This window comes from Festucalex cinctus, chromosome 1 (genome assembly GCF_051991245.1).
Source record: "Festucalex cinctus isolate MCC-2025b chromosome 1, RoL_Fcin_1.0, whole genome shotgun sequence".
Taxonomy (NCBI): Eukaryota; Metazoa; Chordata; class Actinopteri; order Syngnathiformes; family Syngnathidae; genus Festucalex; species Festucalex cinctus.
Window position 1 is genome coordinate 67611456 of NC_135411.1, and position 72089 is coordinate 67683544.

The window sequence follows — 72089 nt, forward strand, 5'->3', positions numbered from 1 at the left end:
AAATGATTCTGATTCGGATTGTTGTGGTGACTCAACAAGCGCGAGTTAATTATTTATGCATCGACCCGGCACTGTTTTAAAACGGAATCTTACCCACCAGCACAGAGAATAGCCTCTCCATTTACACGCACACACTTGCTCACACAAACACTTAACCTGGGGATTTTAGTTTTTTTTTTTTCCTCCTCTGAGCCAGCTCCAGCTGACATCATGATGAATGACTGTGTTCTTACTGTGCTTGTCGATGTGGATGTGCGTGCGGGTGTGCGTGTGTGTGCGCCTTCAAGGTTCAAGGCACAGAGGTTGTCACCCCTCAGAAAAAACATCCCTCTCTCCCATTAAGCTTCCTTGAGGATAATTAAACCTATTTTGAAGAGTAGCCGAGCTATCATTTATTTTCTTGTTTGTCTCTCATGCTACATGAGACCGGAGAAAATAAAAGGCTGGGAAATAAAAGGTTTGCTATGGATTCTGCCTGGTGCCTCATATTCAGGGCCATGTTCCGCATTAATGCAATTTCAGAATGACAAGTTATGCGCTCTTGTATTTGTGTGCGATCCGATCTGCTTTACATGCCCTGGTTTATATGTGACATCATTTCTAAGCGTTAATTACAGACTTATTTTGCTTTGCAGCCAGAAACAATGGTTTAGATCATCTTTTACGGTATATATGGTGCACTATTCATATACATGGCAATTATCGATTGTGTGAGAAAATTATGTTTTGTCGCTCTGCAACAATTGCCGCTCTACAACAATGTTTACATACTGCATATGACTGCTGCTTGTGTAAACTGTGAAACCTTTACTTTTATACTTTTACTAAAAAGCTTAAGTTGATACTTCAATTTCTACTAAAGTCTTTTTAAATCTTAATATTGATACTTCTTGTTGAGTCATGAACAAGTATATATTTTGACACCCCTGCAATTCAGTGTCTTGTGTGCTACTGTTGTATTATCTTGATTGAACTGATGATGGACATACAACTTTGTGTGTTCCACTTAGTCATTCCAAAGATGTACTTTATTTGAAAAGATTCATAAGAGATGTTTGGGACAGCCATAATGTACCACAATATTTTTCAAGAAGTGATCCAACAATTCAGATTTAAAAGTGAAACAAAGCATAGCCTACCTCAGTAAACAAACGTGTTCGCTGCTGGCTGAGTGATAATCTTGTCAAAACAAAATCAGTTTAGTATTTTAGTGCTACCTATCATTTTACTTTTTTATGGGTTTGTTGTTAACAATTAATAGTCAAACTTCTCAATGAAGTGAAGCTAGAAAAATAGCTTTTGCGTGCTTACAAGAGAATCAGGAACCACACGAATGCTATTTTTAGACCGCAAGGCCACGTGACTTCAGCAACTTGAACATGGAAGTGGGTCAAAAAGATGCTCGCTCATTGACAAGCCATGCAAATAGTGCTTGTTTTGTTCTCGTTTATCTCCGGAAAAACAACATGCCAAGTAAACGCAGCTGTTAAGAAAACTACAACCGACCATATATGAAGGATGTGTTCTTTATTAGTTTCCCGAAGCCAAAAATTCAGTCATAAATGTGAACGGGATCAACTTGCGCGGTCGTCCAAAAGAGCAGTTTAATGTCAGCGAAGTGAAGCCTTTCACCTTCATGTGGAGTAAACATTTTGTTGGGTGGCATGCATGCATTCTTCTAGATGAAAATCTTGCCCTTGCTGGCCACCGCCGTGCCAAAGAGGTAAGGGATTGTCTTTATTTTTATGTATTTTTTTGTTTCGCGTTTGGCGCTACCCCAACTGCCAGACGACAATAATGAATGACGAGGGGAAAGACTAAAATGGCATTGCCACTGTTGTACGGACCTGTCTTGCTTAAGCCTGGTTCACACATAAAGAGAATCGGGCTGTTTTTGTCCCGATATTGCCCCTTCCCGACCAAGGATATCAAACGCCCGACAATCTTTTGTCTTACAAGATTATCTTATAAGATTATCTTTATATGTGAGATGTGTTAAGAGTGGATTTGTCCCGATAATTGGGTCCAAAACCTCTTCTCTTGAACATATCTCTATGCAATTCATACCAGCAACCATTCATTACAATTAATGACATATCAGACTGAGGGTGTTACATAATACCTTGGTGATGCCTAAAGTGTGCATCATCAATAAGGGACTCTTATTTATGAGGTGTTGTAGGGTGACCATTTTGTGTTTAATGCACAGCTCCCAAGGCAAACCATTACTGTGTCTGCTGCTCCCACACAGCACCCACCCTGGGGAAAGCTGCGACCAATTAAAAGAAATGTGAAATGTGTAGCTCCCAGGGAGGAGCATGTTCGCCAGCCCCTGACAAGTACAGTAGTTCCTGTATGTTTGTTCTATTTTTATGCATGAAAGCTATTAGGGTGGAGGTAATATTTTTGTTTGGCCACACTCGGGATCTTTTTGCTGCATCTGTGCCAGCTGTTTAGGGAAAGACACACAATTGTAGTGGGAGGGTGAGTTGGGAAATACATGAAATGGGATGTCAAGCTCGAGCTCCTTATGCTGTTATTTATAAATAGTCCTCTGTGTCTGTTTTAACAGCTCATGTTCCCGTCATTCAGCCTGTGACAGTGAGTAATGAGCGCCACTCACCTCTGCATATCTTTTGCTGGTCAGAGCTTAGATCATTTTGCCGTTGAAGTTACATACTGGTTAAAACTGAAGATTTGGTGAAATAGGGATACCTGAAAGGGTTGCACAAACTGTCGTTTACAATTCAGGAAACAGATAAATTATGATTTCATGTTGCATGTTATTTGTTGTTTAGTTTGATGCAATTTAAGGTAACAAGCCCCCGGTAGCCCCTTGTTGAGTACAAGACTCACAACCTTCTATATTACTTCTATTCTGACAGCAAATATTTTACTCAAGAACACTATGAATGTGTTTTCAATTGAAATATTGTAACAATCGGCAGTGTGGCACCGCACCACAAGGTGGCGCTTCTTTATGGAATCAGATTTGTGCCAAAAAGAATCAAGCAAAACTTCTTGAAGCATAAACAAAACTAAAAGGAGTCAAGCAAAATTGCTTGAAGTGTAAACAAAACTTTTTGAAGTGCAAACAAAAATTAAGACTTTAGAAAAATGTTTGTCCTCGATGACATCATTTTTCATTTACGCTTCCTGGTTTTCCATTTACGCTCCCTCGTTTTTCGTTTACGTCCCCTTGTTGTCAGGGATTGCGGTTACGGGAAGAGGACCCAAGTGCAGAAACTGAGGAAGGCAGATAGTGTGTAAATAATTTATTGGAGGGTTCTCCTATGGCCGGAGTAAAAGTGGAATCCCGGGGGGAACAGCCTGGCGGGCGGTCCACAGGTGGAGGTTAGGCAGGCAGGCAGGCAGGCAGGTAGGTAGGTAGGCAGGCAGACAGGCAAACAAGCTGGCAGGCGATTGAGTCCACAAAAAGCAGGAGCACGGGGTGACATATAGGTAGAATACAGGCAGACTAAGTACACGTATTCAAATTTTGCTGAAAGCAAGAGAAACGGGTAGATAACTATTACTCTACTTGGAGCGTTGACAACCTGGCAGGTGGTTGGTGTCTCAGAGCGTCTTAAGTAGCAGCAGCCACAATTAGGGAGATGGAACTCAGCTGCTGACACTCCAACACGCCCAACCTGCAAGGCTTCTGCGGACCCTCACACGCACATGCACCTCCCGGTGCAGAGGCAGCAGCCCTGACACTTGTTTGCGCTTCCTTCTTTTGCGTTGATGTTCAGAGTTTTGCTTCTGACTTTTGGCGCAAACCTCACACAGATTTGTGCCAAAAAGAATCAAACAAAACTTTTTGAAGCGTAAACAAAACTAAAAGGAGTCAAGCAAAATTGCTTGAAGTGTAAACAAAACTTTTAGTTTCAAACAAATTTTTTTGAAGTGCAAACAAAAACTATGAGTTAGAAAAACGTTTGCTCTCGATTACATAATTTCTCACTTACGCTCCCAGTTTTTTGTTTACGCTCCCTCGATTCTCATTTACGCTCCCTCGTTTGCGCTTCCTCATTTTGCGTTGAAGCTCAGACTTTTGCTTTTGACTTTTGGCACAAACATCACGGGTGGGCGGGCTTAATAGAGAATCCATTTTCATTGGCTGGTTGTTTTTTAGTGACAGCTCAGTGGCCCGGATGTAGCAGATGCGCCGATCTATGTGTGACTGCGTGTCTTGTTCATTGTTCAACTTCCGTGTCATTTTGGAAGAGGACGACGTCCCAGGTGAGAAATTTTTCCATGGTACAATCGATAAACACAGTGTGAAACAGATTAAACGTTGGTTAACATGCAGAGACCTCAAATTGGCCGGAAAGAAAGCGGTTTTAGTAGAAAGTCAAGATTTATTGTACGATCATATACGGTGCGGTCCAGTAAGCTAATGTCGTGTTGCTAATCTTCACGAGACTAAACATATTGAAGCCACAATTTTGAAGCCTTCTTTTTGGCTGTTAGTTTCTGTCCAGAATGGATTTCCTTTTACCTGGGCCATTCATTGTCTTATGGGTAGTGTAAAATACAAACAACTTGTTCCTGCACTTTTTCTTATACTGTCTTTAAGAAGAAAAAAAAAAGCCACCGGTCTACTTGATCTTACTAGGTAAACTCGACACCCTTTCATTAGATGTTAGTTGATTATATAGTTGCTGTTTTTATTTATGGTAATTTGTTCATCTCACCTAGGCCAATTTAAATTCCCATACACCCATATGTTGTTAAAACGAGTTTTGCAGTGAAATTCAAACAATTTTTTACCAATTGTAACATGCACATTAGCCTTCAACATAATGCCAAAGCCAGATAAAAATACAAATTGACACATTGATGCAATGTCTGTATGATGTCTATCAGTGTTACTAATATTCTGATGTGATCAATATTTTCTCTTCTGGTTCACAAGACAAAGCTAAAAGTTAACCTATGGAGGATGATGACTGTGTTTTGAAAATGACCCATCTAATATAAAGGGGGAAATATACTGGACCTTTACCTGACAGTTTTAGAAATCGTGATTATTTATTTATTGCATAAATATTTTGTTTGTACAGGTGCCAGCATGCAGTCATACGCTGAGTCACTTGGAGGACACTCTAGCGACATGTCTCTTTGGTATGCATTATTGTCTGTGTGTGCGCGGAGGAGACACTGCATGCTGTTCAGCACCACCTCTGACGGTCGACGAGGAACGAAATAGAACTACGCATTGATCCATCAGTGAGACGGTGGCAAATGGTATGACATCAAGGTGCAGTCAAGTCCAGCATTTGAAGATCCTGTTTGGAGAGAATGTCACTGTCCCAGAAAATGAAGAAATGATGCTTCCAAGACATCTTCCAATTTTGAGTTTGAAATATTGAGTACAAGTTAAACCATATCAAGAGTTACAGAAAAAATAAAATAAAATGCTGTATTCAAAGTGAAGAATGTGTCATTCAATAAACAAGATGAATTTGAAATGTTTTATTTGATGAAAGGTCCAGAAGGGCTGTTGCCATGTCTATTGCTGTGATTGTGTCAGCGTTGATTTGAAGATCAGCTGACTTGCTTGACTGCTGGCTGATGAAGTGGGTTATCCTTTGACGGGCTATTTCCTCCACCTAGTAGCAAGATATTCATACTTTTGAGATAATGTTAACTTAATACAACAAAAACAACAAGCCATAATAACATTTGTCCTCGTTATGTTAACAAAATGGCTTGCTGACAATGACACTGCTCACATCTCTGCAACACTGACAGACATGTCAAAGGCAGAGGTGCAGAGTAGCCAATATATGTACTCGAGTAATTATTAGTATTGTTCCGATACTGATATCGGCAGAGGCGCCGACACTGCATTAAAATAGTGGTATCATGAGTAGTTGAGTACTCACAAGTAACATTCCTAATATAGGATTTAGGATGCAGCATCTTGCGTCTTGCTTGTGCACGACATTCACTGATATGTGACATGTTCACTGCATGCCGATCTAAGATGTCCTATTTGCCCTTGAATGCTCTGAACTAATGGCAGGACAGCTTTTTCATGTTGAGGAAAAAAAACCTTAAGTATCGGCATGGTATCGGCTGATACTGCAAAGCTGGGTATCGGGGGCCAAAAAAACGGTATCGGAACAACACTAGTAAATATACTAGAAGTTAAAATAAGTTAGTAAGAGTTTTTTTTTTTTGTGTGCAAAACTTCAGTACTATGAGTATTGACAGCATTGGTGCCTGATTTGCTATTTGCAAATCATACATGACTGCGATTGGCTGGCAACCAGTACAGGGTGTCCCCCGCCTACTGCCCAGAGCCAGCTGAGATAGGTGCCAGCACCCCCCAGCGACCCTTGTGAGGAATAAGCGATCAAGAAAATGGATGGATGAAAGCATACATGATTGTAAAATTACAAATATTTTGCAAGAAACTAATATAGAGTATGATGGTTCAGGTTAAAATAGCCGCTTAAAGACTTGCTCACATTAAAACGTTTTTATTTTTATAATAGGAGAACAGATACTTCAATATGTTACTGAAGTACAAGGAAAAATCATTAAGCTACTCTAAGCGGCACAATTTATTCAAAACGTTGCCCAAGTTAGAAGTAGTATTTATACACTTGAGTGCTGTCTGAGAATGTTTTTTGTTTTGTATGCCGTGAACGGTAATTGTAACGCGCGGTGGTGTCGAGCCCACACTTTTCTTTTCTTTTTGTTTCTTTGTAATAAACGTTGACTTCAATTGCTCTCCTTTTTTTTTTTTTTTTTTTTTTTTTTTTTTTTTTTTTTTTTTTGCTGTCACGCTGCGCCATCCATGGCAACTCAGCTGCCACGTGTTAGAATATCAGGGACAAGACAAACTACAAAACAGCCTTTTAGTTATTAATGTATGATTAGGAAATACATTACGTTGAATTTCTGTGACCCTTGTGAGGAGCAAGCGGTTCAGAAAATGGATGGATGGATTATGTTGAATTTACAGTGTATTAAACCCATTACAGTTTCTTAACATAGCTGCATTCTGTGATTGTTGTAGTTGGTGGAAAAGTGATTCACAATCTCATATGTCCAAATGACTTTCTTGTCCTGACTACACAGATAAAGCCCTGGCGTTCGGGGATGATGAGAGAGGTCGCGAGATCTGGCTGAGCTACGAACCGGAGTGTGGTGCAAGCCAGAGACGATCGAGTGAGCCGGAATCGGCAAGTGAGCAGGAGTGCGGCCCAGCAAACGACGGTGTGCGGGGGCTGGCGGGAGCGGTTGGTTGGAGCGGAGGGTGGTTGGCGCGAGCAGACCAGAGGGAGACAGGGCCAGAGGCTGTGCCTTTTTGGTATTAACATTGGTTTCCAACTCCCAAATCAGCTGTTAACCGCACTCTATCATCCATTTCCTAACTGCTTAATCCTCACAAGGGTCGTGGGGGTGCTGCAGCCTATCCCAGCTGGCTTCGGCAGTAGGCGGGGTATGCCCTGAACTGGTTGCCAGCCAATCGCAGCAATCACAGTCTAACATGGCTATGAAAAAGGAAATTGAGAACATTAAGAAATCGCTGGAAATGCTACATGCCAGTCTTGGGAAAATTACAGAGCAGCAAAAGACAATCATGGAGCTCATTAAGAATATAAAGACCCTAAAACTTCTCAACGCTGAAAAAGACAAAAGGATAAATGACCTTGAATTAAAACAAATTGGAACAATACTCTCAAATAAATAATGTGATATCAGGCTTAAACTAAACTAAACTTAACTAAACTAAACCTTGATCATTTGCCAGAGCAGTGGGAAATGTGAGTGAGGAAAACATGATAGCGGAGGATCGGGGAAACTGTTGAAGAACAAGTAGTTTCCTTTTTTGTAGACCAGGAAAATTGCTATAGAACACAATTTTATTGAAGCATGCCATCTTCTTCCAAGGAAGAATAACACCCAACCAGCAACTGTCATCCTTAGATTCACTTGTAAAAATCACAAATTAGTTTATTAAAGCAGAACAAAGGAATAAATGTATTCCTAAATGAACTTTTTTTTTTTTTTTTTAAAGAAAAAAAGCTTGTTTTCTTCGTAAACAGTTGAAAATACAGTCAACGTGGACTTACAGCTGTAAAATTTTCATTAAACTCAACAGTTCACCTGAGGAGGTAAAGGTCAAAATAATCAAGGAGCTAAAAGAGCTAGACGTGTATTAATGTGTCCCAAGTTTTATCATGATGTTTTCAAATAACCGTCATCTTTCACAATCATGTTATCTGAAAACCATCTGTTGTGTTCTGTGTCTGCGGCACCACCACCCGCCTGACTCTTGAATTGCTTCCTCAGTTGCCTTGATGCTGGTGGTGGGCAGAGCCGACGCACCTGCGGTGTGTTAAAATCAGTTGGCCTTATCAGCCGAGCCACTGCGGACAGGTGGTGTCGAAGTATTCTCTGAGCTGCCTCGCTTGCTGCTTACGACGACTCCTAAACCTGGTTTTGCTAAGTACTTACGTCATGTTGTTCACCCGTTTAGTTTTGTATTGTCCACAGTGACTTTGACCTCTTGCGCGCCCTTTGTTGATATTCTGATGTTGATATTCTAGCTTACCTTGTTGTTTATTGCAGTCTAATGTATTCGGGTCCACGACTCGTTACATGCGCTTGCCGAGTTTCCGTATCCTGTGTGTATTGTGTATTATTCCGTATCCTTTTTCTTATATTTTTGCCTTGATACATTTTCTCGTGCGCTTTGCCACGCTCCCTCATTTGCTAAATAAATCTTGTCAAACGACTTGTTGAAAATACAGTGTGGTCTGCTCTCTGCGATCCAGCGCTCTCACTTTCACACACACACATACTCGACACCATCCCTCCATAATTCAGGGGGCATCCATACCTCATTAATTAGATTCATTAGTTTTCAAACTGTTTGAATTAAGTACGGACTATGATAGTATTTATGATAATTCTTTAATCCTGATATAAGTAATGTAAATGGCAAAATTACTCTGTGACTACTTCACTGATGACAAGTTTAATGTCTTACTTAATGAGTTTTCTATGCTAAATACCTTCTCTACTTTTCATCTACCGTATTTTTCGGATTATAAATCGCAGTTTTTTTCATAGTTTGGCCAGGGGTGTGACTTATACTCTGGTGCAATTTATGTGTGAAATTAACACATTATATAATTTCACGTTATTTTCACACTAAACCGCAAGAGGGCGCTCTAGGCCTGTGTTGATAAGTTCAACATTGCCGGTAGAAGAGCATCGTCTCCCTCCCGAGTTGGGGGAGTTGTTTAAAAGTGACACAGAGGATGAAGATTTCATTGGATTTAGTGATTTGGAGTGAAATTGATAGTTTGGTAAACTTGTTAACATGTTCTTTATGCTAGAGTTATATGAATAACTTGTAGTGATGGGAACATAATTCACCCACGGAACGTTGGGACAAAGGGAGAGTTCCGGGTGGGAAGGTTTTGTTATGTGGAAAAGGGGAGTTAGCCTGTTAGCTTCTAGCTGAGTGGGGAGTTGCTGTTAAGACCTCAGAAGCTGATGTCAATAAAACGCCACCCTTTGGCTCCGTGCTTCAACACTCCGCCTCCGACTCCCGTCACTGCTCGCTACAAACTCTTAACATGTTACGTCGTCACTGACATTACCAGGCATGTCAGTCATGTAACGTTAGTATACCGTACACTTATTCAGCCTGTTGTTCTCTCTTTTATTTTAATTTTAAATTGCCTTTCAAGATGACATGCATGTTTTTGGTGTTGGATTTTACCAAATATATTTCCCCCAAAAATGCGACTTATACTCCAATGCGACTTATATATGTTTTTTCCTTCTTAATTATGCATTTTTTGGCTGGTTCGATTTATAATCCAGAGCAACGTATAATCCGAAAAATACGGTAAATATTCATAGTTTACCAAAAAACTACGATAATCTAAAAATGTATTGATCAACTCTTCAACATTCTTTCTCCTCTCTCCTGTAGAGGGTGAAAGAGGGGAGGGGGGTGTTCCTTATGTGTCGGACAAATTTACCTTCACCTCAAAAGGGAGCTCAGACTCCATCTTGGAGACACTAATATACTCTGTATTCATTGAAATATGTAATCCTTTTAAGGGGAAACGTATCATAGTTGGTTGTATCGATCAACCACCACACTGACCTTGGCATCTTTAATGAGGCTCTTTTTTTTACATCTTGGACACTATGGCGGCGTGGCTCAGTGGTATGGTGGTTGTCTCCCAACCCAGATGTTGTGGGTTCGATACCATGCCATTGTGACCACGTCGAAGTATCCTTGAGCAAGATACTGAACCCCCAAGACCCCAGTCTCAGAATGTTAATGAAACCTATCATTTATTTTTCTAATCTTTACTTTGCTCATAGAGAACTGCTTCCCTTTGATCTCTCTTCTGAAAAACAAAACCAACCCATTTGAAGGAAAACCCTGGATAAAAGATGATCTCATAAAAAGATCTCGTAGGAAAAACACTATAGGAAAGTTATTAGAAACACGACTTCTTAAAATTATGAAATATACAAGAAAGACAAAAATAATTTTACATTGTCCGCCAGGAAGACTGTAGAAGCTTTTTATGCCAGTAAATGTATTCAAGCCTCAAACAATAAAAAGTCTACCTGGAATCTTACCAACCAGTTACTCAGTCATAAGCAAATCTCAGCTTGTGTCCCTGTTGAAATGTTCGGAAAGGATTGGGGTTCTCTGCAACACGAGTTCCATAGAAGAAGGTTTTAACGAGCATTTTGTTAATATCACTCATTCTCCGGCATCTAGTACCCAGAAGTCTGGTGTGAATCCTTGAAAGCTTTATAAAAGGTTCTTTATCCCACCCCCTTCAGGTTTTGACCCATCCAGTGCAAAGGAAATATATGAAATAACTAGAGCTGCGAGCAGCTATAAAGGGCCCTCCCAACCCGGGCCACGTTGGGGTACTTGCACGTCGGGGTTCTGGCATGTTGGGGTACTGTGAAATAGGAAGCTGTCTAAATTGTAAATGTTTTTGCCATGCTTTGTTTGCAACGTTTCAGGGAAAGGCCAAAAATGATGCACAATTAACAAAATAAAATCAAAATGGCTTGGCACATGGCTATAGATTACTTTTTTTGTTAGTCTTAGGCTGATAGGTATCCCAATTTTTACAAATCTAGCTGAATCATACATTTCCAAAAGCTTAATAAAAATGTCTAAAGGGCGCAATTGAGCCATTTATTGCAAATTGCACAAGAAATCTCTAAAATATTCATGTGCATGACAAGTCTGAGGTGTGTGCAAAGTTTCACGAGTTTTCGCACATGTATAGACCAAAAAATAGCAGCACTTTACTTGGCAAACAATGCATTGCTATGGCAACGGCGTGCGACAAAATAAAAAAACTTTCGATAACTTTGCAACATAAACATCTTAAAGACCAAATGTGAAGTAAGGTTGGCCAACCATGTTTTTGAGTAATACCAATGGCTAAACCATTGTAAGCATATATTCGTTATTTTTTTTAACGCAACCCTTTCAGGTTCTTAGTTTAACCCATAGCAACGCCCTTGACAACGAAAATGCTTTTCTTCGACAATCTTCGGAAATTTTCGGAAATGACGTCACACCGGGAAGTTGCGAGAGAAGTCGGCCATTGAACTGGATTGTTGCATTGCTACTCGGTAAGATGACCCGGCGATGTGTGGCGATGTATTGTTCTCAAGCTAAAGAAAAGTTGTATGAGTGGCCAAAAGATAACAGGGCACGTAAATGGACAACTTTCGTTCGCACGAAGCGAATGAATTTCACGCCATCGTCGAGGAGTGTTCTCTGTTACAAACACTTCGAAATGCCTGCTTCCTCAACCGGTCTGCTTATGAAAAAGGATTTGCAAAAAAATGTAAGTGTGATTACAATTATTTAGAAAAAACGTGGAATTTATGGATAGATAGACAAAGCAGAGCTTCCAGCAGTTGTGGAATGAACACTAGAAGCTAGCGACGTTAACCGAAAGCCAACGTCTCGGTGCTATTCATATCAACGATGAGTAATAATGGCAGTGAGACAAATTGTTCTGGAAGTAAATTTCAATAGGTTGGCAGCATTGCTTTGTTGATGAAAGAACATGACACGTCCTTTTGAAAAACTGCCAATCATATGTCAATCTTACTGCATTTTATGAGTCATTAAATAATTCAATATTTGGTAAGGCAGGGTTAGATGAAATGTGATAGTTGTGTTTTTGTTTTGTTTTGTTTTTTTGCCGGTAGGTTTTATAGGTTTTATGAGCGACGCATATTTTTAGTGTCTCCTTATGTTTCTGCAGGTTATTGCTCAATACAACTGCTGTCCCAACAATTCACCTGCCTCCACAAGACCAGCAGCAGATTCAAAATCCACCTGCCCAGCATGCAGCAGCAGCTAACTGAGAAAGGAAGCGAGCCGTAGCTGAAGCTATCACCTCTGCAGCTGCCTCCGAACAAGAGATGGCTGATTACGAGGGTCAGTTATTGCAGGATCAATCCTGTTCAAACAGCCAAGATGATGAAGTTATGCCACCACATAGTGTGGATAAAAGTAAGTTAGGTGGAGTTGTTTTTGTCACTATGTACTTACCAAGTATTATTTATATTTTTATTCTTAGAGTTGTTGCTAGTTTAACCTGAAAATAGAAATATTGTCATACCTTGTATCTGTAGAACAACCAAACATCTGTCACACGCCAACTAACATTTATAACAAATTAAGAAAATGAAATTCATTTGAAGGTACTGAAGTCAATGTCGCAGTGGTGGAACTCCTGACAAAGACCATGTTTGTCAACGATGTCATGAAGATGCCTCACCTCGGACAGACCAGTGGTGTGGAAGCTTTTCACAGTGTGGTGAATCACTTTGCCCCAAAGATGTACACTTCTCGTCCAAAGGAATGAAAAGCAGGTGCGTTTAAGAAAACTTTGATATGTATGAAATGGAGACTATAGTAATGAGGGGGGAAAGTAACGTAATGAACCACTTGCTTTGTGGCTTCTCTAGATGGTGCTCTTGGCTTAAACATAACAGCTAGCGCAATGGAAATTTATTAAATTTCCACTGCATTTGTTCAACCAAAAATGCCATCTCAAAGAATTGAAAATATATATATATATATATATAATGTGCTTCTTCAAGTGTGATTTGTCCATGACTAGTAGAACATATGGATGAAATGTAGAACTTTGAGATATAAAGCTATTTCATCACAATGTGACAATTTGTGAATAAGGCAATTTTTGTTCAATTCCAGAATCATTCTCGCTGCTATGCATTATAATGAAAATGCTGGGAGACCACAGAAAGTGACAAAGGAAGGAATACACTCCTACTGCATCGTTTATCCCAAATATAAGAGTGGTGGCTATTCTCTGAGAAAGATATTGGTGGATGAAACTTATGGTAAGTTATGAAACAAAAACAATTCCAGGCAGATGCATTATTGAGTGTAACCCATATGTCACCCAAATATTTATCATCCCAATTTTTTTTTTTTTTTGTAGATTATGTGAATGACTGCCTTTCAGAGGCAATGAAAGTGATTGACGTTCCAAATAAATGCAAAACCGGTGATGTGGTAGTTGAGCCACAATTTCTTACAGCAGCAGTGAACAGACCGGACAAGTCAAATGTTATTGCTGAGCACCATACGAGATTCCTCAGGAAATAAAGAATCACATTCCTTGTATTAAGTTGTCCTCATTTGTTTATTTTTATTATGATGCAACCAGTACAAATCACAGTTCTGAAACATTTCTCTGTGAAACACAAAACCCTTTGAATACAGCTGACTCCTCTTCTCCTGGTGGTGGAAAATGTGCCCTGATACAAGACACTGCAACATGCTGGGAGCAGAACACGGTTGTCCAGACCAAGAAACTTCCAGCACCAGTGCACCAATTGTCTGTAGGCAATATGTCTATACTTGGCATCCTGTGGCCCATCAAATGCCTTGCCTTTGTACTGCTGCTTGTAGGTCATTCATGCCACCTGTAATCCATATGGGTTCAGGCACACAGCATCGAATCCAGGATGATCAGTGATGCAGTCCAGTACCTGATTGAAGTGTTCCTCTCCTTGTAGACGTAGTCACTATTTCTTGAATTTCATGGCAGCAAACACATTCTACAGCTGTAGGCATTTGCTGGCAATTACCACAAGTACACCTGAAATTTATATATATAAAAAAAAAAAAAAAAGTAAAATACTGAGCGATGACACCATGAGCAGAAATGTTATTGAACAAGTGTATTGCTATACCAATCAGTCAATAATTCTGTTTATGAAAACATTTGTTTCAAAATATACAGTACGTGGACGGAATTATGTACAAAAGTAAGAAATAGTCATTGATAAATCTCTCAAGTACAAGTAAAAAAAAAAATTTGCTGAAAAGAATACACAAGTACTGAGTAACTGCTTGAACATAAAAGTCTGATTCATTTTAAAAAAATGTCATCAGACAAAAATATAAAATTATGTGCAAATGCTGGCATCTTTAAATCATAAAAAAATACCACTGCCTATATATACATATATACATATATATACATATATATATATATATATATATATATATATATATATATATATATATATATATATATATATATATATATATATATATATATATATATATATATATATATATATATCTTACCCATCTTGTAATTTCGACAGGTCTTGTCTCCATTCCATGTCAGGTGTCTGGGCGAATTATCAGCATCCTGATAAGCATCTGGCTCGTACAAGTAAAGTCCAACGTATAAAATGCCAACCTCCTCCTCTTCCTCCAACTCTTTAAAAACTTGGTTCTCCTCATTTTCGCTCAACCTATCGCTGACATCGCTGTCTGAATCGACGTTTGAGTGGCTTTGTATAGCGTCTGCATGGAGCGCTGCCATTGCTGTTCCCGGTGTGACGTGTCACTTCCGGGTTTGTCGCCCGCCTGGCTCGAACTTCGGAAAAGCGATTATTTCGTCAAATATAAAACATATAAATTATTTTTTCATACTTTATTTGTTGGACAGTGTTTCAATGCTTCAATTGTGACCCTATATGGTATTTTATGAAATTACTTCACATTTGGTCTTTAAGATGAAACACACCAAGTTTAAAGACAGTCGGATAAATTTTGTAGGAGGAGTTCGTTAAAATATGACCCCTAAAAAAGGCCACAAAAAATGGCTACAAATCCCAACGTAAATCAAAATGGTGGACTTCCTGATTGGTTTAGCATATGGCTCCAAGAGACTTTTTTGTACATCCTGAGCTCTTATGTTTGCCTGCAAATTATCATAGCTTTAGGTGAAACGTACAACCGGGAATGCTTTGTCTGTTTAATCAAAACGCAAAATATGGTTTGCAATTCCCATGCATTGCTATGGCAACAGCGTGTGACAAAATAAAAAACTTTCGATTACTTTGCATCTTAAACATCTTAAGATGAAACATACCAAGTTTGAAGACAGTCGGATAAATTTTGTAGGAGGGGTTCGTTAAAATATGACCCCTGAAAAAGGCCACAAAAAATGGCAACAAATCCCATCATAAATCAAAATGGCGGACTTCCTGTTTGGTTTAGCACATGGTTCCAAGAGACTTTTTTGTACATCGTAGGCTCTTATGTATGCCTGCAAATTATCATAGCGCTAGGTGAAACGTACAACCGGGAATGCTTCGTTAAAGAGGATTTTTTTAGCTCAAAATGTGATGCCCGGCCCCTGGGGGACTTCCTGTTGCGTTTAGCACATGGCACCAAGAGACATTTTTGTACATCCTGGGCTGTTACATATGTCTACAATTTTTCGTCGCTCTAGCTGCTTCGTAAAACTGGGAATGCTTCATTAAGAAGGATTTTTTTCCTTTGCAAAAAGTGCATGCCACGACAACAGTGTGTGACGAAATAAAAAACTCTCAATAACTTTTCATTTTCAACATCTTAAGATGAATCACACCAAGTTTGAAGATGATCGGATAAACTCTGTAGGAGGAGTTTGTTAAAATATGACCCCTATGAAATGGCCAAAAAAAATGGCAACACATTCCAAAGTAAATCAAAATGGCGGACGTCCTGTTAGGTTTAGCATATGGTTCAAAAAGAGTTTTTTGTACCTCGAGGGCTGTTATATACCTCTACAAATTTTGGTAACTCTAGGTGAAACGTACAGCCGGGTATGCTTTGTTAAAGAGGAGTTTTTTTTAGCTCAAAATGTGATGCCCGGCCCCTGGGGGACTTCCTGTTGGGTTTAGCACAGGGCACCAAGAGACTTTTTTGTACATCTTGGGCTGTTACATATGTCTACAAATTTTCGTAGCTCTAGCTGCTTCGTACAACTGGCAATGCTTCTTTAAGGATATTTTTTTTCCTTTGCAAACAGTGCATGCCATGACAACAGCGTGCGACGAAATACAAAGCTTTCAATAACTTTTCATCTTCAACATCTTAAGATGAATCACACCAAGTTTGAAGATGATCGGATAAACACTGTAGGAGGAGTTCGTTAAAATAAGGCCCCAATGAAATGGCCAAAAAAATGGCAACACGTTCCAAAATAAATCAAAATGGTGGACTTCCTGTTAGGTTTAGCATATGGTTCAAAAAGAGTTTTTTGTAGGTCATAGTCTGTTACATATGTGTACCAATTTTCGTAGCTCTAGATTAAACGTACAACCGGCAATGCCTCGTGAAGTAAGAATTTTTAAACTCTAAATTTGATGCGCCGCCGCCGTCATATAGTATATCAAAAACTTTGCATTTTTCACAATGATGTTGTCCCAGGTGTTGAGATGGTACATCCCAAGTTTGAAGTCAATCGGGTTAACCGTGTAGGAGAAGCGGGCAAAAGTATGACCCCTGTAAATGTGCAAAAATTGGACATTTAAATACTCATACCACACTTTCTGTCTATTTTAGGGTACACACTTCAAAGAGGTTTTTGTTCATTGGGATGTGGTACAGGTGCCACACAATTTTCATAGCCGTCGGACAATCGTAGCGGGACAGGGATCCGTTTAACCTATGTAGGGGGCGCTAAGGAGCCATTTTTCTGTTATCATGTATGGCGACTTTAAAATATCAAATTTTTCGCCAGGCCTGATGTGCGTGTAAAGTTTGGTGAGTTTTCGGTCACGTTTAGTGTCTCAAAAATGTGATCGTTTGCGGAGAATAATAATAATAACTAGAGCTGCGAGCAGCTATAAAGGGCCCTCGCAACCCGGGCCACGTTGGGTTACTTGCACGTCGGGGTACTGGCACGTTGGGGTACTGTCAAATAGGACAAGGACCATCTAAAATGTTTTTGACAAGCCTTGTGTGTGCAAAGTTTAATCAAAACGCAAAATATGGTGCGCAATTCCCAAAATAAATTCAAAATGGCGGACTTCCTTTTAGGTTTAGCATACGGCTACAGAATACTTTTTGTAGGTCTTAAGCTAATAGGTATGCCTCCCAGTTTTCACAAATCTAGGTCAAGTCATCTTTAGTTGTGTATCGCTTGAATCATACAATTGGAAATGCTCCATAAAAATGCATAGAGGGCGCTATTGAGCACAACGTTGGGTTACTTGCACGTCAGGGTACTGGCACGTTGGTGTACTGTTACATGGAACAAGGACCATTTAAAATGTTAGTTTTTTCCATGCCTTGTCTGTGCAAAGTTTAATGAAAAAGGCCAAAAATGATGTATAATTCCCAAAATAAAATCAAAATAGCGGACTTCCTCTTTGGTTTGGCAAATGGCTACATAATACTTTTTTGTAGGTCTAGCATAATCATACAATCGGAAATGCTTCATAAAAATGTCTAGAGGGCGCTATTTATTGCACATTGCACAATAAATCTCTGAAAATTCATGTTCATGACAAGTCTGATGTGTTTGCAAAGTTTCATGAGTTTTCATGTGTATAAAAAAAAAAAAAGCAGCACTTGACAAACAATGCATTGCTATGGCAACAGCGTGTTACAAAATAAAAAACTTTCGATTACTTTGCATCTTAAACATCTTAAGATGAAACACACCAAGTTTGAAGACAGTCGGATAAATTTTGTAGGAGGGGTTCGTTAAAATATGACCCCTGAAAAAGGCCACAAAAAATGGCAACAAATCCCATCATAAATCAAAATGGCAGACTTCCTCTTTGGTTTAGCACATGGTTCCAAGAGACTTTTTTGTACATCATGGGCTCTTATGTATGCCTGCAAATTATCATAGCGCTAGGTGAAACGTACAACCGGGAATGCTTCTTTAAAGAGGAGTTTTTTTAGCTCAAAATGTGATGCCCGGCCCCTGGGGGACTTCCTGTTGGGTTTAGCACATAGCACCAAGAGACTTTTTTGTACATGCTGGGCTGTTACATATGTCTACAATTTTTCGTCGCTCTAGCTGCTTCGTACAACTGGGAATGCTTCATTAAGAAGGATTTTTTTCCTTTGCAAAAAGTGCATGCCACGACAACAGCGTGTGACGAAATAAAAAACTTTCAATAACTTTTCATTTTCAACATCTTAAGATGAATCACACCAAGTTTGAAGATGATCGGATAAACTCTGTAGGAGGAGTTTGTTAAAATATGACCCCTATGAAATGGCCAAAAAAAATGGCAACACATTCCAAAGTAAATCAAAATGGCGGACGTCCTGTTAGGTTTAGCATATGGTTCAAAAAGAGTTTTTTGTACCTCGAGGGGTGTTATATACCTCTACAAATGTTGGTAACTCTATGTGAAACGTACAGCTGGGTATGCTTTGTTAAAGAGGAGTTTTTTTTAGCTCAAAATGTGATGCCCGGCCCCTGGGGGACTTCCTGTTGGGTTTAGCACAGGGCACCAAGAGACTTTTTTGTACATCTTGGGCTGTTATATATGTCTACAAATTTTCGTAGCTCTAGCTGCTTCGTACAAATGGGAATGCTTCTTTAAGGATATTTTTTTTCCTTTGCAAACAGTGCATGCCATGACAACAGCGTGCGACGAAATACAAAGCTTTCAATAACTTTTCATCTTCAACATCTTAAGATGAATCACACCAAGTTTGAAGATGATCGGATAAACACTGTAGGAGGAGTTCGTTAAAATACGACCCCAATGAAATGGCCAAAAAAATGGCAACACGTTCCTAAATAAATCAAAATGGTGGACTTCCTGTTAGGTTTAGCATATGGTTCAAAAAGAGTTTTTTGTAGGTCATAGCCTGTTACATATGTGTACCAATTTTCGTAGCTCTAGATTAAACGTACAACCGGCAATGCTTCGTGAAGTAAGAAATTTTAAACTCTAAATTTGATGCGCCGCCGCCGTCATATAGTATATCAAAAACTTTTCATTTTTCACAATGATGTTGTCCCAGGTGTTGAGATGGTACATCCCAAGTTTGAAGTCAATCGGGTTAACCGTGTAGGAGAAGCGGGCAAAAGTATGACCCCTGTAAATGTGCAAAAATTGGCAAAAATTGGACATTTAAATACTCATACCTCACTTTCTGTCTATTTTAGGGTACACACTTCAAAGAGGTTTTTGTTCATTGGGATGTGCTACAGGTACCACACAATTTTCATAGCCGTCGGACAATCGTAGCGGGACAGGGATCCGTTAAACCTATGTAGGTGGCGCTACAGAGCCATTTTTCTGTTATCATGTATGGCGACTTTAAAATATCCAATTTTTCGCCAAGCCCGATCTGCGTCTAAAGTTTGGTGAGTTTTCGTTCATGTTTAGTGCCTCAAAAATGTGGTTGTTTGCGGAAAAGAATAATAACAAAGAAAAAGAAGAAGAAGAAGAAGAACTAGAGCTGCGAGCAGCTATAAAGGGCCCTCGCAACCCGGGCCACGTTGGGGTACTTGCACGTCGGGGTACTGGCACGTTGGGGTACTGTCAAATAGGACAAGACCATCTAAAATGTTTTTGACAAGCCTTGTGTGTGCAAAGTTTAATCAAAACGCAAAATATGGTGTGCAATTCCCAAAATAAATTCAAAATGGTGGACTTCCTTTTAGGTTTAGCATACGGCTACAGAATACCTTTTGTAGGTCTTAAGCTAATAGGTATGCCTCCCAGTTTTCATAAATCTTGGTCAAGTCATCTTTAGTTGTGTATTGCTTGAATCATACAATTGGAAATGCTCCATAAAAATGCATAGAGGGCGCTATTGAGCACAACGTTGGGTTACTTGCACGTCAGGGTACTGGCACGTTGGGGTACTGTTACATGGAACAAGGACCATTTAAAATGTTAGTTTTTTCCATGGCTTGTCTGTGCAAAGTTTAATGAGAAAGGCCAAAAATGATGTATAATTCCCAAAATAAAATCAAAATAGCGGTTTTCCGCTTTGGTTTGTCAAATGGCTACCTAATACTTTTTTGTAGGTCTAGCATAATCATACAATCGGAAATGCTTCATAAAAATGTCTAGAGGGCGCTATTTATTGCAAATTGCACAATAAATCTCTAAAAATTCATGTTCATGACAAGTCTGATGTGTTTGCAAAGTTTCATGAGTTTTCATGTGTATAAAAAAAAAAAAAAAAGCAGCACTTGACAACTGTTACATGGAACAAGGACCATTTAAAATGTTAGTTTTTTCCATGCCTTGTCTGTGCAAAGTTTCATGAAAAAGGCCAAAAATGATGTATAATTCCCAAAATAAAATCAAAATAGCGGTCTTCCTCTTTGGTTTGGCAAATGGCTACATAATACTTTTTTGTAGGTCTAGCATAATCATACAATCGGAAATGCTTCGTAAAAATGTCTAGAGGGCGCTATTTATTGCAAATTGCACAATAAATCTCTGAAAATTCATGTTCATGACAAGTCTGATGTGTTTGCAAAGTTTCATGAGTTTTCATGTGTATAAAAAAAAAAAAGCAGCACTTGACAAACAATGCATTGCTATGGCAACAGCGTGTTACAAAATAAAAAACTTTCGATTACTTTGCATCTTAAACATCTTAAGATGAAACACACCAAGTTTGAAGACAGTCGGATAAATTTTGTAGGAGGGGTTCGTTAAAATATGACCCCTGAAAAAGGCCACAAAAAATGGCAACAAATCCCATCATAACTCAAAATGGCAGACTTCCTGTTTGGTTTAGCACATGGTTCCAAGAGACTTTTTTTTTGTACATCATGGGCTCTTATGTATGCCTGCAAATTATCATAGCGCTAGGTGAAACGTACAACCGGGAATGCTTCGTTAAAGAGGAGTTGTTTAGCTCAAAATGTGATGCCCGGCCCCTGGGGGACTTCCTGTTGGGTTTAGCACATGGCACCAAGAGACTTTTTTTGTACATCCATATGTCTACAATTTTTCGTCGCTCTAGCTGCTTCGTACAACTGGGAATGCTTCATTAAGAAGGATTTTTTTCCTTTGCAAAAAGTGCATGCCACGACAACAGCGTGTGATGAAATAAAAAACTTTCAATAACTTTTCATTTTCAACATCTTAAGATGAATCACACCAAGTTTGAAGATGATCGGATAAACTCTGTAGGAGGAGTTTGTTAAAATATGACCCCTATGAAATGGCCAAAAAAAATGGCAACACATTCCAAAGTAAATCAAAATGGCGGACGCCCTGTTAGGTTTAGCATATGGTTCAAAAAGAGTTTTTTGTACCTCGAGGGCTGTTATATACCTCTACAAATGTTGGTAACTCTAGGTGAAACGTACAGCCGGGTATGCTTTGTTAAAGAGGAGTTTTTTATCTCAAAATGTGATGCCCGGCCCCTGGGGGACTTCCTGTTGGGTTTAGCACAGGGCACCAAGAGACTTTTTTGTACATCTTGGGCTGTTACATATGTCTACAAATTTTCGTAGCTCTAGCTGCTTCGTACAAATGGGAATGCTTCTTTAAGGATATTTTTTTTCCTTTAAAAACAGTGCATGCCATGCCAACAGCGTGCGACGAAATACAAAGCTTTCAATAACTTTTCATCTTCAACATCTTAAGATGAATCACACCAAGTTTGAAGATGATCGGATAAACACTGTAGGAGGAGTTCGTTAAAATAAGACCCCAATGAAATGGCCAAAAAAATGGCAACACGTTCCAAAATAAATCAAAATGGTGGACTTCCTGTTAGGTTTAGCATATGGTTCAAAAAGAGTTTTTTGTAGGTCATAGCCTGTTACATATGTGTACCAATTTTCGTAGCTCTAGATTAAACGTACAACCGGCAATGCTTCGTGAAGTAAGAATTTTTAAACTCTAAATTTGATGTGCCGCCGCCGTCATATAGTATATCAAAAACTTTTCATTTTTCACAATGATGTTGTCCCAGGTGTTGAGATGGTACATCCCAAGTTTGAAGTCAATCGGGTTAACCGTGTAGGAGAAGCGGGCAAAAGTATGACCCCTGTAAATGTGCAAAAATTGGCAAAAATTGGACATTTAAATACTCATACCTCACTTTCTGTCTATTTTAGGGTACACACTTCAAAGAGGTTTTTGTTCATTGGGATGTGCTACAGGTGCCACACAATTTTCATAGCCGTCGAACAATCGTAGCGGGACAGGGATCCGTTTAACCTATGTAGGGGGCACTAAGGAGCCATTTTTCTGTTATCATGTATGGCGACTTTAAAATATCAAATTTTTCGCCAGGCCTGATGTGCGTGTAAAGTTTGGTGAGTTTTCGGTCACGTTTAGTGTCTCAAAAATGCGATTGTTTGCGGAGAAGAATAATAAGAATAAGAATAAGAATAATAAGAAGAATTCCTACAAAAACAATAGGGCGTCGCAGCGGCACCGCCGCCGCCGCTGCTCGGGCCCTAATAACTAGAGCTGCGAGCAGCTATAAAGGGCCCTCGCAACCTGGGCCACGTTGGGGTACTTGCACGTCGGGGTACTGGCACGTTGGGGTACTGTCAAATCGGACAAGGACCATCTAAAATGTTTTTGACAAGCTTTGTGAGTGCAAAAGGCCAAAGATGGTGTGCAATTCCCAAAATAAATTCAAAATGGCGGACTTCCTTTTAGGTTTAGCATACGGCTACAGAATACTTTTTGTAGGTCTTAAGCTAATAGGTATGCCTCCCAGTTTTCACAAATCTAGGTCAAGTCATCTTTAGTTGTGTATCGCTTGAATCATACAATTGGAAATGCTCCATAAAAATGCATGGAGGGCGCTATTGAGCACAACGTTGGGTTACTTGCACGTCAAGGTACTGGCACGTTGGGGTACTGTTACATGGAACAAGGACCATTTAAAATGTTAGTTTTTTCCATGCCTTGTCTGTGCAAAGTTTAATGAAAGAGGCCAAAAATGATGTATAATTCCCAAAATAAAATCAAAATAGCGGACTTCCTCTTTGGTTTGGCAAATGGCTACATCATACTTTTTTGTAGGTATTAGGCTGATAGGGGTCTGTCCTAATTTTCACAAATCTAGCAGAATCATACAATCGGAAATACTTCATAAAAATGTCTAGAGGGCGCTATTTATTGCAAATTGCACAATAAATCTCTAAAAATTCATGTTCATGACAAGTCTGATGTGTTTGCAAAGTTTCATGAGTTTTCATGTGTATAAAAAAAAAAAAGCAGCACTTGACAAACAATGCATCGCTATAGCAGCAGCGTGCGACAAAATAAAAAACTTTCGATAACTTTGCATCTTAAACATCTTAAGATGAAACACACCAAGTTTGAAGACGGTCGGATGAACTTTGTACGAGGAGTTCGTTAAAATATGACCCCTGAAAAAGGCCACAAAAAATGGCAACAAATCCCATCGTAAATCAAAATGGCAGACTTCCTGTTTGGTTTAGCACATGGTTCCAAGAGACTTTTTTGTACATCGTGGGCTCTTATGTATGCCTGCAAATTATCATCGCGCTAGGTGAAACGTACAACCGGGAATGCTTCGTTAAAGAGGAGTTTTCTAGCTCAAAATGTGATGCCCGGCCCCTGGGGGACTTCCTGTTGGGTTTAGCACATGGCACCAAGAGACTTTTTTGTACATTGTGGGCTGTTACAAATGTCTACAAATTTTTGTAGCTCTAGCTACTTCGTACAACTGGGAATGCTTCATTAAGAAGGATTTTTTTCCTTTGCAAAAAGTGCATGCCACGACAACAGCGTGCGAAGAAATAAAGAGCTTTCAATAAGTTTTCATCCTCAACATCTTAAGATGAGTCACACCAAGTTTGAAGATGATCGGATAAACTCTGTAGGAGGAGTTCGTTAAAATATGACCCCTATGAAATGGCCCAAAAAATGGCAACACATTCCAAAGTAAATCAAAATGGCGGACGTCCTGTTAGGTTTAGCATATGGTTCAAAAAGAGTTTTTTGTACCTCGAGGGCTGTTATATACCTCTACAAATTTTGGTAACTCTAGGTGAAACGTACAGCCGGGTATGCTTTGTTAAAGAGGAGTTTTTTAGCTCAAAATGTGATGCCCGGCCCCTGGGGGACTTCCTGTTGGGTTTAGCACAGGGCACCAAGAGACTTTTTTGTACATCTTGGGCTGTTACATATGTCTACAAATTTTCGTAGCTCTCGCTGCTTCGTACAAGTTGGAATGCTTCTTTAAGGATATTTTTTTTCCTTTGCAAACAGTGCATGCCATGACAACAGCGTGCGACGAAATACAAAGCTTTCAATAACTTTTCATCTTCAACATCTTAAGATGAATCACACCAAGTTTGAAGATGATCGGATAAACACTGTAGGAGGAGTTCGTTAAAATAAGACCCCAATGAAATGGCCAAAAAAATGGCAACACGTTCCAAAATAAATCAAAATGGCGGACTTCCTGTGAGGTTTAGCATATGGTTCAAAAAGAGTTTTTTGTAGGTCATAGTCTGTTACATATGTGTACCAATTTTCGTAGCTCTAGATTAAACGTACAACCGGCAATGCTTCGTGAAGTAAGAATTTTTAAACTCTAAATTTGATGCGTCGCCGCCGTCATATAGTATATCAAAAACTTTTGATTTTTTACAATGATGTTGTCCCAGGTGTTGAGATGGTCCATCCCAAGTTTGAAGTCAATCAGGTTAACCGTGTAGGAGAAGCGGGCAAAAGTATGACCCCTGTAAATGTGCAAAACTGGGCCAAAATTGGACATTCAGATGATCATACCTCACTTTCTGTCTATTTTAGGGTACACACATCAAAGAGGTTTTTGTTCATCTGGATGTGCTACGGGTGCCACACAATTTTCGTCGCCATAGGACAATCGTAGCGGGACAGGGATCCGTTTAACCCATGTAGGTGGCGCTATGGAGCCATTTTTCTGTTATCATGTATGGCGACTTTAAAATATCAAATTTTTCGCCAGGCCTGATGTGCGTGTAAAGTTTGGTGAGTTTTCGTTCACGTTTAGCGTCTCAAAAATGCGATTGTTTGCGGAGAATAATAATAATAATAATAATAATAATAAGAAGAAGAAGAAGAATTCCTACAAAAACAATAGGGCCTCGCAGCGGCACCGCCGCCGCCGCTGCTCGGGCCCTAATAAGAATTCCTTCAGGAACAATAGGGACCTCGCAGCGGTCGCTGCTCGGGCCCTAATAATAATAAAAATAATAACTAGAGCTGCGAGCAGCTATAAAGGGCCCTCGCAACCCGGGCCACGTTGGGGTACTTGCACGTCGGGGTACTGGCACGTTGGGGTACTGTCAAATAGGACAAGGACCATCTAAAATGTTTTTGACAAGCCTTGTGTGTGCAAAGTTTAATCAAAACGCAAAATATGGTGTGCAATTCCCAAAATAAATTCAAAATGGTGGACTTCCTTTTAGGTTTAGCATACGGCTACAGAATACCTTTTGTAGGTCTTAAGCTAATAGGTATGCCTCCCAGTTTTCATAAATCTTGGTCAAGTCATCTTTAGTTGTGTATCGCTTGAATCATACAATTGGAAATGCTCCATAAAAATGCATAGAGGGCGCTATTCAGCACAACGTTGGGTTACTTGCACGTCAGGGCACTGGCACGTTGGGGTACTGTTACATGGAACAAGGACCATTTAAAATGTAAGTTTTTTCCATGCCTTGTCTCTGCAAAGTTTAATGAAAAAGGCCAAAAATGATGTATAATTCCCAAAATAAAATCAAAATAGCGGACTTCCTCTTTGGTTTGGCAAATGGCTACATAATACTATTTTGTAGGTCTAGCATAATCATACAATCGGAAATGCTTCATAAAAATGTCTAGAGGGCGCTATTTATTGCAAATTTCACAATAAATCTCTGAAAAATTCATGTTCATGACAAGTCTGATGTGTTTGCAAAGTTTCATGAGTTTTCATGTGTATAAAAAAAAAAAAAAAGCAGCACTTGACAACTGTTACATGGAACAAGGACCATTTAAAATGTTATTTTTTTCCATGCCTTGTCTGTGCAAAGTTTAATGAAAAAGGCCAAAAATGATGTATAATTCCCAAAATAAAATCAAAATAGCGGACTTCCTCTTTGGTTTGGCAAATGGCTACATAATACTTTTTTGTAGGTCTAGCATAATCATACAATCGTAAATGCTTCATAAAAATGTCTAGAGGGCGCTATTTATTGCAAATTGCACAATAAATCTCTGAAAATTCATGTTCATGACAAGTCTGATGTGTTTGCAAAGTTTCATGAGTTTTCATGTGTATAAAAAAAAAAAAGCAGCACTTGACAAACAATGCATTGCTATGGCAACAGCGTGTTACAAAATAAAAAACTTTCGATTACTTTGCATCTTAAACATCTTAAGATGAAACACACCAAGTTTGAAGACAGTCGGATAAATTTTGTAGGAGGGGTTCGTTAAAATATGACCCCTGAAAAAGGCCACAAAAAATGGCAACAAATCCCATCATAAATCAAAATGGCAGACTTCCTGTTTGGTTTAGCACATGGTTCCAAGAGACTTTTTTGTACATCATGGGCTCTTATGTATGCCTGCAAATTATCATAGCGCTAGGTGAAACGTACAACCGGGAATGCTTCGTTAAAGAGGAGTTTTTTAGCTCAAAATGTGATGCCCGGCCCCTGGGGGACTTCCTGTTAGGTTAAGCACATGGCACCAAGAGACTTTTTTTGTACATCCTGGACTGTTACATATGTCTACAATTTTTCGTCGCTCTAGCTGCTTCGTACAACTGGGAATGCTTCATTAATAAGATTTTTTTTCCTTTGCAAAAAGTGCATGCCACGACAACAGCGTGTGACGAAATAAAAAACTTTCAATAACTTTTCATTTTCAACATCTTAAGATGAATCACACCAAGTTTGAAGATGATCGGATAAACTCTGTAGGAGGAGTTCGTTAAAATATGACCCCTATGAAATGGCCAAAAAAAATGGCAACACATTCCAAAGTAAATCAAAATGGCGGACGTCCTGTTAGGTTTAGCATATGGTTCAAAAAGAGTTTTTTGTACCTCGAGGGCTGTTCTATACCTCTACAAATTTTGGTAACTCTATGTGAAACGTACAGCCGGGTATGCTTTGTTAAAGAGGAGTTTTTTAGCTCAAAATGTGATGCCCGGCCCCTGGGGGACTTCCTGTTGGGTTTAGCACAGGGCACCAAGAGACTTTTTTTATACATCTTGGGCTGTTACATATGTCTACAAATTTTCGTAGCTCTAGCTGCTTCGTACAAATGGGAATGCTTCTTTAAAGACCAAATGTGAAGTAAGGTTGGCCAACCATGTTTTTGAGTAATACCAATGGCTAAACCATTGTAAGCATATTTTCGTTATTTTTTTTGACGCAACCCTTTCAGGTTCTTAGTTTAACCCATAGCAACGCCCTTGACAACGAAAATGCTTTTCTTCGACAATCTTCGGAAATTTTCGGAAATGACGTCACACCGGGAAGTCGCGAGAGAAGTCGGCCATTGAACTGCATTGTTTGCATTGCTACTCGGTAAGATGACCCGGCGATGTGTGGTGATGTATTGTTCTCAAGCTAAAGAAAAGTTGTATGAGTGGCCAAAAGATAACAGGGCACGTAAATGGTCAACTTTCATTCGCACGAAGCGAATGAATTTCACGCCATCGTCGAGGAGTGTTCTCTGTTACAAACACTTCGAAGATGCCTGCTTCCTCAACCGGTCTGCTTATGATAATGGCTTTGCAAAAAAAGTAAGTATGATTACAATTATTTAGAAAAAAACGTGGAATTTATGGATAGATCACTGATGACTTTGACAAAGCAGAGCTTCCAACAGTTGTGGAATGAACAGTAGAAACTAGCGACGTGAACCGAAAGCTAACGTCTCGGTGCTATTCATATCAACGATGAGTAATAATGGCAGTGAGACAAATTGTTCTGAAAGTAAATTTCAATAGGTTGGCAGCATTGCTTTGTTGATCAAAGAACATGACACGTCCTTTTGAAAAACTTCCAATCATATGTCAATCTTACTGCATTTTATGAGTCATTAAATAATTAAATATTTGGTAAGGCAGGGTTAGATGAAATGTGATAGTTGTTTTTTATTATTTTTATTTATTTTTTTTTGCCGGTAGGTTTTATAGGTTTTATGAGCGACGCATATTTTTAGTGTCACCTTATGTTTCTGCAGGTTATTGCTCAATACAACTGCTGTCCCAACAATTCACCTGCCTCCACAAGACCAGCAGCAGATTCAAAATCCACCTGCCCAGCGTGCAGCAGCAGCTAACCGAGAAAGGAAGCGAGCCGTAGCTGAGGCTATCACCTCTGCAGCTGCCTCTGAACAAGAAATGGCTGATTACGAGGGTCAGTTATTGCAGGATCAATCCTGTTCAAACAGCCAAGATGATGAAGTTATGCCACCACATAGTGTGGATAAAAGTAAGTTAGGCGGAGTTGTTTTTGTCACTATGTACTTACCAGGTATTATTTATATTTTTATTCTTAGAGTTGTTGCTAGTTTAACCTGAAAATATAAATATTGTCATACCTTGTATCTGTAGAACAACCAAACATCTGTCACACGCCAACTAACATTTATAACAAACTAAGGAAATGAAATTCATTTGAAGGTACTGAAGTCAATGTCGCAGTGGTGGAACTCCTGACAAATACCATGTTTGTCAACGATGTCATGAAGATGTCTCACCTCGGACAGACCAGTGGTGTGTAAGCTTTTCACAGTGTGGTGAATCACTTTGCCCCAAAGATGTACAACTTCTCGTACAAAGGAATGAAAAGCAGGTGCGTTTAAGAAAACTTTGATATGTATGAAATGGAGACTATAGTGGTGATGAGGGGGGAAAGTAACGTAATGAAGCACTTGCTTTGAGGCTCCTCTAGATGGTGCTCATGGCTTAAACATAACAGCTAGTGCAATGGAAATTTATTAAATTTCCACTGCATCTGTTCAACCAAAAATGCCATCTCAAAGAATCGAAAAAAAACATATATATATATATATATATATATATATATATATACATATATATATATATATATATATATATAATGTGCTTCTTCAAGTGTGATTTGTCCATGACTAGTAGAACATAAGGATGAAATGTAGAACTTAGATATAGATATAAGAGATATAAAGCTATTTCATCACAATGTGACAATTTCTTTATAAGGCAATTTTTGTTCAATTCCAGAATCATTCTCGCTGCTATGCATTATAATGAAAATGCTGGGAGACCACAGAAAGTGCCGAAGGAAGGAATACACTCCTACTGCATCGTTTATCCCAAATATAAGAGTGGTGGCTATTCTCTGAGAAAGATATTGGTGGATGAAACTTATGGTAAGTTATGAAACAAAAACAATTCCAGGCAGATGCATTACTGAGTGTAACCCATATGTCACCCAAATATTTATCATCCCAATTTTTTTTTTTTTTTGTAGACTATGTGAATGACTGCCTTTCAGAGGCGATGAAAGTGATTGACGTTCCAAATAAGTACAAAACCGAATGATGTGGTAGTCGAGCCACAATTTCTTACAGCAGCAGTGAACAGACCGGACAAGTCAAATGTTATTGCTGAGCACCATACGAGATTCCTCAGGAAATAAAGAATCATATTCCTTGTATTAAGTTGTCCTCATTTGTTTATTCTTATTATGATGCAACCAGTACAAATCACAGTTCTGGAACATTTCTCTGTGAAACACGAAACCCTTTGAATACAGCTGACTCCTCTTCTCCTGGTGGTGGAAAATGTGCCCTGATACAAGACATTGCAACATGCTGGGAGCAGAACACGGTTGTCCAGACCAAGAAACTTCCAGCACCAGCGCACCAATTGTCTGTCGGCAATATGTCTATACTTGGCATCCTGTGGCCCATCAAATGCCTTGCCTTTGTACTGCTGCTTGAAGGTCATCCATGCCACCTATAATCCATATGGGTTCAGGCACACAGCATTGAATCCAGGATGATCAGTGATGCAGTCCAGTACCTGATTGAAGTGTTCCTCTCCTTGTAGACGTAGTCACTACTTCTTGAATTTCATGGCAGCAAACACATTCTACAGCTGTAGGCATTTGCTGGCAATTACCACAAGTACGCCTGAAATTTATATTAAAAAACAAAAAAGTAAAATACTGAGCGATGACACCATGAGCAGAAATGTTATTGAACAAGTGTATTGCTATACCAATCAGTCAATAATTCTGTTTATGAAAACATTTGTTTCAAAATATACAAGTACGTGGACGGAATCATGTACAAAAGTAAGAAATAGTCATTGATAAATCTCTCAAGTACAAGTAAAAAAAATAAAAATTGCTGAAAAGAATACTCAAGTACTGACAAACTGCTTTAAAAACATAGTCTGATTTATTTATTTATTTTTTTTAAATGTCATCAGACAAAAATATAAAATTATGTGCAAATGCTGGCATCTTCAAATCATAAAAAAATACCACTGCCTATATATATATCTTACCCATCTTGTAATTTCGACGGGTCTTGTCTCCATTCCATGTCAGGTGTCTGGGCGCATTATCAGCATCCTGATTAGCATTTGGCTCGTACATGTAAAGTCCAACGTATAAAATGCCAACCTCCTCCTCTTCCTCCAACTCTTTAAAAACTTGGTTCTCCTCATTTTCGCTCAACCTATCGCTGACATCGCTGTCTGAATCGACGTTTGAGTGGCTTTGTATAGCGTCTGTATGGAGCGCTGCCATCGCTGTTCCCGGTGTGACGTATCACTTCCGGGTTTGTCGCCCGCCAGGCTCGAACTTCGGAAAAGCGATTATTTCGTCAAATATATAACATATAAATTATTTTTTCATACTTTATTTGTTGGACAGTGTTTCAATGCTTCAATTGTGACCCTATATGGTATTTTATGAAATTACTTCACATTTGGCCTTTAAGGATTTTTTTTCCTTTAAAAACAGTCCATGCCATGACAACAGTGTGCAACGAAATACAAAGCTTTCAATAACTTTTCATCTTCAACATCTTAAGATGAATCACACCAAGTTTGAAGATGATCGGATAAACACTGTAGGAGGAGTTCGTTAAAATAAGACCCCAATGAAATGGCCAAAAAAATGGCAACACGTTCCAAAATAAATCAAAATGGTGGACTTCCTGTTAGGTTTAGCATATGGTTCAAAAAGAGTTTTTTGTAGGTCATAGCCTGTTACATATGTGTACCAATTTTCGTAGCTCTAGATTAAACGTACAACCGGCAATGCTTCGTGAAGTAACAATTTTTAAACTCTAAATTTGATGCGCCGCCGCCGTCATATAGTATATCAAAAACTTTTCATTTTTCACAATGATGTTGTCCCAGGTGTTGAGATGGTACATCCCAAGTTTGAAGTCAATCGGGTTAACCGTGTAGGAGAAGCGGGCAAAAGTATGACCCCTGTAAATGTGCAAAAATTGGCAAAAATTGGACATTTAAATACTCATACCTCACTTTCTGTCTATTTTAGGGTACACACTTCAAAGAGGTTTTTGTTCATTGGGATGTGCTACAGGTGCCACACAATTTTCATAGCCGTCGGACAATCGTAGCGGGACAGGGATCCGTTTAACCTATGTAGGGGGCGCTAAGGAGCCATTTTTCTGTTATCATGTATGGCGACTTTAAAATATCAAATTTTTCGCCAGGCCTGATGTGCGTGTAAAGTTTGGTGAGTTTTCGTTCACGTTTAGTGTCTCAAAAATGCGATTGTTTGCGGAGAAGAAAAAGAAGAATAATAAGAAGAACTAGAGCTGCGAGCAGCTATAAAGGGCCCTCGCAGCCCGGGCCACGTTGGGGTCCTTGCACGTTGGGGTACTTGCACGTTGGGGTACTGGCACGTTGGGGTACTGGCATATTGGAAGCAAAATTTCTTTGAAAATGGCATAATAAACGTTTACATGTAGAATATTTTTTTGCCAGTGTGTGTGTCAAGCTCAACGGGTTTTGGTGATTGTTAAGACCTGCAAAAATCAGCGTCCTTTTTTATTTTTAGGCAATGAGTTGCCCTGATTGGTATTTTTTTGTAAAAGTGTATATACACATCATCGCTCGTTGTACTCATTGCACAATGTTACTTTTATTGTCCAAAGGGGCAATCAAAAATGAATAAAACAAAATGGAAACGTACATACGTTTGGATCGGTGTGAAGCCAGTGAACAATTTGAGTGGTGGAAACTAAAAGAATATTCATAAATGACTTAGTTATCACACTTAGAATGAGTGTACATTTTTTGTACAAAATACCGTATGTGGGGTATTTTTATTTTTTTTTATATAAGCCTCAAGGGCTAGGTGGCGCTGTATTTATAACTGAATGTTGTCATAGAGATACCTTCAGGCCTTGATTATAAGCATACATGTCAAGTGTGGGATTTTTTTTTGGAGCATGTACCGTGGAGTTATTAAGCATATCCTTCATTCACGATATTGCTTTTAATGTCCATAGAGGCTATCAAAAATAAATAAAAATATATATATGTTTGGATAAGTCTGATGCCAGTGAACATTTTGAGTGGTGGAAACTAAAAAAATATTCATAAATGACTTAGTTATCACACTTAGAATGAGTGTACATTTTTTGTACAAAATACCGTATGTGGGGTATTTTTTTTTCATGCCTCAAGGGCTAGGTGGCGCTGCATATATAACTGAATGTTGTCATAGAGATAACTTCAGGCCTTGACGATAAACATACATGTCAAGTTTGGGATTTTTTGGAGCATGTACCGGGGAGTTATCAAGCATATCCTTTTTCATTGTTAAACACAAATTTTGCTGCCCCGCCCTCATCATATAGTATTTCGAAAAGTCAAAATTTTTCCCCCTGTCGTTGGCTCAGGTCTTGACATGGTCCAGGCCAAGAATTAACTCAGTCGGATGAAACGTGTAGGAGAAGTGGGCAAAAGTCTGCCCCCTGTGAATGTGCAAAAATCGTCAAAAATGGGACATTCAAAAATTCGTAGCTCACTTCCTGTTCATTTTAGCATATGGGTACAAGAGACTTTTTTGTAGGTCTTGGGCTCCCTCATACACCTAAAAATATTCGGCGTTCTTGCTTAAACGTACAACCGGGGCTGCTTCGTTAAAAATTTCGAGGGGGCGCTATTGAGTCATTTTTGTAAAAATAGCACAATCAACAATAAAATATTGCTCATTTTACCAGGCCAGATGTGTGTGCCAAGTTTCAGGAGTTTCTGTGCATGTTTAGACCCTCAAAACTGGTGTTGTTTTCTTGGCGAACAGCGCTTAGCCACGCCTACAGCAATTCGCGAAAACTCACAAACTTCGTGTTGTGACATCATGAAGGCCGAAACCCTCCTCTGAGCAAATATGAGGTAGGTCCAGTTAACGTGTTTGGAGAAAAACGTAGAAGAAAATTCGTAAGAAAAAAAATTGCCACTAGGTGGCGCTATCAGTGAGATGAAATGTAAGTTAGTAGATGTCTTTAGAGCTGGACTCTCATCAAATGTGTGAAATTTTGAGAAGATAGGATCATCTCGGTCAAGTTAATGCAGCTTTTATTTTCACGAAAAATCTTCAGATTTTGCGTCACCGTAGCGGCCACGCCCTTTGACGAAAAGTTACAATATTCGGTGTGGGGCATGATCAACATCTTAAGGCTTTTCTGACCAATTTTCAAATGGATCCCTTCAACAAGCTCAGCACAGTAGCTAAAAACGTAAAGTATGACATTTATTGTAACCACTAGGTGGTGCTATATGTATAACTGAATTTTGTCATATAGATGTTTTCAGGCTGTGACTATTACGTTGCCTGAGAAGTTTGAGATTTTTTGGAGCTTGAACATGGGAGTTATTAAGCATTTGCTCTTTCTGGACAAATGAAATTTTAAAGGCAATATTTGATGCTCCGCCCCCGTCGTATAGTATTTCGAAAAGGCAAGATGTTTTGCCCAGCTGTTCTCTTAGGTCTTGAGATGATAAATGCCAAGTTTGAAGTCAATTGGATGAAAAATGTTTGCAAAGGGGGAAAAAGCATGACCACAGTGAATGTGCCAAAATAGGCCAAAATTGGACATTAAAAAATTCATAGCTCACTTCCTGTACATTTTAGCTACATGGTCCCAATAGACTTTTTTGTGCGTCTCGGAGTGCTACACGTGCCTGCCAATTTTCGTTGCTCTAGCTCAAACGTGTCGGGCTTGGTTTTTATTTTTCTACGCTAGGGGGCGCTATAGAGTCGCGTTGTTATAACGACTTCATAATATCAAATTTTTCGCCGGACCTGAGGAGTGTGCAAAGTTTGGTGAGTTTTCGTGAATATTTAGGTACCCAAAATCGCGATTGTTTGCGGAGAATAAAGAAGAAGAAGAAGAAGAAGAAGAAGAATTTTTACAAAAACAATAGGGACCTCGCAGCGGTCGCTGCTCGGGCCCTAATTCCTACAAAAACAATAGGGTCTCGCAGCGGCACCGCCGCCGCCGCTGTTCGGGCCCTAACTAGAGCTGCGAGCAGCTATAAAGGGCCCTCGCAACCCGGGCCACGTTGGGGTATTTGCACGTCGGGGTACTGGCATGTTGGGGTACTGTCAAATAGGAAACCATCTAAATTGTAAACGTTTTTGCCATGCTTTGTGTTTTTAAAGTTTCATGGAAAGGCCAAAAACGATGCACAATTAACAAAATAAAATCAAAATGGATTGGCACATGGCTATATAGAATACTTTTTGAATATATTCGGCATGCCTGCCAATATTCACACATCTAGCTGAATCATATAATCGGAAAGACTTCATAAAAATGTCTAGAGGGCGCTATTGAGCCATTTATTACAAATTGCACTACAAATCTCTAAATAAAATATTCATGTTCCAGACAGGTCTGGTGTGTGTGCAAAGTTTTGTGAGTTTTCACCCATATTTAGACTCTCAAAAAAGCATTTTTCTTCACAAACAATGCATGGCTACAGCAAAGGCGTGTGACAAAATAAAAAAATTCAATAACCTTTCATCTTAAATATCTTAAGATGAAACACGCCAAAGAATGAAGACGATCTGATAAGTTCTTTTAAAATATGACCCCTATAAAAGGCCCCAAAAAATGGCTACAAATACCAAAGTAAATCAAAATGGCAGACATCCTTTTTGATTCAGCATATGGCTTTAGAAACCTTTTTGTAAGTCTTAGGCTGATAGGTATCCCAATTTTTACAAATCTAGCTGAATCATAAAACACAAAACATTTGCAAAAGCTTCATAAAAATGTCTAGAGGGCGCTATTGAATCATTTATTGCAAATTGAATAAGAAATCTCTAAAATATTCATGCTGATGACAAAAGTGTAAAGTTTCATGAGTTTTTGCACATGTTTAGACCAAAAAAAAAAGCAGCATTTTACTTGGCAAACAATGCATCGCCATGACAACGGCGTGCGACAAAATAAATAACTTTCGATAACTTTGCATCTTAAACATCTTAAGATGAAGCACACCAAGTTTAAAGACAGTCGGATAAATTTTGTAGGAGGAGTTCGTTAAAATATGACCCCTAAAAAAGGCCACAAAAAATGGCTACAAATCCCAACGTAAATCAAAATGGTGGACTTCCTGATTGGTTTAGCATATGGCTCCAAGAGACTTTTTTGTACATCCTGAGCTCTTATGTTTGCCTGCAAATTATCATAGCTTTAGGTGAAACGTACAACCGGGAATGCTTTGTCTGTTTAATCAAAACGCAAAATATGGTGTGTAATTCCAATGCATTGCTATGGCAACAGCGTGTGACAAAATAAAAAACTTTCGATTACTTTGCATCTTAAACATCTTAAGATGAAACATACCAAGTTTGAAGACAGTCGGATAAATTTTGTAGGAGGGGTTCGTTAAAATATGACCCCTGAAAAAGGCCACAAAAAATGGCAACAAATCCCATCATAAATCAAAATGGCGGACTTCCTGTTTGGTTTAGCACATGGTTCCAAGAGACTTTTTTGTACATCGTGGGCTCTTATGTATGCCTGCAAATTATCATAGCGCTAGGTGAAACGTACAACCGGGAATGCTTCGTTAAAGAGGAGTTTTTTAGCTCAAAATGTGATGCCCGGCCCCTGGGGGACTTCCTGTTGCGTTTAGCACATGGCACCAAGAGACTTTTTTGTACATCGTGGGCTGTTACATATGTCTCCAAATTTCCGTAGCTCTAGCTGCTTCGTACAACTGGGAATGCTTCATTAAGAAGAATTTTTTTCCTGTGCAAAAAGTGCATGCCACGATAACAGCGTGTGACGAAATAAAAAACTTTCAATAACTTTTCATTTTCAACATCTTAAGATGAATCACACCAAGTTTGAAGATGATCGGATAAACTCTGTAGGAGGAGTTTGTTAAAATATGACCCCTATGAAATGGCCAAAAAAAATGGCAACACATTCCAAAGTAAATCAAAATGGCGGACGTCCTGTTAGGTTTAGCATATGGTTCAAAAAGAGTTTTTTGTACCTCGAGGGCTGTTATATACCTCTACAAATTTTGGTAACTCTAGGTGAAACGTACAGTATGCTTTGTTAAAGAGGATTTTTTTTTTAGCTCAAAATGTGATGCCCGGCCCCTGGGGGACTTCCTGTTGGGTTTAGCACAGGGCACCAAGAGACTTTTTTGTACATCTTGGGCTGTTACATATGTCTACAAATTTTCGTAGCTCTAGCTGCTTCGTACAACTGGCAATGCTTCTTTAAGGATATTTTTTTTCCTTTGCAAACAGTGCATGCCATGACAACAGCGTGCGACGAAATACAAAGCTTTCAATAACTTTTCATCTTCAACATCTTAAGATGAATCACACCAAGTTTGAAGATGATCAGATAAACACTGTAGGAGGAGTTCGTTAAAATAAGGCCCCAATGAAATGGCCAAAAAAATGGCAACACGTTCCAAAATAAATCAAAATGGTGGACTTCCTGTTAGGTTTAGCATATGGTTCAAAAAGAGTTTTTTGTAGGTCATAGTCTGTTACATATGTGTACCAATTTTCGTAGCTCTAGATTAAACGTACAACCGGCAATGCCTCGTGAAGTAAGAATTTTTAAACTCAAAATTTGATGCGCCGCCGCCGTCATATAGTATATCAAAAACTTTTCATTTTTCACAATGATGTTGTCCCAGGTGTTGAGATGGTACATCCCAAGTTTGAAGTCAATCGGGTTAACCGTATAGGAGAAGCGGGCAAAAGTATGACCCCTGTAAATGTGCAAAAATTGGCAAAAATTGGACATTTAAATACTCGTACCTCACTTTCTGTCTATTTTAGGGTACACACTTCAAAGAGGTTTTTGTTCATTGGGATGTGCTACAGGTGCCACACAATTTTCATAGCCGTCGGACAATCGTAGCGGGACAGGGATCCGTTTAACCTATGTAGGGGGCGCTAAGGAGGCATTTTTCTGTTATCATGTATGGCGACTTTAAAATATCAAATTTTTCGCCAGGCCTGATGTGCGTGTAAAGTTTGGTGAGTTTTTGGTCACGTTTAGTGTCTCAAAAATGTGATTGTTTGCGGAGAAGAATAATAATAAGAATAACTAGAGCTGCGAGCAGCTATAAAGGGCCCTCGCAACCCGGGCCACGTTGGGGTATTTGCACGTCGGGGTACTGGCATGTTGGGGTACTGTCAAATAGGAAACCATCTAAATTGTAAACGTTTTTGCCATGCTTTGTGTTTTTAAAGTTTCATGGAAAGGCCAAAAACGATGCACAATTAACAAAATAAAATCAAAATGGATTGGCACATGGCTATATAGAATACTTTTTGAATATATTCGGCATGCCTGCCAATATTCACACATCTAGCTGAATCATATAATCGGAAAGACTTCATAAAAATGTCTAGAGGGTGCTATTGAGCCATTTATTACAAATAGCACAACAAATCTCTAAATAAAATATTCATGTTCTAGACAGGTCTGGTGCGTGTGCAAAGTTTTGTGAGTTTTCACCCATATTTAGACTCTCAAAAAAGCATTTTTCTTCACAAACAATGCATGGCTACAGCAAAGGCGTGTGACAAAATAAAAAAATTCAATAACTTTTCATCTTAAATATCTTAAGATGAAACACGCCAAAGAATGAAGACGATCTGATAAGTTCTGTTGAAAATATGACCCCTATAAAAGGCCCCAAAAAATGGCTACAAATACCAAAGTAAATCAAAATGGCAGACTTCCTTTTTGATTCAGCATATGGCTTTAGAAACCTTTTTGTAAGTCTTAGGCTGATAGGTATCCCAATTTTTACAAATCTAGCTGAATCATAAAACACAAAACATTTGCAAAAGCTTCATAAAAATGTCTAGAGGGCGCTATTGAACCATTTATTGCAAATTGAATAAGAAATCTCTAAAATATTCATGCTGATGACAAGCCTGATGTGTGTGTAAAGTTTCATGAGTTTTTGCACATGTTTAGACCAAAAAAAAAAAGTAACATTTTACTTGGCAAACAATGCATCGCCATGACAACGGCGTGCGACAAAATAAATAACTTTCGATAACTTTGCATCTTAAACATCTTAAGATGAAGCACACCAAGTTTAAAGACAGTCGGATAAATTTTGTAGGAGGAGTTCGTTAAAATATGACCCCTAAAAAAGGCCACAAAAAATGGCTACAAATCCCAACGTAAATCAAAATGGTGGACTTCCTGATTGGTTTAGCATATTGCTCCAAGAGACTTTTTTTGTACATCCTGAGCTCTTATGTTTGCCTGCAAATTATCATAGCTTTAGGTGTTTAATCAAAACGCAAAATATGGTGTGCAATTCCCATGCATTGCTATGGCAACAGCGTGTGACAAAATAAAAAACTTTCGATTACTTTGCATCTTAAACATCTTAAGATGAAACATACCAAGTTTGAAGACAGTCGGATAAATTTTGTAGGAGGGGTTCGTTAAAATATCACCCCTGAAAAAGGCCACAAAAAATGGCAACAAATCCCATCATAAATCAAAATGGCGGACTTCCTGTTTGGTTTAGCCCATGGTTCCAAGAGACTTTTTTGTACATCGTGGGCTCTTATGTATGCCTGCAAATTATCATAGCGCTAGGTGAAACGTACAACCGGGAATGCTTAGTTAAAGAGGAGTTTTTTAGCTCAAAATGTGATGCCCGGCCCCTGGGGGACTTCCTGTTGCGTTTAGCACATGGCACCAAGAGACATTTTTGTAGATCCTGGGCTGTTACATATGTCTACAATTTTTCGTCACTCTAGCTGCTTCGTACAACTGGGAATGCTTCATTAAGAAGGATTTTTTTCCTTTGCAAACTGTGCATGCCACGATAACAGCATGTGACGAAATAAAAAACTTTCAATAACTTTTCATTTTCAACATCTTAAGATGAATCACACCAAGTTTGAAGATGATCGGATAAACTCTGTAGGAGGAGTTTGTTAAAATATGACCCCTATGAAATGGCCAAAAAAAATGGCAACACATTCCAAAGTAAATCAAAATGGCGGACGTCCTGTTAGGTTTAGCATATGGTTCAAAAAGAGTTTTTTGTAAATCGAGGGCTGTTATATACCTCTACAAATTTTGGTAACTCTAGGTGAAACGTACAGCCGGGTATGCTTTGTTAAAGAGGAGTTTTTTTTAGCTCAAAATGTGATGCCCGGCCCCTGGGGGACTTCCTGTTGGGTTTAGCACAGGGCACCAGGAGACTTTTTTTGTACATCTTGGGCTGTTACATATGTCTACAAATTTTCGTAGCTCTAGCTGCTTCGTACAACTGGCAATGCTTCTTTAAGGATATTTTTTTTCCTTTGCAAACAGTGCATGCCATGACAACAGCGTGCGACGAAATACAAAGCTTTCAATAACTTTTCATCTTCAACATCTTAAGATGAATCACACCAAGTTTGAAGATGATCGGATAAACACTGTAGGAGGAGTTCGTTAAAATAAGACTCCAATGAAATGGCCAAAAAAATGGCAACACGTTCCAAAATAAATCAAAATGGTGGACTTCCTGTTAGGTTTAGCATATGGTTCAAAAAGAGTTTTTTGTAGGTCATAGCCTGTTACATATGTGTACCAATTTTCGTAGCTCTAGATTAAACGTACAACCGGCAATGCCTCGTGAAGTAAGAATTTTTAAACTCTAAATTTGATGCGCCGCCGCCGTCATATAGTATATCAAAAACTTTTCATTTTTCACAATGATGTTGTCCCAGGTGTTGAGATGGTACATCCCAAGTTTGAAGTCAATCGGGTTAACCGTGTAGGAGAAGCGGGCAAAAGTATGACCCCTGTAAATGTGCAAAAATTGGCAAAAATTGGACATTTAAATACTCATACCTCACTTTCTGTCTATTTTAGGGTACACACTTCAAAGAGGTTTTTGTTCATTGGGATGTGCTACAGGTGCCACACAATTTTCATAGCCGTCGGACAATCGTAGCGGGACAGGGATCCGTTTAACCTATGTAGGGGGCGCTAAGGAGCCATTTTTCTGTTATCATGTATGGCGACTTTAAAATATCAAATTTTTCGCCAGGCCTGATGTGCGTGTAAAGTTTGGTGAGTTTTCGGTCACGTTTAGTGTCTCAAAAATGCGATTGTTTGCGGAGAAGAATAATAATAAGAATAACTAGAGCTGCGAGCAGCTATAAAGGGCCCTCGCAACCCGGGCCACGTTGGGGTACTTGCACGTCGGGGTACTGGCACGTTGGGGTACTGTCAAATAGGACAAGGACCATCTAAAATGTTTTTGACAAGCCTTGTGTGTGCAAAGTTTAATCAAAACGCAAAATATGGTGCGCAATTCCCAAAATAAATTCAAAATGGCGGACTTCCTTTTAGGTTTAGCATACGGCTACAGAATACTTTTTGTAGGTCTTAAGCTAATAGGTATGCCTCCCAGTTTTCACAAATCTAGGTCAAGTCATCTTTAGTTGTGTATCGCTTGAATCATACAATTGGAAATGCTCCATAAAAATGCATAGAGGGCGCTATTGAGCACAACGTTGGGTTACTTGCACGTCAGGGTACTGGCACGTTGGGGTACTGTTACATGGAACAAGGACCATTTAAAATGTTAGTTTTTTCCATGCCTTGTCTGTGCAAAGTTTAATGAAAAAGGCCAAAAATGATGTATAGTTCCCAAAATAAAATCAAAATAGCGGACTTCCTCTTTGGTTTGGCAAATGGCTACATAATACTTTTTTGTAGGTCTAGCATAATCATACAATCGGAAATGCTTCATAAAAATGCCTAGAGGGCGCTATTTATTGCAAATTGCACAATAAATCTCTGAAAATTCATGTTCATGACAAGTCTGATGTGTTTGCAAAGTTTCATGAGTTTTCATGTGTATAAAAAAAAAAAAAAAGCAGCACTTGACAACTGTTACATGGAACAAGGACCATTTAAAATGTTAGTTTTTTCCATGCCTTTTCTGTGCAAAGTTTAATGAAAAAGGCCAAAAATGATGTATATTTCCCAAAATAAAATCAAAATAGCGGACTTCCTCTTTGGTTTGGCAAATGGCTACATAATACTTTTTTGTAGGTCTAGCATAATCATACAATCGGAAATGCTTCATAAAAATGTCTAGAGGGCGCTATTTATTGCAAATTGCACAATAAATCTCTGAAAATTCATGTTCATGACAAGTCTGATGTGTTTGCAAAGTTTCATGAGTTTTCATGTGTATAAAAAAAAAAAAAGCAGCACTTGACAAACAATGCATTGCTATGGCAACAGCGTGTTACAAAATAAAAAACTTTCGATTACTTTGCATCTTAAACATCTTAAGATGAAACACACCAAGTTTGAAGACAGTCGGATAAATTTTGTAGGAGGGGTTCGTTAAAATATGACCCCTGAAAAAGGCCACAAAAAATGGCAACAAATCCCATCATAAATCAAAATGGCAGACTTCCTGTTTTGTTTAGCACATGGTTCCAAGAGACTTTTTTTGTACATCACGGGCTCTTATGTATGCCTGCAAATTATCATAGCGCTAGGTGAAACGTACAACCGGGAATGCTTCGTTAAAGAGGAGTTTTTTAGCTCAAAATGTGATGCCCGGCCCCTGGGGGACTTCCTGTTGGGTTTAGCACGTGGCACCAAGAGACTTTTTTGTACATCCTGGGCTGTTACATATGTCTACAATTTTTCGTCGCTCTAGCTGCTTCGTACAACTGGGAATGCTTCATTAAGAAGGATTTTTTTTCCTTTGCAAAAAGTGCATGCCACGACAACAGCGTGTGACGAAATAAAAAACTTTCAATAACTTTTCATTTTCAACATCTTAAGATGAATCACACCAAGTTTGAAGATGATCGGATAAACTCTGTAGGAGGAGTTTGTTAAAATATGACCCCTATGAAATGGCCAAAAAAAATGGCAACACATTCCAAAGTAAATCAAAATAGCGGACGTCATGTTAGGTTTAGCATATGGTTCAAAAAGAGTTTTTTGTACCTCGAGGGCTGTTATACACCTCTACAAATGTTGGTAACTCTATGTGAAACGTACAGCCGGGTATGCTTTGTTAAAGAGGAGTTTTTTAGCTCAAAATGTGATGCCCGGCCCCTGGGGGACTTCCTGTTGGGTTTAGCACAGGGCACCAAGAGACTTTTTTGTACATCTTGGGCTGTTACATATGTCTACAAATTTTCATAGCTCTAGCTGCTTCGTACAAATGGGAATGCTTCTTGAAGGATATATTTTTTTCCTTTAAAAACAGTGCATGCCATGACAACAGCGTGCGACGAAATACAAAGCTTTCAATAACTTTTCATCTTCAACATCTTAAGATGAATCACACCAAGTTTGAAGATGATCGGATAAACACTGTAGGAGGAGTTCGTTAAAATAAGACCCCAATGAAATGGCCAAAAAAATGGCAACACGTTCCAAAATAAATCAAAATGGTGGACTTCCTGTTAGGTTTAGCATATGGTTCAAAAAGAGTTTTTTGTAGGTCATAGCCTGTTACATATGTGTACCAATTTTTGTAGCTCTAGATTAAACGTACAACCGGCAATGCTTCGTGAAGTAAGAATTTTTAAACTCTAAATTTGATGCGCCGCCGCCGTCATATAGTATATCAAAAACTTTTCATTTTTCACAATGATGTTGTCCCAGGTGTTGAGATGGTACATCCCAAGTTTGAAGTCAATCGGGTTAACCGTGTAGGAGAAGCGGGCAAAAGTATGACCCCTGTAAATGTGCAAAAATTGGCAAAAATTTGACATTTAAATACTCATACCTCACTTTCTGTCTATTTTAGGGTACACACTTCAAAGAGGTTTTTGTTCATTGGGATGTGCTACAGGTGCCACACAATTTTCATAGCCGTCGGACAATCGTAGCGGGACAGGGATCCGTTTAACCTATGTAGGGGGCGCTAAGGAACCATTTTTCTGTTATCATGTATGGCGACTTTAAAATATCAAATTTTTCGCCAGGCCTGATGTGCGTGTAAAGTTTGGTGAGTTTTTGGTCACGTTTAGTGTCTCAAAAATGCGATTGTTTGCGGAGAAGAATAATAATAAGAATAATAATAATAAGAAGAATTCCTACAAAAACAATAGGGCCTCGCAGCGGCACCGCCGCCGCCGCTGCTCGGGCCCTAATAATAAGAAGAATTCCTACAAAAACAATAGGGCCTCGCAGCGGCACCGCCGCCGCCGCTGCTCGGGCCCTAACTAGAGCTGCGAGCAGCTATAAAGGGCCCTCGCAACCCGGGCCACGTTGGGGTATTTGCACGTCGGGGTACTGGCATGTTGGGGTACTGTCAAATAGGAAACCATCTAAATTGTAAACGTTTTTGCCATGCTTTGTGTTTTTAAAGTTTCATGGAAAGGCCAAAAACGATGCACAATTAACAAAATAAAATCAAAATGGATTGGCACATGGCTATATAGAATACTTTTTGAATATATTCGGCATGCCTGCCAATATTCACACATCTAGCTGAATCATATAATCGGAAAGACTTCATAAAAATGTCTAGAGGGCGCTATTGAGCCATTTATTACAAATTGCACAACAAATCTCTAAATAAAATATTCATGTTCCAGACAGGTCTGGTGTGTGTGCAAAGTTTTGTGAGTTTTCACCCATATTTAGACTCTCAAAAAAGCATTTTTCTTCACAAACAATGCATGGCTACAGCAAAGGAGTGTGACAAAATAAAAAAATTCAATAACTTTTCATCTTAAATATCTTAAGATGAAACACGCCAAAGAATGAAGACGATCTGATAAGTTCTGTTGAAAATATGACCCCTATAAAAGGCCCCAAAAAATGGCTACAAATACCAAAGTAAATCAAAATGGCAGACTTCCTTTTTGATTCAGCATATGGCTTTAGAAACCTTTTTGTAAGTCTTAGGCTGATAGGTATCCCAATTTTTACAAATCTAGCTGAATCATAAAACACAAAACATTTGCAAAAGCTTCATAAAAATGTCTAGAGGGCGCTATTGAACCATTTATTGCAAATTGAATAAGAAATCTCTAAAATATTGATGCTGATGACAAGCCTGATGTGTGTGTAAAGTTTCATGAGTTTTTGCACGTTTAGACCAAAACAAAAAAGCAGCATTTTACTTGGCAAACAATGCATCGCCATGACAACGGCGTGCGACAAAATAAATAACTTTCGATAACTTTGCATCTTAAACATCTTAAGATGAAGCACACCAAGTTTAAAGACAGTCGGATAAATTTTGTAGGAGGAGTTCGTTAAAATATGACCCCTAAAAAAGGCCACAAAAAATGGCTACAAATCCCAACGTAAATCAAAATGGTGGACTTCCTGATTGGTTTAGCATATGGCTCCAAGAGACTTTTTTTGTACATCCTGAGCTCTTATGTTTGCCTGCAAATTATCATAGCTTTAGGTGAAACGTACAACCGGGAATGCTTTGTCTGTTTAATCAAAACGCAAAATATGGTGTGCAATTCGATGCATTGCTATGTCAACAGCGTGTGACAAAATAAAAAACTTTCGATTACTTTGCATCTTAAACATCTTAAGATGAAACATACCAAGCTTGAAGACAGTCGGATAAATTTTGTAGGAGGGGTTCGTTAAAATATGACCCCTGAAAAAGGCCACAAAAAATGGCAACAAATCCCATCATAAATCAAAATGGCGGACTTCCTGTTTGGTTTAGCACATGGTTCCAAGAGACTTTTTTGTACATCGTGGGCTCTTATGTATGCCTGCAAATTATCATAGCGCTAGGTGAAACGTACAACCGAGAATGCTTCGTTAAAGAGGAGTTTTTTTAGCTCAAAATGTGATGCCCGGCCCCTGGGGGACTTCCTGTTGCGTTTAGCACATGGCACCAAGAGACATTTTTGTACATCCTGGGCTGTTACATATGTCTACAATTTTTCGTCGCTCTAGCTGCTTCGTACAACTGGGAATGCTTCATTAAGAAGGATTTTTTTCCTTTGCAAAAAGTGCATGCCACGATAACAGCGTGTGACGAAATAAAAAACTTTCAATAACTTTTCATTTTCAACATCTTAAGATGAATCACACCAAGTTTGAAGATGATCGGATAAACTCTGTAGGAGGAGTTTGTTAAAATATGACCCCTATGAAATGGGCAAAAAAAATGGCAACACATTCCAAAGTAAATCAAAATGGCGGACGCCCTGTTAGGTTTAGCATATGGTTCAAAAAGAGTTTTTTGTACCTCGAGGGCTGTTATATACCTCTACAAATTTTGGTAACTCTAGGTGAAACGTACAGCCGGGTATGCTTTGTCAAAGAGGAGTTTTTTTTAGCTTAAAATGTGATGCCCGGCCCCTGGGGGACTTCCTGTTGGGTTTAGCACAGGGCACCAAGAGACGTTTTTGTACATCTTGGGCTGTTACATATGTCTACAAATTTTCGTAGCTCTAGCTGCTTCGTACAACTGGCAATGCTTCTTTAAGGATATTTTTTTTCCTTTGCAAACAGTGTATGCCATGACAACAGCGTCCGACGAAATACAAAGCTTTCAATAACTTTTCATCTTCAACATCTTAAGATGAATCACACCAAGTTTGAAGATGATCGGATAAACACTGTAGGAGGAGTTCGTTAAAATAAGGCCCCAATGAAATGGCCAAAAAAATGGCAACACGTTCCAAAATAAATCAAAATGGTGGACTTCCTGTTAGGTTTAGCATATGGTTCAAAAAGAGTTTTTTGTAGGTCATAGTCTGTTACATATCTGTACCAATTTTCGTAGCTCTAGATTAAACGTACAACCGGCAATGCCTCGTGAAGTAAGAATTTTTAAACTCTAAATTTGATGCGCCGCCGCCGTCATATATTATATCAAAAACTTTTCATTTTTCACAATGATGTTGTCCCAGGTGTTGAGATGGTCCATCCCAAGTTTGAAGTCAATCGGGTTAACCGTGTAGGAGAAGCGGGCAAAAGTATGACCCCTGTAAATGTGCAAAAATTTGCAAAAATTGGACATTTAAATACTCATACCTCACTTTCTGTCTATTTTAGGGTACACACTTCAAAGAGGTTTTTGTTCATTGGGATGTGCTACAGGTGCCACACAATTTTCATAGCCGTCGGACAATCGTAGCGGGACAGGGATCCGTTTAACCTATGTAGGGGGCGCTAAGGAGCCATTTTTCTGTTATCATGTATGGTGACTTTATAATATCAAATTTTTCGCCAGGCCTGATGTGCGTGTAAAGTTTGGTGAGTTTTCGGTCACGTTTACTGTCTCAAAAATGTGATCGTTTGCGGAGAATAATAATAATAATAATAATAATAATAACTAGAGCTGCGAGCAGCTATAAAGGGCCCTCGCAACCCGGGCCACGTTGGGGTACTTGCACGTCAGGGTACTGGCACATTGGGGTACTGTCAAATAGGACAAGGACCATCTAAAATGTTTTTGACAAGCCTTGTGTGTGCAAAGTTTAATCAAAACGCAAAATATGGTGCGCAATTCCCAAAATAAATTCAAAATGGCGGACTTCCTTTTAGGTTTAGCTTACGGCTACAGAATACTTTTTGTAGGTCTTAAGCTAATAGGTATGCCTCCCAGTTTTCACAAATCTAGGTCAAGTCATCTTTAGTTGTGTATCGCTTGAATCATACAATTGGAAATGCTCCATAAAAATGCATAGAGGGCGCTATTGAGCACAACGTTGGGTTACTTGCACGTCGGGGTACTGGCACGTTGGGGTACTGTTACATGGAACAAGGACCATTTAAAATGTTAGTTTTTTCCATGCCTTGTCTGTGCAAAGTTTCATGAAAAAGGCCAAAAATGATGTATAATTCCCAAAATAAAATCAAAATAGCGGTCTTCCTCTTTGGTTTGGCAAATGGCTACATAATACTTTTTTGTAGGTCTAGCAAAATCATACAATCGGAAATGCTTCGTAAAAATGTCTAGAGGGCGCTATTTATTGCAAATTGCACAATAAATCTCTGAAAATTCATGTTCATGACAAGTCTGATGTGTTTGCAAAGTTTCATGAGTTTTCATGTGTATAAAAAAAAAAAAAAGCAGCACTTGACAAACAATGCATTGCTATGGCAACAGTGTGTTACAAATTAAAAAACTTTCGATTACTTTGCATCTTAAACATCTTAAGATGAAACACACCAAGTTTGAAGACAGTCGGATAAATTTTGTAATAATAATTTTTGTTCTTGATGAAGCATTCCCAGTTGTACGTTTCACCTAGCGCTATGATAATTTGGAGGCATACATAAGAGCCCACGATGTACAAAAAAGTCTCTTAGAACCATATGCTAAACCAAACAGGAAGTCCGGCATTTTGATTTACGCCTTTTTTAGGGGTCACATTTTAACGAACTCCTACAAAATTTATCCGACTGTCTTCCAACTTGGTGTGTTTCATCTTAAGATGTTTAAGATGCAAAGTAATCGAAGGTTTTTTATTTTGTAACACGCTGTTGCCATAGCAATGCATTGTTTGTCAAGTGCTGCTTTTTTTTTTTATACACATGAAAACTCATGAAACTTTGCAAACACATCAGACTTGTCATGAACATGAATTTTCAGAGATTTATTGTGCAATATGCAATAAATAGCGCCCTCTAGACATTTTTATGAAGCATTTCCGATTGTATGATTATGCTAGATTTTTAAAAATTAGGACAGAACCCTATCAGCCTAAGACCTACAAAAAAGTATTATGTAGCCATTTGCCAAACCAAAGAGGAAGTCCGCTATTTTGATTTTATTTTGGGAATTATACATCATTTTTGGCCTTTTTCATTAAACTTTGCACAGACAAGGCATGGAAAAAACTAACATTTTAAATGGTCCTTGTTCCATGTAACAGTACCCCAACGTGCCAGCACCCTGACGTGCAAGTAACCCAACGTTGTGCTCAATAGCGCCCTCTATGCAATTTTATGGAGCATTTCCAATTGTATGATTCAAGCGATACACAACTAAAGATGACTTGACCTAGATTTGTGAAAACTGGGAGGCATACCTATTAGCTTAAGACCTACAAAAAGTATTCTGTAGCCGTATGCTAAACCTAAAAGGAAGTCCGCCATTTTGAATTTATTTTGGGAATTGCACACCATATTTTGCGTTTTGATTAAACTTTGCACACACAAGGCTTGTCAAAAACATTTTAGATGGTCCTTGTCCTATTTGACAGTACCCCAACGTGCCAGTACCCCGACGTGCAAGTACCCCAACGTGGCCCGGGTTGCGAGGGCCCTTTATAGCTGCTCGCAGCTCTAGTTAGTGCCCGAGCAGCAGCGGCGACGGTGCCGCTGCGAGGCCTTATTGTTTTTGTAGGAATTCTTATTAGGGCCCGAGCAGCGGCGGCGGCGGTGCCGCTGCGAGGCCCTATTGTTTTTGTAGGAATTCTTCTTATTATTCTTCTTTTTCTTCTCCGCAAACAATCGCATTTTTGAGACACTAAACGTGAACGAAAACTCACCAAACTTTACACGCACATCAGGCCTGGCGAAAAATTTTATATTTTAAAGTCGCCATACATGATAACAGAAAAATGGCTCCTTAGCGCCCCCTACATAGGTTAAACGGATCCCTGTCCCGCTACGATTGTCCGACGGCTATGAAAATTGTGTGGCACCTGTAGCACATCCCAATGAACAAAAACCTCTTTGAAGTGTGTACCCTAAAATAGACAGAAAGTGAGGTATGAGTATTTAAATGTCCAATTTTTGCCAATTTTTGCACATTTACAGGGGTCATACTTTTGCCCGCTTCTCCTACACGGTTAACCCGATTGACTTCAAACTTGGGATGTACCATCTCAACACCTGGGACAACATCATTGTGAAAAATCAAAAGTTTTTGATATACTATACACTATATATATGGTGGCGCATCAAATTTAGAGTTTAAAAATTCTTACTTCACGAAGCATTGCCGGTTGTACGTTTAATCTAGAGCTACGAAAATTGGTACACATATGTCACAGGCTATGACCTACAAAAAACTCTTTTTGAACCATATGCTAAACCTAACAGGAAGTCCACCATTTTGATTTATTTTGGAACGTGTTGCCATTTTTTTGGCCATTTCATTGGGGTCTTATTTTAACGAACTCCTCCTACAGTGTTTATCCGATCATCTTCAAACTTGGTGTGATTCATCTTAAGATGTTGAAGATGAAAAGTTATTGAAAGCTTTGTATTTCGTCGCACACTGTTGTCATGGCATGCACTGTTTTTAAAGGAAAAAAAATATCCTTAAAGAAGCATTCCCATTTGTACGAAGCAGCTAGAGCTACGAAAATTTGTAGACATATGTAACAGCCCAAGATGTACAAAAAAGTCTCTTGGTGCCCTGTGCTAAACCCAACAGGAAGTCCCCCAGGGGCCGGGCATCACATTTTGAGCTAAAAAACTCCTCTTTAACAAAGCATACCCGGCTGTACGTTTCACATAGAGTTACCAAAATTTGTAGAGGTATATAACAGCCCTCGAGGTACAAAAAACTCTTTTTGAACCATATGCTAAACCTAACAGGACGTCCGCCATTTTGATTTACTTTGGAATGTGTTGCCATTTTTTTGGGCCATTTCATAGGGGTCATATTTTAACAAACTCCTCCTACAGAGTTTATCCGATCATCTTCAAACTTGGTGTGATTCATCTTAAGATGTTGAAAATGAAAAGTGATTGAAAGTTTTTTATTTCGTCACACGCTGTTGTCGTGGCATGCACTTTTTGCAAAGGAAAAAAAATCTTATTAATGAAGCATTCCCAGTTGTACGAAGCAGCTAGAGCGACGAAAAATTGTAGACATATGTAACAGTCCAGGATGTACAAAAAAGTCTCTTGGTGCCATGTGCTTAACCTAACAGGAAGTCCCCCAGGGGCCGGGCATCACATTTTGAGCTAAAAAACTCCTCTTTTGCAGGCATACATAAGAGCCCACGATGTACAAAAAAGTCTCTTGGAACCATGTGCTAAACCAAACAGGAAGTCTGCCATTTTGATTTATGATGGGATTTGTTGCCATTTTTTGTGGCCTTTTTCAGGGGTCATATTTTAACGAACCCCTCCTACAAAATTTATCCGACTGTCTTCAAACTTGGTGTGTTTCATCTTAAGATGTTTAAGATGCAAAGTAATCGAAAGTTTTTTATTTTGTAACACGCTGTTGCCATAGCAATGCATTGTTTGTCAAGTGCTGCTTTTTTTTTTTATACACATGAAAACTCATGAAACTTTGCAAACACATCAGACTCGTCATGAACATGAATTTTCAGAGATTTATTGTGCAATTTGCAATAAATAGCGCCCTCTAGACATTTTTATGAAGCCTTTCCGATTGTATGATTATGCTAGACCTACAAAAAAGTATTATGTAGCCATTTGCCAAACCAAAGAGGAAGTCCGCTATTTTGATTTTATTTTGGGAATTATACATAATTTTTGGCCTTTTTCATTAAACTTTGCACAGACAAGGCATGGAAAAAAGTAACATTTTAAATGGTCCTTGTTCCATGTAACAGTTGTCAAGTGCTGCTTTTTTTTTTTTTTTATACACATGAAAACTCATGAAACTTTGCAAACACATCAGACTTGTCATGAACATGAATTTTTAGAGATTTATTGTGCAATTTGCAATAAATAGCGCCCTCTAGACATTTTTATGAAGCATTTCCGATTGTATGATTATGCTAGACCTACAAAAAAGTATTATGTAGCCATTTGCCAAACCAAAGAGGAAGTCCGCTATTTTGATTTTATTTTGGGAATTATACATCATTTTTGGCCTTTCTCATTAAACTTTGCACAGACAAGCCATGGAAAAAACTAACATTTTAAATGGTCCTTGTTCCATGTAACAGTACCCCAACGTGCCAGTACCCTGACGTGCAAGTAACCCAACGTTGTGCTCAATAGCGCCCTCTATGCATTTTTATGGAGCATTTCCAATTGTATGATTCAAGCGATACACAACTAAAGATGACTTGACCAAGATTTATGAAAACTGGGAGGCATACCTATTAGCTTAAGACCTACAAAAGGTATTCTGTAGCCGTATGCTAAACCTAAAAGGAAGTCCACCATTTTGAATTTATTTTGGGAATTGCACACCATATTTTGCGTTTTGATTAAACTTTGCACACACAAGGCTTGTCAAAAACATTTTAGATGGTCTTGTCCTATTTGACAGTACCCCAACGTGCCAGTACCCCGACGTGCAAGTACCCCAACGTGGCCCGGGTTGCGAGGGCCCTTTATAGCTGCTCGCAGCTCTAGTTATTATTAGGGCCCGAGCAGCGGCGGCGGCGGTGCCGCTGCGAGGCCCTATTGTTTTTGTAGGAATTCTTCTTATTATTATTATTCTTATTATTATTCTTCTCCGCAAACAATCGCATTTTTGAGACGCTAAACGTGAACGAAAACTCACCAAACTTTACACGCACATCAGGCCTGGCGAAAAATTTGATATTTTAAAGTCGCCATACATGATAACAGAAAAATGGCTCCATAGCGCCACCTACATAGGTTAAACGGATCCCTGTCCCGCTACGATTGTCCTATGGCGACGAAAATTGTGTGGCAACCGTAGCACATCCAGATGAACAAAAACCTCTTTGATGTGTGTACCCTAAAATAGACAGAAAGTGAGGTATGATCATCTGACTGTCCAATTTTGGCCCAGTTTTGCACATTTACAGGGGTCATACTTTTGCCCGCTTCTCCTACACGGTTAACCCGATTAACTTCAAACTTGGGATGGACCATCTCAACACCTGGGACAACATCATTGTAAAAAATCTAAAGTTTTTGATATACTATATGACGTCGGCGACGCATCAAATTTAGAGTTTAAAAATTCTTACTTCATGAAGCATTGCCGGTTGTACGTTTAATCTAGAGCTACGAAAATTTGTACACATATGTAACAGGCTATGACCTACAAAAAACTCTTTTTGAACCATATGCTAAACCTCACAGGAAGTCCGCCATTTTGATTTATTTTGGAACGTGTTGCCATTTTTTTTGGCCATTTCATTGGGGTCTTATTTTAACGAACTCCTCCTACAGTGTTTATCCGATCATCTTCAAACTTGGTGTGATTCATCTTAAGATGTTGAAGATGAAAAGTTATTGAAAGCTTTGTATTTCGTCGCACGCTGTTGTCATGGCATGCACTGTTTGCAAAGGAAAAAAAATATCCTTAAAGAAGCATTGCCAGTTGTACGAAGCAGCTAGAGCTACGAAAATTTGTAGACATATGTAACAGCCCAAGATGTACAAAAAAGTCTCTTGGTGCCCTGTGCTAAACCCAACAGGAAGTCCCCCAGGGGCCGGGCATCACATTTTAAGCTAAAAAACTCCTCTTTAACAAAGCATACCCGGCTGTACGTTTCACCTAGAGTTACCAAAATTTGTAGAGGTATATAACAGCCCTCGAGGTACAAAAAACTCTTTTTGAACCATATGCTAAACCTAACAGGATGTCCGCCATTTTTATTTACTTTGGACTGTGTTGCCATTTTTTGGGCCATTTCATAGGGGTCATATTTTAACGAACTCCTCCTACAGAGTTTATCCGATCATCTTCAAACTTGGTGTGACTCATCTTAAGATGTTGAGGATGAAAAGTTATTGAAAGCTCTTTATTTCGTCGCACGCTGTTGTCGTGGCATGCACTTTTTGCAAAGGAAAAAAATCCCTCTTAATGAAGCATTCCCAGTTGTACGAAGTAGCTAGAGCTACAAAAAATTGTAGACATATGTAACAGCCCACAGTGTACAAAAAAAGTCTCTTGGTGCCATGTGCTAAACCCAACAGGAAGTCCCCCAGGGGCCGGGCATCACATTTTGAGCTAGAAAACTCCTCTTTAACGAAGCATTCCCGGTTGTACGTTTCACCTAGCGCGATGATAATTTGCAGGCATACATAAGAGCCCACGATGTACAAAAAAGTCTCTTGGAACCATGTGATAAACCAAACAGGAAGTCTGCCATTTTGATTTACGATGGGATTTGTTGCCATTTTTTGTGGCCTTTTTCAGTTGTCATATTTTAACGAACTCCTCGTACAAAGTTCATCCGACCGTCTTCAAACTTGGTGTGTTTCATCTTAAGATGTTTAAGATGCAAAGTTATCAAAAGTTTTTTATTTTGTCGCACGCTGCTGCTATAGCGATGCAGTTTGCCAAGTGAAGTGCTGCTTTGTTTTTTTATCTATACATGTGTGAAAACTTATGAAACTTTGCAAACACATCAGACTTGTCATGAACAAGAATTTTTACAGATTTATTGTGCAATTTGCAATAAATAGCGCCCTCTAGACATTTTTATGAAGTATTTCCGATTGTATGATTCTGCTAGATTTGTGAAAATTAGGACAGACCCCTATCAGCCTAATACCTACAAAAAAGTATTATGTAGCCATTTGCCAAACCAAAGAGGAAGTCCGCTATTTTGATTTTATTTTGGGAATTATACATCATTTTTGGCCTCTTTCATTAAACTTTGCACAGACAAGGCATGGAAAAAACTAACATTTTAAATGGTCCTTGTTCCATGTAACAGTACCCCAATGTGCCAGTACCCTGACGTGCAAGTAACCCAACGTTGTGCTCAATAGCGCCCTCTATGCATTTTTATGGAGCATTTCCAATTGTATGATTCAAGCGATACACAACTAAAGATGACTTGACCTAGATTTGTGAAAACTGGGAGGCATACCTATTAGCTTAAGACCTACAAAAAGTATTCTGTAGCCGTATGCTAAACCTAAAAGGAAGTCCGCCATTTTGAATTTATTTTGGGAATTGCACACCATATTTTGCGTTTTGATTAAACTTTGCACATACAAGGCTTGTCAAAAACATTTTAGATGGTCCTTGTCCTATTTGACAGTACCCCAACGTGCCAGTACCCCGACGTGCAAGTACCCCAACGTGGTCCGGGTTGCGAGGGCCCTTTATAGCTGCTCGCAGCTCTAGTTATTATTCTTATTATTATTCTCCGCAAACAATCGCATTTTTGAGACACTAAACGTGACCGAAAACTCACCAAACTTTACACGCACATCAGGCCTGGCGAAAAATTTGATATTTTAAAGTCGCCATACATGATAACAGAAAAATGGCTCCTTAGCGCCCCCTACATAGGTTAAACGGATCCCTGTCCCGCTACGATTGTCCGACGGCTATGAAAATTGTGTGGCACCTGTAGCACATCCCAATGAACAAAAACCTCTTTGAAGTGTGTACCCTAAAATAGACAGAAAGTGAGGTATGAGTATTTAAATGTCCAATTTTTGCCAATTTTTGCACATTTACAGGGGTCATACTTTTGCCCGCTTCTCCTACACGGTTAACCCGATTGACTTCAAACTTGGGATTTACCATCTCAACACCTGGGACAACATCATTGTGAAAAATGAAAAGTTTTTGATATACTATATGACGGCGGCGGCGCATCAAATTTAGAGTTTAAAAATTCTTACTTCACGAAGCATTGCCGGTTGTACTTTTAATCTAGAGCTACGAAAATTGGTACACATATGTAACAGGCTATGACCTACAAAAAACTATTTTTGAACCATATGCTAAACCTAACAGGAAGTCCACCATTTTGATTTATTTTGGAATGTGTTGCCATTTTTTTGGCCATTTCATTGAGGTCTTATTTTAACGAACTCCTCCTACAGTGTTTATCCGATCATCTTCAAACTTGGTGTGATTCATCTTAAGATATTGAAAAATGAAAAGTTATTGAAAGCTTTGCATTTCGTCGCACGCTGTTGTCATGGCATGCACTGTTTTTAAAGGAAAAAAAATATCCTTAAAGAAGCATTCCCATTTGTACGAAGCAGCTAGAGCTACGAAAATTTGTAGACATATGTAACAGCCCAAGATGTACAAAAAAGTCTCTTGGTGCCCTGTGCTAAACCCAACAGGAAGTCCCCCAGGGGCCGGGCATCACATTTTGAGCTAAAAAACTCCTCTTTAACAAAGCATACCCGGCTGTACGTTTCACATAGAGTTACCAACATTTGTAGAGGTATATAACAGCCCTCGAGATACAAAAAACTCTTTTTGAACCATATGCTAAACCTAACAGGACGTCCGCCATTTTGATTTACTTTGGAATGTGTTGCCATTTTTTTTGGCCATTTCATAGGGGTCATATTTTAACAAACTCCTCCTACAGAGTTTATCCGATCATCTTCAAACTTGGTGTGATTCATCCTAAGATGTTGAAAATGAAAAGTTATTGAAAGTTTTTTATTTCGTCACACGCTGTTGTCGTGGCATGCACTTTTTGCAAAGGAAAAAAATCCTTCTTAATGAAGCATTCCCAGTTGTACGAAGCAGCTAGAGCGACGAAAAATTGTAGACATATGTAACAGCCCAGGATGTACAAAAAAGTTGCTTGGTGCCATGTGCTAAACCCAACAGGAAGTCCCCCAGGGGCCGGGCATCACATTTTGAGCTAAAAAACTCCTCTTTAACGAAGCATTCCCGGTTGTACGTTTCACCTAGCGCTATGATAATTTGCAGGCATACATAAGAGCCCATGATGTACAGAAAAGTCTCTTGGAACCATGTGCTAAACCAAACAGGAAGTCTGCCATTTTGATTTATAATGGGATTTGTTGCCATTTTTTGTGGCCTTTTTCAGGGGTCATATTTTAACGAACCCCTCCTACAAAATTTATCCGACTGTCTTCAAACTTGGGTTTAGCACATGGCACCAAGAGACTTTTTTGTACATTGTGGGCTGTTAAATTTGTCTCAAAATTTTCGTAGCTCTAGCTGCTTCGTACAACTGGGAATGCTTCATTAAGAGGGAATTTTTTCCTTTGCAAACTGTGCATGCCACGGCAACAGCATGCGACGAAATAAAAAGCTTTCAATAACTTTTCATCTTCAACATCTTAAGATGAATCACACCAAGTTTGGAGATGATCGGATAAACTCTGTAGGAGGAGTTCGTTAAAATAAGACCCCTATGAAATGGCCCAAAAAATGGCAACACGTTCCAAAGTAAATCAAAATGGCGGACTTCCTGTTCGGTTTAGCATATGGTTCAAAAAGAGTTTTTTGTACCTTGAGGGCTGTTACATATGTCTTCAAATGTTGGTAACTCTAGGTGAAATGTACAGCCGGGAATGCTTCATTAAATAAGAATTTTGAAACACAAAATTTGATGCCTCGCCTCTGGCGGACTTCCTGTTAGGTTTAGCATATGGCACCAACAGGCTTTTTTGTAGATCATAGTCTGTTACATATGTGTACCAATTTTCGTGGCTCTCAATTAAACGTACCACCGGCAATGCTTTGTTAAGTAAGAATTTTGAATCTGTAAATTTGATGCCCCCCGCCACCGTCATATAGTATGTCAAAAACTTTTGATTTTTTACCATGATGTTGTCCCAGGTGTTGAGATGGTACAGCCCAAGTTTGAAGTCAATCGGGTTAACCGTGTAGGAGAAGCGGGCAAAAGTATGACCCCTGTAAATGTGCAAAAATGGGCCAAAATTGGACATTCAAATACTCATACCTCACTTCCTGTCTATTTTAGGGTACACATATCAAAGAGGTTTTTGTTCATCTGGATGTGCTACAGGTGCCACACAATTTTCGTAGCCATAGGACAATCGTAGCGGGACAGGGATCCGTTAAACCTATGTAGGTGGCGCTACAGAGCCATTTATCTGTTATCATGTATGGCGACTTTAAAATATCAAATTTTTCGCCAGGCCCGATCTGCGTGTAAAGTTTGGTGAGTTTTCGTTCATGTTTAGTGCCTCAAAAATGTGGTTGTTTGCGGAAAAGAATAATAACAAAGAAAAAGAAGAAGAAGAAGAAGAAGAAGAATAACTAGAGCTGCGAGCAGCTATAAAGGGCCCTCGCAACCCGGGCCACGTTGGGGTACTTGCACGTCGGGGTACTGGCACGTTGGGGTACTGTCAAATAGGACAAGGACCATCTAAAATGTTTTTGACAAGCCTTGTGTGTGCAAAGTTTAATCAAAACGCAAAATATGGTGCGCAATTCCCAAAATAAATTCAAAATGGCGGACTTCCTTTTAGGTTTAGCATACGGCTACAGAATACTTTTTGTAGGTCTTAAGCTAATAGGTATGCCTCCCAGTTTTCACAAATCTAGGTCGTCATCTTTAGTTGTGTATCGCTTGAATCATACAATTGGAAATGCTCCATAAAAATGCATAGAGGGCGCTATTGAGCACAACGTTGGGTTACTTGCACGTCGGGGTACTGGCACGTTGGGGTACTGTTACATGGAACAAGGACCATTTAAAATGTTAGTTTTTTCCATGCCGTGTCTGTGCAAAGTTTCATGAAAAAGGCCAAAAATGATGTATAATTCCCAAAATAAAATCAAAATAGCGGTCTTCCTCTTTGGTTTGGCAAATGGCTACATAATACTTTTTTGTAGGTCTAGCATAATCATACAATCGGAAATGCTTTGTAAAAATGTCTAGAGGGCGCTATTTATTGCAAATTGCACAATAAATCTCTGAAAATTCATGTTCATGACAAGTCTGATGTGTTTGCAAAGTTTCATGAGTTTTCATGTGTATAAAAAAAAAAAAAAGCAGCACTTGACAAACAATGCATTGCTATGGCAACAGTGTGTTACAAAATAAAAAACTTTCGATTACTTTGCATCTTAAACATCTTAAGATGAAACACACCAAGTTTGAAGACAGTCGGATAAATTTTGTAGGAGGGGTTCGTTAAAATATGACCCCTGAAAAAGGCCACAAAAATGGCAACAAATCCCATCATAAATCAAAATGGCAGACTTCCTGTTTGGTTTAGCACATGGTTCCAAGAGACTTTTTTTTGTACATCATGGGCTCTTATGTATGCCTGCAAATTATCATAGCGCTAGGTGAAACGTACAACCGGGAATGCTTCGTTAAAGAGGAGTTTTTTAGCTCAAAATGTGATGCCCGGCCCCTGGGGGACTTCCTGTTGGGTTTAGCACATGGCACCAAGAGACTTTTTTGTACATCCTGGGCTGTTACATATGTCTACAATTTTTCGTCGTTCTAGCTGCTTCGTACAACTGGGAATGCTTCATTAAGAAGGATTTTTTTCCTTTGCAAAAAGTGCATGCCACGACAACAGCGTGTGATGAAATAAAAAACTTTCAATAACTTTTCATTTTCAACATCTTAAGATGAATCACACCAAGTTTGAAGATGATCGGATAAACTCTGTAGGAGGAGTTTGTTAAAATATGACCCCTATGAAATGGCCAAAAAAAATGGCAACACATTCCAAAGTAAATCAAAATGGCGGACGTCCTGTTAGGTTTAGCATATGGTTCAAAAAGAGTTTTTTGTACCTCGAGGGCTGTTATATACCTCTACAAATTTTGGTAACTCTCGGTGAAACGTACAGCCGGGTATGCTTTGTTAAAGAGGAGTTTTTTTTTAGCTCAAAATGTGATGCCCGGCCCCTGGGGGACTTCCTGTTGGGTTTAGCACAGGGCACCAAGAGACTTTTTTGTACATCTTGGGCTGTTACATATGTCTACAAATTTTCGTAGCTCTAGCTGCTTCGTACAACTGGCAATGCTTCTTTAAGGATATTTTCTTTCCTTTGCAAACAGTGCATGCCATGACAACAGCGTGCGACGAAATAAAAAGCTTTCAATAAGTTTTCATCTTCAGCCTCTTAAGATGAATCACACCAAGTTTGAAGATGATCGGATAAACTCTGTAGGAGGAGTTCGTTAAAATAAGACCCCTATGAAATGGCCAAAAAAATGGCAACACGTTCCAAAGTAAATCAATATGGCGGACTTCCTGTTGGGGTTAGCATATGTTTCAAAAAGCGTTTTTTGTACCTCGAAGGCTGTTACATATGTCTTAAAATTTTGGTAACTCTAGGTGAAACGTACAACCGGGAATGCTTCGTTAAAGAGGAGGGTTGTTTTTTTTTAGCTCAAAATGTGATGCCCGGCCCCTGGGGGACTTCCTGTTGGGTTTAGCACATGGCACCAAGAGACTTTTTTGTACATCTTGGGCAGTTACATATGTCTACAAATTTTCATAGCTCTAGCTGCTTCGTACAACTGGGAATGCTTCATTAAGAAGGATTTTTTTTTTCGTTTGCAAAAAGTGCATGCCACGACAACAGCGTGCGACGAAATAAAAAGCTTTCAATAACTTTTCATCGTCAACATCTTAAGATGAATCACACCAAGTTTGAAGATGATCGGATAAACTCTGTAGGAGGAGTTTGTTAAAATAAGACCCCTATGAAATGGCCAAAAAAATGACAACACGTTCCAAAGTAAATCAAAATGGCGGACTTCCTGTTAGGTTTAGTATATGGTTCAAAAAGAGTTTTTTGTACCTTGAGGGCTGTTGCATATGTCCTCAAATTTTGGTAACTCTCAGTGAAACCTACAGCCGGGAATGCTTCATTAAGTAAGAATTTTGAAACTCTAAATTTGATGCCTCGCCCCCGTCATATAGTATGTCAAAAACTTTAGATTTTTTTACCATGATGTTGTCCCAGGTGTTGAGATGGTACAGCCCAAGTTTGAAGTCAATCGGGTTAATATAAGTTCGTAGATGTCTTTAGGGGTGGACTCTCATCAATTGTGTGAGATTTTGGGAAGAAAGGATTATCTGGGCCAATTTAAAGCAGCTTTAATTGCCACGAAAAATTACCAGACTTTGTGGCACCGTAGTGGCCACGCCCTTTGGCGAAAAGTTACAATATTCGGTGTGTGGCATGATCAACATCTGAAGGCTTTTCTGACAAATTTTCAACTGGATCCCTTCAAAGAGCTTGGCACAGTAGCTAAAAACGTAAAGGTTGACATTTATTGTCACCACTAGGTGGCGCTAAATGTATAACTGAATTTTATTATATAGATGATTTCAGGCCGTGACTATTAAGTTGCATGAGAAGTTTGAGATTTTTTGGAGCTTGTACATGGGAGTTATTAAGCATTTTGTCTTTCTGGACAAATGAAATTTTAAAGGCAATTTTTGATGCCCCGCCCCCGTCATATAGTATTTTGAAAAGTCAAGATTTTGTGCCCAGTTGTTGTCTCAGGTGTTGAGATGATACATGCCAAGTTTGAAGTCAATTGGATGAAAAATGTTTGCAAAGGGGGAAAAAGCATGACCACAGTGAATGGGCCAAAATGGGCCAAAATTGGACAGTCAAAAATTCATAGATCACTTCCTGTACATTTTAGGAAATGGCTTCCACTGACTTTTTTGTGAGTCTCGGGGTGCTACACGTGCCTGCCAATTTTCGTAGCTCTAGGTCAAACGGGCCGGGGTTGGTTTTTATTTTTCTACGCTAGGTGGCGCTATAGAGTCGCGTTGCTATGACAACTTCATAATATCAAATTTTTCGCCGGACCCGAAGAGATTGCAAAGTTTGTTGAGTTTTCGTAAATGTCTAGGCCCTCAAAAATGCGATCGTTTGCGGAGAATAATGAAGAAGAAAAAGAAGAAGAAGAAGAAGAAGAAGAAGAAGAAGTGGAATAATAATACTTCTTACAAAAACAAGAGGGACCTCGCAGCGGTAGCTGCTCGGGCCCTAATAACTAGAGCTGCAAGCAGCTATAAAGGGCCCACGCAGCCCGGGGCCACGTTGGGGTACTGGCACATTGGAAGCAGAATTTCTTTGAAAATGGCATGATAAACCATTACGTGGATGTTTTTTTTTGCCAGGTGTGATGAGTGTGTCAAGCTCAATGGGTTTTGGTGATTGTTAAGATCTGCAAAAATCAGCGTCTTTTTTTTATTTTAGGCAATGAGTTGCCCTGTTTGGTATTTTTTGCAAAAGTACATATACACATCATCGCTCGTACTCATTGCACAATGTTGCTGTTATTGTCCATAGAGGCGATAAAAAAAAAAAGAAACTAAATAAAAAAGTACGTATGTTTGGATCGGTCTGATGCCAGTGAACATTTTGAGTGGTGCAAAGTAAAAGAATATTCATAAATAAATTACTTAGTTATCACACTTGAGTTTACAATTTTTGTAAAAATACTGTAAGTGGGGTATTTTTTTGTTATGCCTCAAGGGCTTGGTGGTGCTGCATATATAACTGACTGTTGTCATAGAGATACCTTCAGGCCTTGACTATAAACAGACATGTCAAGTTTGGGATTTTTTGGAGCATGTACCGGGGAGTTATTAAGCATATCCTTTTTCATTGCGAAACGTGTTTACAATTTTTGTAAAAATACCGTAAATGGGGTATTTTTTTTTTCATGCCTCAAGGGCTAGGTGGCGCTGCATATATAACTGAATGTTGTCATAGAGATACCTCCAGGCCTTGACGATAAACATACATGTCAAGTTTGGGATTTTTTTGGAGAATGTACCGGGGAGTTATTAAGCATATCCTTTTTCATTGCGAAATACAAATTTTGATGCCCCGCCCTCATCATATAGTATTTCGGAAGTCAAGAATTTTCCCCCTGTCGTTGGCTCAGGTCTTGACATGGTCCAGGTCAAGTCTGAAGTCAGTCGGATGAAACGTGTAGGAGAAGCGGGCAAAAGTATGCCCCCTGTAAATGTGCAAAAATCGTAAAAAATGGGACATTCAAAAATTTGTAGCTCACTTCCTGTTCATTTTAGCACATGGGTCCAAGAGACTTTTTTGTAGGTCTTGGGCTCCCTACACCTACAAATATACACCTCATACACCTAAAAATATTCATAGATCTTGCTTCAACGTACAACCAGGGCTGCTTCGTTAAAAATTTCTAGGGGGCGCTATTGAGTCATTTTTGTAAAAATAGCACAATCAACAATAAAATATTGCTCATTTTACCAGGCCAGATTTGTGTGCCAAGTTTCATGAGTTTCTGTGCATGTTTAGACCCTCAAAACTGCCGTTGTTTTCTTGGCAAGCAGCGCTTAGCCAAGAACACGGCTTAGCCACAGCGATTTGCGAAAACTCACAAACTTCGTGTTGTGACATCATGAGGGCCGAAACCGTCATCTGAGCAAATATGAGGTAGGTCCAGTTAACGTGTTTGGAGACGAACGTTGAAGAAAATTCGTAAGAAATTTTTTTTACACTAGGTGGCGCTATCAGTAAGATGAAATATAACTTCGTAGATGTCTTTAGGGCTGGACTCTCATCAAATGTGTGAAATTTTGAGAAGATAGGATCATCTCGGTCAAGTTAATGCAGCTTTCATTGTCACGAAAAATCTTCAGACTTTGCGGCACCGTCACGGCCACGCCCTTTGGCGAAAAGTTACAATATTCAGTGTTGGGCATGATCACGTTCTTAAGGCTTTTCTGACCAATTTTCAACTAGATCCCTTCAACAAGCTCGGGACAGTAGCTGAAAACGTAAAGTATGACATTTATTGTTACCACTAGGTGGCGCTATATGTATAAAAGAATTTTATCATATGGATGATTTCAGGCCGTGACTCTTACGTTGCCTGAGAAGTTTGAGATTTTTTGGAGCTTGAACATGGGAGTTATTAAGCATTTGCTCTTTCTGGACAAATGAAATTTTCAAGGCAATATTTGATGCCCCGCCCCCGTCATATAGTATTTCGAAAAATCAAGGTTTTTTGCCCACTTGTTGTCTCAGGTCTTGAGATGATAAATGCCAAGTTTGAAGTCAATTGGATGAATAATGTTTGCAAAGGGGGAAAAAGCATGACCACAGTGATTGTGCCAAAATAGGCCAAAATCGGACATTAAAAAATTCATAGCTCACTTCCTGTACATTTTAGCGACATGGTCCCAATAGACTTTTTTTTTTGTGCGTCTCGGGGTGCTACATGTGCCTGCCAATTTTCGTTGCTCTCGCTCAAACGTGCCGGGCTTGGTTTTTATTTTTCTACGCTAGGGGGCGCTATAGTCACGTTGTTATGACGACTTCATAATATCAAATTTTTCGCCAGGCCTGAGGAGTGTGCAAAGTTCGGTGAGTTTTCGTGAATGTTTAGGTACCCAAAATCGCGATCGTTTGCGGAGAATAAAGAAGAAGAAGAAGAAGAAAAAGAAGAAGAAGAAGAAGAATTTTTACAAAAACAATAGGGCCCTAATAATAATTTTTACAAAAACAATAGGGACCTCGCAGCGGTCGCTGCTCGGGCCCTAATAATCCGATCGAAAAACAATAGGGACATCGCAGTGCTAGCTGCTCGGGCCCTAATCCGTTCGAAAAACAATAGGGACCTCGCAGCAGTAGCTGCTCGGGCCCTAATAATAATAATAATAATTATCCGATCGAAAAACAATAGGGACCTCGCAGCGGTAGCTGCTCGGGCCCTAATTACGTCAGTCAATTATTATCAAAGTTAATCAATGCAGTCATTTAATTTTGTTGATCACATTTTTCTATAGTGGAGAACTATATAGCCTACAGTTGTAATTTGACTCTGGTTGAATAGTTTCTCCGTCATGGCTTGAATAACAGCATACGGCTATTTGTATCGGAATGGGAAACTGTGCCTTGATTAGGTGTGGGTGCATTGTGTTGGTTAATTAAAAATACATTAAAAGGCCCCTCTGACATATTGTTTATGGCTTTCAACAACATGGCTGGGTTCTACTGTGTTGTCTTATCATAGGACTGCTAATTTCAGTGCCCAGTTCGATTCACACCTCCCTTGACAAATCCCTTCATTTCTTCCCTGCCAAATAACAGACCAGCCCCCTCTGTTATTTCACACGCTCCAATAAGTGTCATGTTTATGGAGTGACAAAGGAGCTCCCTGAGGGAAAATGATGAATAACTGCATTGCATTGATACATGATTTCTGCTTCCTCAGCTTGTCACTTTGAAAAATGCTGTTGATGTTGATGTCTGCTGGCACAAACCGAAAGAGCCCTCACAAGCGTGTTTATTCTTTTGCTCACTTGGCATCTCCGTTCATATTGTCCATGACAAAGAGTAATGGCTGTCAAATGGCAATTGTCAGGAGGAACATTGCTCCCATGAGAAGGCAACTGAAAGACATGCTCCTCTCTGCAAGGTTTCCTGATGAGACTGAGATTATCTAAACTTTTCCTTCAAATCACACTTTTTTTATCAAAGCGTTCAATTAAACCCATGTTATTCACTTATAACGTGTACTCGCAACTTCTCACTAATTAGACGTTCAGCCCACAACCATTATACAGTATAATGTCCAGTTTGTGACCTGCCTAATGGTACTTTGTGAACTACCTAATGGTACCCCTCTTCGGTATGGTACCCTCGGTCATACGGGAGGGACTCAGAGTCGAGCCACTGCTCCTCCGCATCGAGAGGAACCAATTGAGGTGGCTCAGGCATCTGGTTCGGATGCCTCCTGGATGCCTCCCTGGAGAGGTGTTCCGGGCATGTCCCACCAGCGGGACAACCCAAGACACACTGGAGAGACTGTCTCTCGGCTGGCCTGGGAACACCCTGGGAACAGGCGTTGCTGTATACAAAGTGCTGTACATAAACATCAGTTTTGCAGTAAACAAGAACAAAGCAAATATTTTGAAGTGCGAATACAGTTTTGTTTTTTGTTTTTTTGTTTTTTTACAAGTAAATACATTTTACATCAGTGAATAAATAAGAAGTAGTGAATAAAGAGATAAATAAATACATAAATAAGTAGACTAAACATCAAACTCATACACACCACAAAACACCAAGAACAAGTCTCATGGTGAGCCAAAAGCCAAAGATGTGTTTTAAGACGTCTTTTAAAAGAGGATAACGAGGGGGACTGCCTAATGTTTAATGGTAGGTCGTTCCAAAGGGTGGGACCGGCAACAGCAAAGGCTCGATCTCCTCTAAGCCTTCGCTTAGCCCTCGGTACCTCCAAATGTGTCTGGTCTGCTGACCTGAGGCAGCGGGCAGGTGTGTAGGGGTGCAAGAGAGCTCGGTGAGATAAGGTGGGGCAAGACCATTGAGAGATTTGAAAACAAATAGAAGAATCTTAAAATGGATTCTAAATTTCATGGGCAGCCAGTGAAGAGAGGCCAGGATAGGGGTTATGTGTTCCCTCTTCCGGGCACCAGTAAGGAGACGAGCAGCAGCATTTTGGACAAGCTGGAGACGCTGCAGGGAGGACTGGCTGATCCCAAAATAAAGTGCACAATAATCCAGCCAGATGTAACAAAGGCATGGATTACCATTTCTAAGTGCTGCTGAGATAGGAGATTTTTTACCTTAGCCAGCTGTCTAAGATGAAAAAAGCTGGATTTGACAACAGCGGCAATTTGCCGGTCCTGCTTAAAGTCACTGTCCATCTTGACACCCAGGTTTGAGGCTGTTGGCTTCAGATATTGTGCCAGAGGACTCAAGTCGGCAGGATGAGAAGAGCCGCTGCGACCAAAGACCATAACTTCTGTTTTCTTCTCATTGAAGTTCAAGAAATTTAAAGCATTCGAGCTTTGATTTCTGACCCCAAATAATTCGTAGATCACGGATGGATGGATGGATGGATGGATGGATGGATGGATGGATGGTTGGTTGGTTGGTTGGTTGGTTGGATGGATGGATGGATGGATGGATGGATGGATGGATGGATGGATGGATGGATGGATGGATGGATGGATGGCATTGCTGCATGACTCTCTGCATCATTTGCACACTTATTGTATTGGTATTATTACCACACTACTCGACACTTTATATTTATATATTATATACTGATCTACTGTTGTTAGAGGTATGTGATGTTGTTATGAAAGCAAAGGAATTAACTGGAATGGACAAAAGTCCATTGACTTGTGAAGGTGTGATCTCGATAGATGAGCTCTCAACAAACATTAAATAATGAAAATTGAATGTTATAATAAAAACAGCTTTAAAATATACATAAAGTATATCTGTTTAAAGAATATCAGGAATTAGGGCTGGGTTAAAATATCGATATATCGATATCGTATCGATACACCTTTTCATATCCCAATATCGATACATAAAACCATGTATCGATATATCGACCCCAACCCCAACACACACGACACATCCAACACACACAAACAAATGCTTCCGACCCTGTGTCACTTACACGGAGGAAGCCAGTATCGATCATCTCCGATATATATATATATATATATATATATATATATATATATATATATATATATATATTTATATATACACACACAGTGTTGCCGGTAACGCGTTACTCAAAAAAATTGCTTTACAAAGTAACTAGTAGTCTAACGCGTTACTTTATTTTACAAAGGGGGAGTGACGTCTGTCATGACCTGTTGGACCTGCCTAGTTTGTGTTGGTTTGGCGCCCTCTATAGGCGTTTTCGCGTAATCGTTTTTCAGTTGATTTCAGCCGCGTTCCGGTAGGTGATCACATGACATCTTTAGTTAATAGTGGGCCGTGTGCAAATCACTCGCTAGCTTGCATACTGGCGACATTTCTCACGACTTCCTATGTTGCTTGTGCCACAGAAAAGCATCGCTTGTGAGTTTCCTTTTCCTTTAATGTTGCTTTCATTTATAAAAGGCATTTGATTGTTTGTTTGCTTAACTAATACCAGTTATGTTGCATTTTATGCACAGCTATTTGTATTATCATTATTGTTTGTGCATGTATATTTGAGTGACATATTGTATTGTATGTTCATATTGTTTCAGTTTTACAGAAGATAAAGTAGAAAGATTGAAGACAACAGTAAAAACGAAAACTTTACTCCAGCCAGCAGGACACACATTGAGGACAGAATAACGTCAGACAAGTCACGTTCAGCATGCACGAGTCGACTCAAGTGTACACACTGGAATAGCGGAACAAACAATAGAGGAATTAAGGGGATTTTCATTTTCAACCTGGATAGATTTTTATTTTTTGTTTTATAAAAAGTATTTACGTTACAAGAAGTCAAGAGAGACTGCCTATTTTGTTTTTCATAAAAAAAGACCTTTATTTTCATGTTAAAAATGCACTTTCAATCAAGTATTTGGAACTCCGTTTCTACCGCATTATTTTTATGTTGAGATGGTGTTATCGTCAGCTTCTGAAAGTAACTAAAAAAGTAACTTTTAATCTAACTTAGTTACTTTTAAAATCAAGTAATCAGTAACGCAATTTAGTTACTTTTAAAACCAAGGAATCAGTAAAGTAACTAAGTTACTTTTTCAAGGTAACTGTGGCAACACTATATATATATATATATATATATATATATATATATATATATATATATATATATATATATATATATATATATATATATATGTATATATATATATATATATATATATATAAAATACTACAATAATACAAATGTACTGGACATGGGCACTGTTGAGCGCTGAATTCCATCGCCCACAGCCAATAATGTTTAAATGTTTATGGCGTTACCGTCCTTTTCGGTCCGACTCCAGCCAATCTGAGGGGCTTCTGCCTTTGATGGGAGCTTGTCCAATCCGATATGGTCGCCAATAGATGTTCTCAGATGTGCTCAGCCAATCTTCTGCGGTGTATCTCGTTTTGTCTTCATATTTATATTTAACTCAGAGAAGTCACTTCCAAAATTTAGGGTGTGTACGGTAAATTCATTTTCCTCAAATTTCACTGTGTAACTGATACATACTCGCAGGTACTACAATGTTTTCAAATAATATTTCAATTTGCAAGTTTCATTATAACATAGATCCAAAGTATAAATTATCCATCTTAAATATTTAAACTGTAACGTGAATGTTTAGACCAACACTGCAAGTATTGTCAGCAAAATATTGCACTCTGCAAATTGAATTTGTTTGCCTGACTAAGGTCAGGGTTGGGCAGACAGTGTTTCTCTTAATGACTTCGGAATTATCCTGAGTTGTACTCTATGAGCACTACAGAGAAGTTTGCACTTTACGATACAGCAACAGCTGTTTTGCTTTTATCCCCTCTTTTAGTTGCATTTTTACAGCATGCTGCTGGAGAATGCATAAATTGGCAGCAGCTCACCAATGTTTGTTTCCTTTCATTTTAATAGGGTGATAATGTCTAAATTCTCACATTAGTACTCTTGATGTGAAGACCAATTGTACAATAAAGCAGATGTTTCACAATAAGTAACCATTTCAAATACAGTAAGCCACACACACAAAGGCTAAATTATTCCAACGGATGAATCTACCATTAGTGGAATGGGGGGGGAAAAGAATTAGGTATTGGTCAGGAATTACTGAGAACAGAAGGTATAATGACCATTTGTTGGATGTTATTTTCATTTGGATTTCTGACTCTGCGGTTGAAATGTGCTGAATGTCACTGCTGCATGTTTTCATTGTTTAATACAACTGTAATACTGATTGCTTAAATTGTTATTCCACAAAAAAATGTTTAATTCATAACCATGACTGAGGATGGTGAAACTCCAGTAACATCAAAAATATATATTTTTTAAGTGTAATGGAGCAAAGAGTGAAGCATAGACAATTATATGAAAAAGACAAAAGAATAATAATTATAAATAATAATAATAATAATAATAATAATAATAAAAATAATAATAATAATAATTGTATTCTGTTACAGGAAAAAAAAAAAAAACACATGAGAGTATTGGGTGATAAGGTTCTGGGTAGGACTGTCAACTTTTGACCAAACCTTGGAGTGAGACTTCAGTCGAGGATCGGTCAGGGTTGGTGGGCGGGATAAATGAATGACATGCTAAGTGCGTGTCAGAGCGTTAACACGCACTCGATAATCGCAATGTGTCCACTTGCGCAAAATTAAGGTTCAATAATAAGTTATATGCAGCCCCATAATGTAAACACGGCATTCTGATAAATATTGTAGTTGTGGAATATGAAATAAGATGCAAAATCCACAGTTGCTCAGACCTCAGATAATGACCAGTCATGGCTCATCTTGCAAAGCCGGCATGGCCAAACTCAGAAAACAGGTGAGTTGTGATTGGTCGTTACTCGTTACCTGTTTTCTCAGCACACGTGATGTCATCTTCAGGCGACAGCAAGTGGAAAATGTGTTTTTATCCATCCATCCATCCATCCATCCATCCATCCATCCATCCATTTTCTTAGCCGCTTATCCTCACACGGGTCGCGGGGGTGCTGCAGCCTATCCCAGCTGGTTTCGGGCAGTAGGCAGGATACACCCTGAAAGTGGTTGCCATACAATCCAGGATGAAAAAGAATGAATTTATCAAATTTATTCTGGATAAAATACTATCTTCTTACTGCTAAAAATAGCTAAATGAGTCAAGTATCCCTTTAACCTTTTTTTCCCCACAGTGGTAGGAAGCATGTACATTATCCTACGTGCAAGACAGTTATTGAGTACAAGGGTACGTACTGAAAAATAACAATATGGTTGTGATGTTACATATACATGTTCTCCCCGTGCTGGTCTACTCTGGTCTCCTCCCACATTCCAAAGACATGCATGGCAGGTTAATTGGGCGCTCCGAATTGTCCCTAGGTGTGCTTGTGAGTGTGGATGGTTGTTCGTCTCTGTGTGCCCTGCGATTGGCTGGCAACCAGTTCTGGGTGTACTGCCCGAAGCAAGCTGAGATTAGGCTCCAGTACCCCGCGACCCTTGTGAGGAATAACACTAAATGTACAAAACACAATATTTACATGCAAGTGAAATAACACTCCTTTTCACTTGTTCATTGCACAATATTAAGAATTACAAATAAGAACAAATAAAGTGATGAATTTGATCATTTTCAAATTCATTCTAGTCACATTTTTCTAGAGATGATTTATAGCATCGGCAGCTAATCGTTCATCCTGAGGAGTAAGATCAGGTGGTCTTTGTCTTCCTCAAGTTTCCTTCCTTTTTTCCTCTGGTCCGATATCCTTGTCGTTGCATCCATCTTCATATCAAACCACTTATTCTTCAACTGAGCTATGGTGCGTACCTCAGGTGAGAATGCAGCCCAGGTATGTATGTCATCGACTTTCCGGTGGAAATGCTTAAAATTTGTCATTTTTCTTGTGAAATTTCTTCTTTTAAGTTTTCGCCTCTTGCAACTTTAAACCTCCACGCAATATTGGTCTGATGCAACAAATGGAGGAAAATACAGGTGTGGTTTATGTAGATTGCAAATGTGGGTACAAATCAATTAACTCACCAACATACTGGCGAGAAGAAAATTGGCCGGTGCGCAATTTGTCAAGAACCCAACATTAATTTATATATTGACTGAACATGTGGCAGTGTGAGAGCATTTTTACAATTTATTATTGAATGAGGTTAAATGAAATGCACTGTAATCAAAGGAGAATTAGCACTAATTGATTATTAACACCTACAAACCCCAAAAAGAGTGGGACATGTTAACTGTTATGATTCTTCCAACCACCATCACCACCAGAAGGAGGCCTTTACGTTTGATCTTTACGTACCTATGAATAAAATAGACACTGTCCAAGGAGAGATTTGAAATTAAAGCAGATCTGACAACCTTGGAACAACATCACACGCACACCCCCACCCCCACCCCCACGCACACACGCACACGATCCTTGGAAATGGTAGAGGTTATGTGTTAGAGTTATTGTGTATATATAATTCTATATTTTCTCTTTTATTACATAGATTTAACTTGGTCCGGATCCCAGGACGCCTAAAGGATTCCAGTTGCAGAGTCGACCTCCAGGAAGACCGTGGCCACGGCAAATACTACCCTTTTCCGGGACTGGATTTCGTCTCTGTGACTGGGATCTGGAAGGCTGACGGGAATCCAAAGGATGAGAAGACATCTGGGGGAAAGTGTGAATGAATGTCGACGTAAAATCTGCGCGAAGGTACTGTCGCAGCCTGCACGAAGGTACTGTGTGGGAGGAAAAACCTTGTGAATACTAGTCAATGGCAAGTAAAGGGAACGAGCCCAGTAACGTCCGTGTAAAGAGACGATGCCGGAGTCGTGTACGTACTTAAATTCCGTGAAACGCAGAAAATATATATATAAAAAAAAAAAAGGGCCTTGTGTGAGTGTGTGAAGTGAATGGAAGTGTAGTGTCACTTGATACTTACTTCATTTTAAACAAACAGGATTGTAAGTGACAACTCATTGTGGAAGCAAAGGCAAGAATTCTCCACCCTGTTGGGTAGAAGCTTGAGAATTACCACAGTGAGAAATTCGCGGACTGCACCAAATTCATATAAAATGGGGGGAAATAAACAGTAAAAGTGAGCTGTAAGATGAACTATCCAGTAAGGATTGGATGTTCATAGAAAAATTAGATCCATCTAAAATATAGCATTTAAATATGTGGATTACAAGATATACTTTTGCTGGCCAGCTTAATTTA

General features: G+C 39.1%; 2 long non-coding RNA genes across 4 annotated transcripts; both read left to right on the top strand.

Annotated features, from left to right (window-relative positions):
• Positions 1-27623: 27623 nt before the first annotated feature.
• Positions 27624-29606, top strand: LOC144007784 (uncharacterized). 3 transcript variants are annotated; one of them, XR_013280383.1, is made up of 4 exons: positions 27624-27863; positions 28525-28775; positions 28967-29138; positions 29549-29606. It is a non-coding gene; the product is annotated as an uncharacterized LOC144007784 (long non-coding RNA). The 3 variants fall into 3 exon arrangements; XR_013280393.1 differs by lacking the exon at positions 27624-27863 and adding an exon at positions 28070-28081; XR_013280357.1 differs by lacking the exon at positions 27624-27863 and having other exon boundaries at positions 28429-28775.
• A 12-nt stretch (positions 29607-29618) lies between these two features.
• LOC144007861 (uncharacterized) lies at positions 29619-29984 on the top strand. The gene is made up of 2 exons (XR_013280440.1): positions 29619-29697; positions 29799-29984. It is a non-coding gene; the product is annotated as an uncharacterized LOC144007861 (long non-coding RNA).
• The last annotated feature ends 42105 nt before the right edge of the window (positions 29985-72089 follow it).